The 53,931-nt window shown below is 50.6% G+C and overlaps 1 protein-coding gene across 1 annotated transcript; it reads left to right on the forward strand.

The window, feature by feature from the left end:
- The first annotated feature begins 13,260 nt into the window (after positions 1-13,260).
- LOC119966955 lies at positions 13,261-26,789 on the forward strand. The gene is made up of 4 exons (XM_038798909.1): positions 13,261-13,460; positions 15,996-16,125; positions 22,623-22,797; positions 24,628-26,789. The coding sequence occupies exons 1-4, from the start codon at positions 13,329-13,331 to the stop codon at positions 24,791-24,793; spliced, it is 603 nt and encodes a 200-aa protein (XP_038654837.1). The 5' UTR covers positions 13,261-13,328; the 3' UTR covers positions 24,794-26,789.
- The last annotated feature ends 27,142 nt before the right edge of the window (positions 26,790-53,931 follow it).

The raw sequence follows: 53,931 nt of genomic DNA on the forward strand, positions 1-53,931 counted from the left end.
CGAGTGGCTGGCGGAGTAGGTTTGCGCACTACGGGAGGCGGCCGTCATGGAGAGTGCCAGGGCCTTTACGGCCGCGAGGTCGGGAGCGACCCCTTCCAGCAGTCGTTGCCGGATGGGGTCCGATGCAATGCCTGTGACAAAGGCATCGCGCATGATTAGATTAGAGTGCTCCGTGGCTGTGAGGGCCCGGCAGTCGCAGTCTCGTACCAGAGGTATAAGGGCCCTCCAGAAGTCCTCAATCGACTCACCCGGCTGCTGGCTGCGAGTAGCCAGTTGATGCCTCGCAAACAGGGTGTTCGTCGATGGTGCATAATTCTCCTTGAGCAGTTCGATAGCAGCGGTGTAGTCGGTCGCATCTCGAATGAGCGGAAAGACGCTGGAGCTCAGTCTGGAGTACAGGAGTTGCTTTTTCTGACCCTCCGTCGGGGGAGGGTGTGCTGAGGAGATGTAGGCCTCGAAGACTGCCAGCCAGTGATCAAAGTCTTTTCTGGCGTGAGGCGAGTGTGGATCCAGCTGCAGACGGTCAGGCTTGACTCTGATGTCCATGGTGACTGGGAAATCGTACAGGAATAAATTGTGGCGCTAACAATTATACATAAAGCCGAGAGACAGGTACAATAGAGGCTTTATTCCTGTACGATGTTGTCCCTCCATCCGCAACTGTAGACTGAGGGACTGAGCAGCTCTCGTACATATTTATACATAAGCTCCCTGTGGGCGGAGCTAGCCGGCAGGGGCTGACCGGAGGAACCTGTATTACAGGTACAGGCATACATCCCCCTACTGCAGTACACATGACTCACCTAACTACAGTGGTTATCTCACCACAAATGCCGAAGGTCCTGTCCTTCGCTTTCTCTAGGATATGCTGGAGTAAGGGGGCTGATGGAAGGGGTTTTCCGTCTGCGGAGACAAAACCTCGTGTCCTCCACAGGGGCAGAAAATCGGTTAAACTGTTACAGACATATAAGCTGTCTGAATATATGTCTGCTGGGCTGGGGAAAGAATCGGGGTGGTCCACTATGTACGCTATGGCTGCTAGCTCTGCTGCCTGCGCGCCTAAGTGACCTGGTAACTTAAGAGCTATCTCTTCGAGAGCGCGCCCCTGCGCGTCCTCTACATAGATGCCGCATCCTGTGATACGCTCACCATTTAAAACTGTGGAGGAACCGTCTACATAAATCCTCAAGGGTCCACACGTGTCTGTGGGCTGGGGGCTTTGTTTCGGGTTCCCTATCTTCCTGGGGGGTGTTTTTGCTAAAAAGGGTCCTGTGTTATGCAGGGGAGCTACAATTTCACAGTCATGGGGCTGTCCGGGGTATTGGAGGTTGTCGGCTAAGTATGTGTGTGTGCGTGTCCGTTTTACAGTAATGTCCCGTCCTTGTAAAAGTAGGGTCCACCGAGCTGCCCTAATCTGGCTAACTGAACCGTCCTTCAGTCGACCGTCTAGTAGTAGCTGTGTGGGTGTGTGTTCGGTTAGAATGGTGATGGGGTTTAGTCCGGTTATGTAGGAAAAATACTGCACTGCCCAGAAGACAGCAAGGAGGTGCCTCTCACAGGCTGAAAATCCTTGTTCTACTGGGTCTAGCAGTCGGGAGGCATAAGCCACTGGTCTTAGCTGCTCGTGCCGTTCCTGAAGCAACACGGCCGAGAGGGTCAGATCGGTGCTCGCTACCTCTATTGCGAAAGGGGAAAGTGGGTCGGGGACTAGCAGCGCGGGTGCTGCACTAAGGGCTCGTTTCAACTCTTCCACAGCGCCTGTATGCTGCGGAAGCCATTCCCAGGGGGCTCCTTTCTTAAGGAGGTCTGAAAGTGGGGCGGCTTTTGTCGCGAATCCGTCTATGTGGTTCCGACAATAGCCAACCAGTCCTAAAAACGACCGGAGGGCTGAGACATTCTGGGGAAGGGGCAATTTGACAATCGAATCAATTCTTTTGAATTCGATCTCGCGTTTGCCGTGCGTGATGATTGATCCCAAATACATCACTTTACTTTCCAATATTTGGGCCTTTTTCGGGTTAACTTTACAGCCAATTTCAGTTAAGAGTTCCAGGAGTTCGGCCAGAAGCGAAATGTGTTCTGCCTTTGTGTCTGTCTGCAGTAGTAGGTCGTCTACATACTGTACCAGACATTCGGGTCGGGAAAATTTTTCTAATCCACTTGCCAGCTGTCGGTGGAAAATGGAGGGGGAATTGTGGAATCCTTGTGGGAGGCATGTCCACGTGTACTGCTGTGTTTTAAAAGTGAATGCGAATTTGTATTGGCACGCTTTTGCCAATGGTATTGACCAGAATCCATTACTGATGTCCAATACCGTGAAGTACTTGGCGTTGAGACCCTGCTTGAGCATGGTCTCGGGACTAGTAGCTACCGTTGGGGCTACTGCGGGGGTTACTTTGTTGAGTTCCCGATAATCGATGGTCAGACGCCATGATCCATCGGGCTTCCTCACTGGCCAAATAGGGGCATTGTTGGTGGAGGCTACCGTTCTCAGTACACCTTGGTCCAACAAGCTGCCTATAACTTTTTCTATTTCCACCTCTGCTTCAAGGGGAAATCTATACTGTTTCTGTGGTCGGGGGTCCTGTCCGGTAACATGAACTTGTCCAGTCATTCTGCCACAGTCATGACGGTGACTTGCAAATGCTGTCCTGTGTTTGTTCAGTAGGGCCTTAATTTGTCTGTCGGTGTGGAGCGTAGTCAGGTCGAATGAGTACTCTCCCACTGCGCTAATCCGATTAGCGTAGTCTCCTACTGTGAGGGTGGCTGGTGCTCTGTCTGATCTCGCCATTCGCCAGACACACTGGTTCACTGGGTCGAACGACAAGCTATGAGCGTTCATAAAATCTATCCCCAGGATGTGCTCTGCTGTCCGGGGAAGATTTACTAAAACTACGGGGTGCCTTGTGCTAATGTTCCCTAGCTGGATCGCTACGGGTGCTGTGATATGTCCCTGCTGCGAGTGTCCGGTGAACCCGCTAAGTGTGATGGTGGAGGTGGTCGGCCACGTGTCTGCGTGTGCCGTGGTTGTGGAGTTAATGGTGGTGCGGGATCCTCCTGTGTCCCACAGTAACTCTATGGGCTTCCCTTTGACTTTTGCCGTGACTACGGGCCTCCCTGATGAGTCCCATAGTGTGTCACAGACCCAAGTGGGGGAGCCCGAACACCGTCAGTTCGTCTCGTCCACATTGGTGGGTCCTGACTGTACTGTTACATTGTGGATGGGTTTTGCTTTGTTGCGGTTCAGAGTGCCTGTCTGCTGGCCTCTCTGAGATCGCTGGGGTGCATTACACTCTTTTGCCCAATGCCCTAACTGTCCACAGTTATAGCATTCCTGTCCTTTCTGTTGAGGGCTGCTCTTGCCTTCATTTACCCATGCGGGCTTCTGGTGCTCTCTGACTGCTTGGATATCTGCAGCAGCCTGAGCCTCTTCTGGGGATCTAACTTTTCCTTTTGCCTGAAGCGATTGCTCCCAAGCGCGGGACAATCTTTTCAGGACCCATTTCTCGTTATGGGCCTCTTCTGAGGGGTCGTAACTGTTGCAAGCGCTCTGTCCTGCTTCTGTTGCGTGTGAGATAATTGTGCGCGTCCACTTAACCATGTTTTCGCGGGTTAAATGCGCTCTATCTAACTGTCCGAAAACTGCGCTGAAATGAATCCACAGCCTTCCTGCGAATGCTGTGGGGTGTTCGGATCTCTTCTGCCTGCACTTATTCAATCCTTCTACGGGGTCACCTCTATTGTACCCGATGGCATCTAAAATGGCAGTGTGCATCTCCTCTAGGCTGCCTCCTGCCACGTTTTGTGGGTCGGGGAGGGCTGCCACTACACTCTGGTCTAAGCTCAGCACGGTGAGCTTAACCTGCTCTCTCTCATCCAGGCCGTACATGGTAGCCTGCTGTTTTACTTTAGCAAAGAACTGGTGGGGGTCTGCGGTGGGGAGGAACGGAGTGATCTTTTCACAAGCGTCCCTTAGCTGGGTTACTGTTAAAGGGGTGGTGTAAGTTATGTCTGGGGCGCCTTCTGATTCGGCTTTCCTCTGTGTGGTTACGGGATTCATGGGTGCGGTTATGATCTGAGCTGTGGGGGGTTGGGGTGCCTGTCGTTTCTGCTGAGCTGCGGGCGCACATGTTCCCTGAACATAACGCTGCGCTGTCTCGCTTAATTCCTGCCAATCTGGGGCATTTTCCCCATCTAACTGAGCTCCAAAGGTGCTTTGGAAGCCATTCTGCACCGAAAGCAGAGATTGCAATTCCGCAATCTGTTTCCTGCATTTCGCGTGGTCAACTGTGCTTTGTCTTTGTTCGGTTGTTGCAGCATGGAGTGCTCTCAAAGCTGCTTTGAGATCGGAACATTGCCTCTGCAATGCCTCCACCTGCTTCTCCGATTCCTGTCTTATCAGAACGGCACGTTGCACGTCCTGATAGGCTTTCTCATACTGGGTCTGGGAACTGTTCAGATGAGCTAGACAAGACTGGTGAGCCCTCTTGGCATCATCCACCTCTCTACCCTTCTCTGCCAACTTCCCTTTAAGATCCAGGTTTTCTTTCTCGATGTCCCTGACATCGACCTTACTCATTCGGTTCCTTTCCTCTAAATCTGTCCGGAGCGTCCTGATGACCTCCTCTGCGCCTCGCAACTGTGCCAAGCAGGACACAATCGCCATCGGCTTGCGTGCTTTACCTAAACTCTTTTTGTGTATTTGAGAGAGGTTCTCCCACCAAGTATGACCTATACTCCCGGGACCTGTCTCCTCATTTGCACAAAACTCTTTCCAAAGGGGCCATCCCTTTCCCTGTAAATATTTGCGGAGTTCCAGCTCCCACGTGGGACACTGGCCTACTCTGCTACTGCTGCTGGTCGCTGCGACCACAAACTTTGCTGGATCCATCAGACGTTCCATTGCCTGCATGGCCATTTCCTCTGACTCTCTTTTTATAATTTGGAACAGGGGGTTGCTGGGGTGGTGTTTCGTAAAAAGGGTACGGCTTACGCTATTTTCCGATTACAAAACTACCGAAAGTTTGTCGCAACAAAAAGCTTTCAGTTTTACCTTACAGCCCTGTTAGTACGCATGCACTAAAACACACTTCCGAATTTCGCTTATTATTTTGAACACCTTGAATACTTGTGATCTCTTTCTTTCTCTGCAATTTGGAGTTCTAATTCAAATTTCAGGGTCCTGGACACTGTGGTGTTTCCACTTACAACAGGGTCCCGGCGGATGTCGCCACTAAATGTTGCACGAAACACAGGTCCTCAAGGGTTCAAACGAATAAAAGCTATACACCGATTAGTCAAGTTCAAACGATCAATATTTATTATACAGTTAATAATAAATACTCATGCACACACTAAGAGACTAAGCTACAACTAAACATAAGCAAACAGAATACTTATCTAACAGGAACAGGCAAGGTCAGAGAACGAGGCCTTCGTCCTGGTTTTGTCTGCAGCCTTCAGCAAGCGTTCTGGCACTTGGGAGTCTAGTGGGCTTGGATCGCGTAGCGAGCGTTGAACTTACGGTTTCGGCGGCTGGTGCTCAACGGCTGGAGTCAGGATACCAGGTGTCAGTCGGAGCCGGAGCACGGGTTTAACAGACCGGACAACACGAGGTCCCTATCTTTTATAGGGGTTCCGTTGTCCTTCCCTCTTCTCGGGCGGGCTCTACCTATTGGATCAATTTCTTATCGATACTGGATTAATTCCCCAATGCGAGGGGGTCTCCGTGATGGAGGGGGCGTTTCTTATGTCCTTTTGTTTGGAGGTTTCTGGTGCCTCGATGTCTGGGTCTTGATTGGAATGTGTCCATTCAGAACCAAATGTATCTATTGTGTGGGTGTTCAAGTCTGATGGCCTCATTAGCATGCAAAGCGTTTTGCCATTTGCACCTAGCTAAGGTCTTTTCACCTGAGCCCAAACTGGTTTCTGCTGCTGCAGAATGCAAACTGCTCTTTGCAGACTGCTGTTCTGGCTGAACTGTCTGTTTCCCAGCAGCCTTCCATTTTAGTTTGGCTCAGTGTCCATTTTGCGTGGCCAGCATGGCTACACGGGTTAGCACTGCTGTCTCACAGTGCCAGGGACCCGGGTTAACACTGCTGCCTCACGGTGCCAGGGACCCGGGTTAACACTGCTGCCTCACAGTGCCAGGGACCCGGGTTAACACTGCTGTCTCACAGCGCCAGGGACCCGGGTTAACACTGCTGTCTGACAGCACCAGGGTCCCGAGTTAACACTGCTGTCTCACAGTGCCAGGGACCCGGGTTAACACTGCTGTCTCACAGTGCCAGGGACCCAGGTTAACACTGCTGCCTCACAGTGCCAGGGAGCCGGGTTAACGCTGCTGCCTCACAGTGCCAGGGAGCCGGGTTAACACTGCTGTCTCACAGTGCCAGGGACCCGGGTTAACACTGCTGTCTCACAGTGCCAGGGACCCGGGTTAACACTGCTGCCTCACAGTGCCAGGGACCCGGGTTAACACTGCTGCCTCACAGTGCCAGGGAGCCGGGTTAACACTGCTGTCTGACAGTGCCAGGGACCCGGGTTAACACTGCTGCCTCACTGTGCCAGGGACCCGGGTTAACACTGCTGCCTCACGGTGCCAGGGACCCGGGTTAACACTGCTGTCTCACAGTGCCAGGGACCCAGGTTAACACTGCTGTCTCACAGTGTCAGGGACCCGGGTTAACACTGCTGCCTCACAGTGCCAGGGACCCGGGTTAACACTGCTGCCTCACAGTGCCAGGGTCGCGGGTTAACACTGCTGTCTCACAGTGCCAGGGACCCGTGTTAACACTGCTGCCTCACGGTGCCAGGGACCCGGGTTAACACTGCTGTCTCACAGTGCCAGGGACCCAGGTTAACACTGCTGTCTCACAGTGTCAGGGACCCGGGTTAACACTGCTGCCTCACAGTGCCAGGGACCCGGGTTAACACTGCTGTCTCACAGTGCCAGGGACCCGGGTTAGCACTGCTGTCTCACAGTGCCAGGGACCCGTGTTAACACTGCTGTCTCAAGGTACCAGGGACCCGGGTTAACACTGCTGTCTCATTGTGCCAGGGACCCGGGTTAGCACTGCTGTCTCACAGTGCTAAGGACCCGGGTTAGAACATAGAACACTACAGCGCAGTACGGGCCCTTCGGCCCTCGATGTTGCGCCGACCTGTGAAACCATCTGAAGCCTATCTCACCTACGCTATTCCATTTTCATCCATATGTCTATCCAGTGACCCCTTAAATGCCCTTAAAGTTGGGGAGTCTACTACTGTTGCAGGCAGGGCGTTCCACACCCCTACTACTCTCTGAGTAAAGAAACTGCCTCTGACATCTGTCCTATATCTACTACCCCTCAATTTAAAGCTATGTCCCCTCGTGTTGGTCATCACCATCCGAGGAAAAAGACTCTCACTGTCCACCCTATCTAACCATCTGACTATCTTATATGTCTCTATTAAGTCACCTCTCAGCCTTCTCCTCTCTAACGAAAACAACCTCAATTCCCTGAGCCTTTCCACGTAAGACCTTCCCTCCATACCAGGCAACACTGTCTCATAGCGCCAGGGACCCGGGTTAACACTGCTGCCTCACAGTGCCAGGGACCCAGGTTAACACTGCTGTCTCACAGTGCCATTGACCCGGGTTACACTGCTGTCTCACAGTGCCAGGGCCCCGGGTTAACACTGCTGTCTCACAGTGCCAGGGCCCCGGGTTAACACTGCTGTCTCACAGTGCCAGGGAGCCGGGTTAACACTGCTGCCAGCATCACAGTGCCAGGGACCTGGGTTAACACAGCTGCCTCATAGTGTCAGGGACCCGGGTTAACACTGCTGCCTCACAGTGCCAGGTACCCGGTTAACACTGCTGTCTCACAGTGCCAGGGACCCGGGTTAACACTGCTGCCTCACAGTGCCAGGGTACGCGGGTTAACACTGCTGTCCTCACAGTGCCAGGGACCCGTGGTTAACACTGCTGCCTCACGGTGCCAGGGACCCGGGTTAACACTGCTGTCTCACAGTGCCAGGGACCCAGGTTAACACTGCTGTCTCACAGTGCCAGGGACCCGGGTTAACACTGCTGCCTCACAGTGCCAGGGACCCGGGTTAGCACTGCTGCCTCACAGTGCCAGGGTCGCGGGTTAACACTGCTGTCTCACAGTGCCAGGGACCCGTGTTAACACTGCTGTCTCAAGGTACCAGGGACCCGGTTAACACTGCTGTCTCATTGTGCCAGGGACCCGGGTTAGCACTGCTGTCTCACAGTGCTAAGGACCCGGGTTAGAACATAGAACACTACAGCGCAGTACGGGCCCTTCGGCCCTCGATGTTGCGCCGACCTGTGAAACCATCTGAAGCCTATCTCACCTACGCTATTCCATTTTCATCCATATGTCTATCCAGTGACCCCTTAAATGCCCTTAAAGTTGGGGAGTCTACTACTGTTGCAGGCAGGGCGTTCCACACCCCTACTACTCTCTGAGTAAAGAAACTGCCTCTGACATCTGTCCTATATCTACTACCCCTCAATTTAAAGCTATGTCCCCTCGTGTTGGTCATCACCATCCGAGGAAAAAGACTCTCACTGTCCACCCTATCTAACCATCTGACTATCTTATATGTCTCTATTAAGTCACCTCTCAGCCTTCTCCTCTCTAACGAAAACAACCTCAATTCCCTGAGCCTTTCCACGTAAGACCTTCCCTCCATACCAGGCAACACTGTCTCATAGCGCCAGGGACCCGGGTTAACACTGCTGCCTCACAGTGCCAGGGACCCAGGTTAACACTGCTGTCTCACAGTGCCATTGACCCGGGTTAACACTGCTGTCTCACAGTGCCAGGGACCCGGGTTAACACTGCTGTCTCACAGTGCCAGGGACCCGGGTTAACACTGCTGTCTCACAGTGCCAGGGAGCCGGGTTCACACTGCTGCCTCACAGTGCCAGGGACCTGGGTTAACACAGCTGCCTCATAGTGTCAGGGACCCGGGTTAACACTGCTGCCTCACAGTGCCAGGTACCCGGTTAACACTGCTGCCTCACAGTGCCAGGGACCCGGGTTAACACTGCTGCCTCACAGTGCCAGGGACCTGGGTTAACACTGCTGCCTCACAGTGCCAGGGACCTGGGTTAACACTGCTGCCTCACAGTGCCAGGGAGCCGGGATTAACACTGCTGCCTCATTGTGCCAGGGACCCGGGTTAGCACTGCTGTCTCACAGTGCCAGGGATCCGGGTTAACACTGCTGTCTCACAGTGCCAGGGACCAGGGTTAACACTGCTGCCTCACAGTGCCAGGGACCCGGGTTAGCACTGCTGTCTCACAGCGCCAGGGACCCGGGTTAACACTGCTGCCTCACAGTGCCAGGGACCCGTGTTAACACTGCTGTCTCAAGGTACCAGGGACCCGGTTAACACTGCTGTCTCATTGTGCCAGGGACCCGGGTTAGCACTGCTGTCTCACAGTGCTAAGGACCCGGGTTAGAACATAGAACACTACAGCGCAGTACGGGCCCTTCGGCCCTCGATGTTGCGCCGACCTGTGAAACCATCTGAAGCCTATCTCACCTACGCTATTCCATTTTCATCCATATGTCTATCCAGTGACCCCTTAAATGCCCTTAAAGTTGGGGAGTCTACTACTGTTGCAGGCAGGGCGTTCCACACCCCTACTACTCTCTGAGTAAAGAAACTGCCTCTGACATCTGTCCTATATCTACTACCCCTCAATTTAAAGCTATGTCCCCTCGTGTTGGTCATCACCATCCGAGGAAAAAGACTCTCACTGTCCACCCTATCTAACCATCTGACTATCTTATATGTCTCTATTAAGTCACCTCTCAGCCTTCTCCTCTCTAACGAAAACAACCTCAATTCCCTGAGCCTTTCCTCGTAAGACCTTCCCTCCATACCAGGCAACACTGTCTCATAGCGCCAGGGACCCGGGTTAACACTGCTGCCTCACAGTGCCAGGGACCCAGGTTAACACTGCTGTCTCACAGTGCCATTGACCCGGGTTGACACTGCTGTCTCACAGTGCCAGGGACCCGGGTTAACACTGCTGTCTCACAGTGCCAGGGAGCCGGGTTCACACTGCTGCCTCACAGTGCCAGGGACCTGGGTTAACACAGCTGCCTCATAGTGTCAGGGACCCGGGTTAACACTGCTGCCTCACAGTGCCAGGTACCCGGTTAACACTGCTGCCTCACAGTGCCAGGGACCCGGGTTAACACTGCTGCCTCACAGTGCCAGGGACCTGGGTTAACACTGCTGCCTCACAGTGCCAGGGACCCGGGTTAACACTGCTGCCTCACAGTGCCAAGGACCCGGGTTAACACTGCTGCCTCACAGTGCCAGGGACCCGGGTTAACACTGCTGTCTCACAGTGCCAGGGACCCGGGTGAGCACTGCTGTCTCACAGTGCCAGGGACCAGGGTTAACACTGCTGCCTCACAGTGCCAGGGACGCGGGTTAACTCTGCTGTCTCACAGTGCCAGGGACACGGGTTAACACTGCTGTCTCACAGTGCCAGGGACCCGGGTTAACACTGCTGTCTCACAGTGCCAGGGATCCAGGTTAACACTGCTGTCTCACAGTGCCAGGGACCCGGGTTAACACTGCTGTCTCACAGTGCCAGGGACCCGGGTTAACACTGCTGTCTCACAGTGCCAGGGACCCGGGTTAACACTGCTGCCTCACGGTGCCAGGGACCCGGGTTAACACTGCTGCCTCACAGTGCCAGGGACCCGGGTTAACACTGCTGTCTCACAGTGCCAGGGACCCGGGTTAACACTGCTGTCTCACAGCGCCAGGGACCCGGGTTAACACTGCTGTCTGACAGCACCAGGGTCCCGAGTTAACACTGCTGTCTCACAGTGCCAGGGACCTGGGTTAACACTGCTGTCTCACAGTGCCAGGGACCCAGGTTAACACTGCTGCCTCACAGTGCCAGGGAGCCGGGTTAACGCTGCTGCCTCACAGTGCCAGGGAGCCGGGTTAACACTGCTGTCTCACAGTGCCAGGGACCCGGGTTAACACTGCTGCCTCACAGTGCCAGGGAGCCGGGTTAACACTGCTGTCTCACAGTGCCAGGGACCAGGGTTAACACTGCTGTCTCACAGTGCCAGGGACCCGGGTTAGCACTGCTGCCTCACTGTGCCAGGGACCGGGGTTAACACTGCTGTCTCACAGTGCCAGGGACCCGGGTTAACACTGCTGTCTCACAGTGCCAGGGATCCAGGTTAACACTGCTGTCTCACAGTGCCAGGGACCCGGGTTAACACTGCTGTCTCACAGTGCCAGGGAGCCGGGTTAACTCTGCTGTCTCACAGTGCCAGGGACCCGGGTTAACACTGCTGCCTCACGGTGCCAGGGACCCGGGTTAACGCTGCTGTCTCACAGTGCCAGGGACCCGGGTTAACATTGCTGCCTCACGGTGCCAGGGACCCGGGTTAACACTGCTGCCTCACGGTGCCAGGGACCCGGGTTAACACTGCTGCCTCACGGTGCCAGGGACCCGGGTTAACACTGCTGTCTCACAGTGCCAGGGACCCGGGTTAACACTGCTGTCTCACAGTGCCAGGGACCCGGGTTAACACTGCTGCCTCACGTAGCCAGGGACCCGGGTTAACACTGCTGCCTCACAGTGCCAGGGACCCGGGTTAACACTGCTGCCTCACGGTGCCAGGGACCCGGGTTAACACTGCTGCCTCACGGTGCCAGGGACCCGGGTTAACACTGCTGCCTCACAGTGCCAGGGACCCGGGTTAACACTGCTGCCTCACAGTGCCAGGGACCCGGGTTAACACTGCTGCCTCACAGTGCCAGGGACCCGGGTTAACACTGCTGTGTCACAGCGCCAGGGACCCGGGTTAACACTGCTGTCTCACAGTGCCAGGGACCCGGGTTAACATTGCTGCCTCACAGTGCTAGGGACCCGGGTTAACACTGCTGCCTCACAGTGCCAGGGACCCGGGTTAACACTGCTGCCTCACAGTGCCAGGGACCCGGATTAACACTGCTGTCTCACAGTGCCAGGGATCCGGGTTCATTTCCAGCCTCGGATCACTGTCTGTTTGGAGTCTGCACGTTCTCCCCGTGTCTGCGTGGGTTTCCTCCGGGTGCTCCGGTTTCCTCCCACATTGCAAAGATGTGCAGGTTGGGTGGATTGGTCATGTTAATTGCCCTTATTGCCCAAAGGTTAGCTGGGGTTATGGGATATGGTGGGGTGTGGGCCTAGGTTGATGCATCGTCACTGGGCAAGTCATCCAGAGAGCCAGGAGAATGGTCTGGGATCCTGGGATCCAATCCCACTCTGGCACATGGTCACATTTTAATTCAATAAAGAACATCTGAAAGTCTAATGATTGATAAAATCCCATCAGGGAAGGGAATCTGCCGCCCTTACCCGGTCTGACCTACACGTGACTCCAGACCCACAGCAATGCGGTTCCCTCTGAGCCAGCCGCTCAGTACCAGGGTAATTAGGGATGGGCAACAAATGGCGGCCCCTCCCAGCAACACCCACATCCCAAGGATGAATTAAATAAAGATTGGAGCTGGAGTAGATCGATCAGCCCCTCCAACCTGCTCCATCGTTCGATTAGATCATGTCTGATCTCACTGTGGCCTTAACCCCACTTTGCTGCCTGTCCCCATAACCTTTCCCACCAAAACCCTGTCTAACTCAGGCAGGGGGGTCAATGCTGAGTGTGTGAACGGGAATCAATAGTGAAATATCTGCCCCCGGGCAGTTCACATTTCCCAGCAACCAGCATCACACAGATAATAATAATCATCTTTATTATTGTCACAAGTAGGCTGACATTAACACTGCAATGCAGTTACTGTGAAAAGCCCCTAGTCGCCACATTCCGGCACCTGTTCGGGTCACAGAGGGAGAATTCAGAATGTCCAATTCACCTAACAGCACGTCTTTCGGGACTTGTGGGAGGAAACCGGAGCACCCGGAGGAATCCCACGCAGACACGGGGAGAACGTGCAGGCTCCACACAGACAGTGACCCAAGCCAGGAATCGAACATGGGACCATGGAGCACTGAAGCAACAGTGCTAACCACTGTGCTACCGTGCTGCCAGTAATTTCTAAATGATTTCTATATTCCAGGCTGGGATCAAAATACCAAAATACATTTCCATAGTTAATCAGCTGGAGAGTTTCTTCAACACCGTGATGTTCCCGTAGCTAAACTTTATTCAAAACCATCCCTTTGAAACTGTATAAAAATCCCTGAGCTCTCTGCTCAAACTGCAGATCGAGCTGAAGGTGCTGAGGGTCATTCAGTGAATTCACCAGAGACCTGTCCCGACACCAAGATGCTGAGAATCTTCTTAACCGTGTCTGTCCTCTTCTGGAACCATCTCGCTGCACAGAATCTAGTAGGCAAGGTGATCGAACTCTGTGATGAAAATGACTGCCAGAAACCCTCAATATTTGTTGAGGACAAGGTAAGTATAATTAGAACAATAATAATCTTTATTAATGTCACAAGTAGGCTTACATTAACACTGCAATGAAGTTACTGTGAAAATCCCCTAGTCGCCACATTCCGGCGCCTGTTCGGGTCACAGAGAGAGAATTCAGAATGTCCAATTCACCTAACAGCACGTCTTTCGGGACTTGTGGGAGGAAACCGGAGCACCCGGAGGAAACCCACGCAGACACGGGGAGAACGTGCAGACTCCGCACAGACAGTGACCCAAGCCGGGAATCAAACCTGGGACCCTGGCACTGTGAAGCCACAGTTCTAACCCCTGTGCTACCCTGTATCAGCGTGACAGAGAGCATATTCAGCAAATCCATTTTAGGGTTTTGGTTCTCCCGTCACAGTAATGTCTTGAACCAGAAATGCATTTGGAGTGGTCGATATGGACTTTAGCCAGGCTGTTGATAGGGTCCCTCGTGGCAGACTGATCAAGTCAGGGCCCATGGGACCCAAGGCAAAGAGACACATTGACCACAGGGCAGCGGGAGCATAAATAAATGGGAATGGATGGGAATGACCCCTTTGCTCAGCACTCCCGGGATTCTCTGTCCCTGAGAGTCACGTTGGAATGTTTGCCCCATTGGTCAGGCCCACCACACCTGGGCCCAGATAGTAGGGACCAAGTGAGCCCATCCGCAGCCCAGCCCACCCCCCATCGGCCCTCACCCCCCCCCTCCCCATCCGCAGCCCAGCCCACCCCCCATCGGCCCTCACACCCCCTCCCCATCACACAGCCCAGCCCACCCCCATCAGCCCTCACCCCCCCTCCCCATCAGCCCTCACCCCCCTCTCCATCAGCCCTCACCCCCCCTCCCCACCACACAGCCCAGCCCACCCCCATCAGCCCTCACCCCCCCTCTCCATCAGCCCTCACCCCCCCTCCCCACCACACAGCCCAGCCCACCCCCATCAGCCCTCACCCCCCCTCCCCATCAGCCCTCACCCCCCTCTCCATCAGCCCTCACCCCCCCTCCCCACCACACAGCCCAGCCCACCCCCATCAGCCCTCACCCCCCCCATCACACAGCCCAGCCCACCCCCCATCAGCCCTCATCCCCCCTCCCCATCAGCCCTCACCCCCCCTCCCCACCACACAGCCCCTCCCACCCCCATCAGCCCTCACCCCCCCTCCCCATTAGCCCTCACCCCCCCTCCCCATTAGCCCTCACACTCCCTCCCCTCCGGCAGCAGGGGGGAGGCTCCCTATCACAGGTGTCTCTGTGGGGGGGGGTCTCCCTATCACAGGGGTCTCTGGGGGGGGGGGGGTGTCTCCCTATCACAGGGGTCTCTGTGGGGGGGTCTCCCTATCACAGGGGTCTCTGTGGGGGGGTCTCCCTATCACAGGGGTCTCTGTGGGGGGGGGGGTCTCCCTATCACAGGGGTCTCTGTGGGGGGGGGGGTGTCTCCCTATCACAGGGGTCTCTGTGGGGGGGGGTCTCCCTCTCACAGGGGTCTCTTTGGGGGGGGTCTCCCTATCACAGGGGTCACTGTGGGGGGGTCTCTCTATCACAGAGATCTCTGTGGGGGAGGGTCCCTATCACAGGGGTCTCTGTGGGGGGGTCTCCCTATCACAGGGGTCTCTGTGGGGGGGTCTCCCTATCACGGGGTCTCTGTGGGGGGGGTCCCTATCACAGGGGTCTCTGTGGGGGGGGTCTCCCTATCACAGGGGTCTCTGTGGGGGTCTCCCTATCACAGGGGTCTCTGTGGGGGGGTCTCCCTATCACAGGGGTCTCTGTGGGGACGTCTCCCTATCACAGGGGTCTCTGTGGGGGTGTCTCCCTATCACAGGGGTCTCTGTGGGGGGGGGGTCTCCCTATCACGGGGTCTCTGTGTGTGGAGGGGGGGTCTCCCTATCACAGGGGTCTCTGTGGGGAGAGGGGCGGTCTCCCTATCACAGGGGTCTCTGTGGGGGGGTCACCCTATCACAGGGGTCTCTGTGGGGGGGTCTCCCTATCACAGGGGTCTCTGTGTGGAGGGGGGGTCTCCCTATCACAGGGGTCTCTGTGTGGAGGGGGGGTCTCCCTATCAGGAACAGGCTTGAGGAGCTGTTGGGCCTATTCCAGCTCCTATGCTTTCAGCCTGGATTAGTGCCTGGATACGAGGCTCAGTTTCTAACCCATTGAAACCTTTCTGTTTAAATAATGTGGTAAAACAGCCAAAGGGAAACACAATGACTGGACATGATTCAGTGTCGATGGCCGTCAATAACATTCTCTATATTTGTTTTCATTGAAAGCCCAAGGGGAAGGAGTCCGGCCCAATGTGCAGGGTAACTCGAAAGTTGAAAGAGTGCATGAGGGGGTCAGGAAAATCCATCTGGAAATGGGGATGCCAAGTCTCCCATCATCAACTCCAAACTCTTTTCCCAGGTCAGTCCATGCAGGACATGAATACTGTTCCCACACCTGGGAACCGAGGACAGGCCCCTCAACACTGATGGGTTTTGGTGCCAGTTCAGTTGTGTCACATGGTGATGGATTTTATTTTCTTGTTGCAGAATTATGATGAGGTGCAATTTAAAGAACGTAAGAGGGTTGAAACTGAAGTTGATGCAGAGGATATTGAAAGTGCGCTGGCAATCGGTCTGGAGAAACTATTCAGTTATGCACGTTGTGGGAATGTTGCAGGTATGTCAGATGTTCCTTCAAAGTAACAACAGATTATAAAGCAACCGTTCCCTCTTTAACCTGTCAGGTTTGAAACTTTCTGTACAGACTGACACACTGACCAAAGAATTGTCAATCCCAGAGTGATCCTCGGTCACATGGGACTAGTGGGTTGAGGCGCTAATGGGGCTCCTGCTTTGATACCTGCCGGCTTTATATTCCCAGAATCCAGGACAGTTTCCCACGTGTACTGGGAGCGGGATTCCAGCTGTAGTTGCTGAATTTCCCCAGTGTAATAAAGGCTCTTTGTCAGGCATGAACCCGCTATTGGAGTCGACATGAACCCTTGTAGAAGCTGAGAAACAGCATCTCTCTCAGCTCAGTGGATGCTGCAGGAAAGCTGGCTCCTGTCTGAGACTCAGTGACAGGAAATTCTACCTTGTTAAAGAGAAATCGTCTGTAACTAACTGTGTCCAGTTATTTCATGGTTAATGGTGGTTGAGGGGGAATATTTAATGGTTAATGGTGATTGAGGCTGAATGGTTAATGGTTAATGGTGGTTGAGGGTGAATGGTTAATGGTTAATGGTGGTTGAGGGTGAATGTTTAATGGTTAATGGTGGTTCAGGGTGAATGTTTAATGGTTAATGGTGGTTCAGGGTGAATGTTTAATGGTTAATGGTGGGTGAGGGTGAATGTTTAATGGTTAATGGTGGGTGAGGGTGAATGGTTAATGGTTAATGGTGGTTGAGGCTGAATGTTTAATGGTTAATGGTGGTTGAGGGTGAATGTTTAATGGTTAATGGTGGTTGAGGGTGAATGGTTAATGGTTAATGGTGGTTGAGGCTGAATGTTTAATGGTTAATGGTGATTGAGGGGGAATGTTTAATGGTTAATGGTGGTTCAGGGTGAATGTTTAATGGTTAATGGTGGTTGAGGGTGAATGTTTAATGGTTAATGGTGATTGAGGGTGAATGTTTAATGGTTAATGGTGGTTGAGGGTGAATGTTTAATGGTTAATGGTGATTGAGGGGGAATATTTAATGGTCAATGGTGGTTCAGGGTGAATGTTTAATGGTTAATGGTGGTTGAGGCTGAATGTTTAATGGTTAATGGTTGTTGAGGGTGAATGTTTAATGGTTAATGGTGGTTGAGGGTGAATGTTTAATGGTTAATGGTGGTTGAGGGTGAATGTTTAATGGTGAATGGTGGTTGAGGGTGAATGTTTAATGGTTAATGGTGATTGAGGGGGAATGTTTAATGGTTAATGGTGGTTGAGGGTGAATGTTTAATCAGGTCGCCCCTCAGCCTCCGTCTCTCTGGGGAGAACAATCCCAGTTTATTCAATCTCTCCTCATATCTAATACCCTCCATACCAGGCAACATCCTGCTAAACCTTTTCTGTCTCTCTCCAAAGCCTCCACATCCTTCTGGTAGTGCGGTGACCAGAGTTGGACACAGTATTCCAAATGTGGCCTAACCATTGTTCTATGTAACTGTGACATAATGTTTGAGCTTTTATACTCGATACCCCGTCCGATGAAGGCAAACATGCCGAATGCTTTCTTTCCCACCATTTCCACCTGTGCTGCCACGTTTAAGGATCTGTGGACCTGCACGCCCAGATCTCTCTGTGTCTCTCTGCTCCTGATGGTTCTGCCATTTATTTTATAGCTCCCGCCTGAATTGGATCGACCAAAATGCATCACCTCGCATTTGTCCGGGTTAAATTCCATCTGCCATTTCTCTGCCCGATTTTGCAGCCTATCGAAATCTCTAAAAAGATTTCTGCGTGTCAAACTCGAAGCTAAACATCCCTTTCAGGCAACAGTCCTCATAGATTTCCTCTATACAAACACCAATAAAGACAGCACAAAGATCTCCTGCAGCTGCTGGGTCTGTGAGGGTGGCTGCAAGCTGTATTCTTCACAGCTCAGCTTTCTGCACACGCTCTCCTCAAGGTCACAAGGTAGCACCATAGACACAGAACCAGAGAAATGATACAGCCCAGAAGGGGGGCCATTCCAACCGTCTTGTTCATGCTAACCCAAATATATCCAGGTGTCCTTTCTAATCCCATTGTACTTCACACGGCCCATAGCTCTGCAGTTTACAACACTTAAGGTGGAAATCCAGCTGCTTTTTCAAACAGTATAAGGTCTCTGCCTCCACCAGCAACTCAGGCAGTGATTCCCAGACCACCCAACACTCTCTGCAGAACAGGATTTTCCTCATTGCCCCCCCCAAACCTCCGGCCACACATCAATCACCCATGGGGGTTTGAACTCACAGCCAATGGGAAGAGGTTGCTCCTGTCTAACTCTATCTCTACGCCTCACCGTTTTGTACACCTCAGTCCTGTCACTGTTCAAGGAAAAGAACCCAAACCTCTCCAATCCCTCCTGGTAGCTACAATTCTCCAGCCCTGTCAATATTCTAGTACCCCTCCTCTTCCCTCTCTGCAGAGCAATCCATCCTTTCTGTAATGTGGTCACCACAACACAGTATCCCAGTTATGGACTCACCCCCGTCTTATACCGTCCCAACATTACATTCCTACTTTGGTTCGAAAGTTCAGGTCAATTCACCAGAGCCCCAGGTGACCATCGGCTGCTTTCCCCTTTGAGGGGGAGAACTGGCTGGTGGGGATTTAACCTGAGGGTCACCACACCTCAGGCGAGGGGCGAGGATGAGAAGGCGGAGCCTTGATGAATAACCCCCGTCGGTACGGGAATTGAACCCACGCTGCTGACCTCGTTCTGCATCACAAACCAGCTGCCCAACCAAGTGAGCCAAACAGACCGGCGGTGTTCTATCCCTCTGCCAATGAAGACAAGCATTGCATTGACCTTCTTTCTAACCGTACCTACCTGTACTTCTGTCCTGTCTGCCCTTCCAGCAGTGACACAGACCAGTGTCTATCTGGGCAGCTCTGTGCTGTCTGCCCTTCCAGCAGGGACACACACCAGTGTCTATCTGGGCAGCTCTGTGCTGTCTCCCCCTTCCAGCAGGGACACACACCAGTGTCTATCTGGGCAGCTCTGTGCTGTCTGCCCTTCCAGCAGGGACACACACCAGTGTCTATCTGGGCAGCTCTGTGCTGTCTGCCCTTCCAGCAGGGACACACACCAGTGTCTATCTGCACAGCTCTGTGCTGTCTGCCCTTCCAGCAGGGACACACACCAGTGTCTATCTGGGCAGCTCTGTGCTGTCTGCCCTTCCAGCAGTGACACAGACCAGTGTCTATCTGGGCAGCTCTGTGCTGTCTGCCCTTCCAGCAGGGACACAGACCAGTGTCTATCTGGGCAGCTCTGTGCTGTCTGCCCTTCCAGCAGTGACACACACCAGTGTCTATCTGGACAGCTCTGTGCTGTCTCCTCCTTCCAGCAGGGACACACACCAGTGTCTATCTGGGCAGCTCTGTGCTGTCTGCACTTCCAGCAGGGACACACACCAGTGTCTATCTGGGCAGCTCTGTCCTGTCTGCCCTTCCAGCAGTGACACACACCAGTGCCTATCTGGGCAGCTCTGTGCTGTCTGCCCTTCCAGCAGTGACACACACCAGTGTCTATCTGGGCAGCTCTGTGCTGTCTGCCCTTCCAGCAGGGACACACACCAGTGTCTATCTGGGCAGCTCTGTGCTGTCTGCCCTTCCAGCAGGGACACAGACCAGTGTCTATCTGGGCAGCTCTGTGCTGTCTCCTCCTTCCAGCAGTGACACAGACCAGTGTCTATCTGGGCAGCTCTGTGCTGTCTGTGTTTCCAGCAGGGACACACACCAGTGTCTATCTGGGCAGCTCTGTGCTGTCTCCTCCTTCCAGCAGTGACACAGACCAGTGTCTATCTGGGCAGCTCTGTGCTGTCTGCCCTTCCAGCAGGGACACACACCAGTGTCTATCTGGGCAGCTCTGTGCTGTCTGCCCTTCCAGCAGTGACACACACCAGTGTCTATCTGGACAGCTCTGTGCTGTCTGCCCTTCCAGCAGGGACACACACCAGTGTCTATCTGGGCAGCTCTGTGCTGTCTGCCCTTCCAGCAGGGACACACACCAGTGTCTATCTGGGCAGCTCTGTGCTGTCTGCCCTTCCAGCAGGGACACACACCAGTGTCTATCTGGGCAGCTCTGTGCTGTCTGCCCTTCCAGCAGTGACACACACCAGTGTCTATCTGGACAGCTCTGTGCTGTCTGCCCTTCCAGCAGTGACACAGACCAGTGCCTATCTGGGCAGCTCTGTGCTGTCTGCCCTTCCAGCAGGGACACACACCAGTGTCTATCTGGGCAGCTCTGTGCTGTCTGCCCTTCCAGCAGGGACACACACCAGTGTCTATCTGGGCAGCTCTGTGCTGTCTCCCCTTCCAGCAGTGACACAGACCAGTGTCTATCTGGGCAGCTCTGTGCTGTCTGCCCTTCCAGCAGGGACACACACCAGTGTCTATCTGGACAGCTCTGTGCTGTCTGCCCTTCCAGCAGGGACACACACCAGTGTCTATCTGGGCAGCTCTGTGCTGTCTGCCCTTCCAGCAGGGACACAGACCAGTGTCTATCTGGGCATCTCTGTGTCACTCAGCAGCCACAATAAAGGTACAAAGTTTGAGGAGGGGAGGAGTGTGAGGAGCGTTGGAGTCGGGGGTTGGGGGTTACTGATGGCTTGATGAAGACGAGAGGGGCAATGTGGAAGAGGGGGATAGGGCTGGGGGGCAGGGAGGGGGGTGTGGGTGTTGTGGGGGGGGTGTAGGTTGCGGTGGGGGGGGTCAGGGAGGGGGTGTGGGGGGGGCAGGGAGGGGGTGTGGGGAGGGTAGGTTGCGGTGGGGGGGGTCAGGGAGGGGGTGTGGGGGGGGTCAGGGAGGGGGTGTGGGCGGGGGGCAGGGAGGGGGTGTGGGGGGGGCAGGGAGGGGGTGTGGGGGGGTAGGTTGCGGTGAGGGGGGCAGGGAGGGGGTGTGGGGAGGGTAGGTTGCGGTGTGGTGTGGGGGGAGGGGGTGTGGGGGGGTAGGTTGCGGTGTGAGTGGGGGGTAGGTTGTGGGGGGGTAGGTTGCGGTGTGGTGTGGGGGGGTAGGTTGTGGGGGGGTAGGTTGCGGTGAGGGGGGCAGGGAGGGGGTGTGGGGTGGGGGGCAGGGAGGGGGTGTGGCGGGGGGGGGCAGGGAGGGGTGTGGGGGTGAGGCAGGGAGGGGGTGTGGGGGGGCAGGGAGGGGGTGTGGGGGGGGTAGGTTGCGGTGGGGGGGCAGGGAGGGGCTGTGGGGGGGGCAGGGAGGGGGTGTGGGGGAGCAGGGAGGGGTGTGGGGGGTAGGTCGCGGTGGGGAGGGGCAGGGAGGGTGTGTGGGTGGGGGGCAGGAAGGGGGGTGTGGGGGGGCAGGGAGGGGGTGTGGGGGGGGCAGGGAGGGGGTGTGGGGGGGGAAGGGAGGGGGTGTGGGGGGGCAGGGAGGGGGGTGTGGGGGGGTAGGTTGCGGTGTGGGGGGGGCAGGGAGGGGGTGTGGGGGGGGTAGGTTGCGGTGCGGGGGGGGCAGGGAGGGGGTGTGGGGGGGCAGGGAGGGTGTGTGGGGGGGCAGGGAGGGGGGCCGGGGGGGCAGGGAGGGGATGTGGGGGGGCAGGGAGGGGGTGCGGGGGGGCAGGGAGGGGGTGTGGGGGGGTAGGTTGCGGTGCGGGGGGGGCAGGGAGGGGGTGTGGGGGGGGGGCAGGAAGGGGGGTGTGGGGGGGGCAGGGAGGGGGTAGATGAGGAACAGACTTTCCCTTGAGGCTGGGGGGCTTTCCCAGCTGGGTGTTAACGTGCTGCACAGTCTGGTGAAGGGAGGGGGCTGCACAGAGTGAGATGAGTGAGCTGGACTGACATTTCAATATGGTGACCGGTTTGCTGATATCCATCACTGTAAATACACAAGGGGTTAATGTAAATACATTACAACTAAATAAACACTAGAGGGAGCACCAGAGACATCATCACACACAGACATTCAACCAATAGGTCAGCAAGGTAGGACACTGACCAATGGGCAGTCAAGACACCCAGAGGTGACACTACCACAAGGGGGCTACCCATATAAAAGGACAGGGCACACAGGCTCTCTCTCTTTCTATAGGCGACACTCAGAGAGACAGGGGCAGATCAGGAAGCATCACACCCACCGCATGGCTTAGAGCAGACTGGTTAGTTAGACTGAGATACTATAGCAAGATCAGCAGGAGAGTCAAACTCAAGTAGGAGAATTGTTAACTGTTCAATAAATGTGTTAAACCTATCTCCAAGTCTGAACCTTCCTTTGTCAGAGCGTACATCAAGGAAGCAGCTTGTGCTACGTGAAGAAGCAGAACACAACATTCGGCTCTCACACTCCGAGTGGGACCATGTTGGCCACATGCTGCTCTCCATCCTGGCAACTTGGTCATTTGCATATTCCCTTAAAGTGATATCACAACATTTTCCACATCTCACCAAAGTGACCCTGCCCCCTGACCTGTAACCTCTGACTACCTAATAGCTGATCACCCAGCTAAATGCTGTAACAGTGTGTGTGTCTGTCCACAGGTACTATTGTTCCCCTCTCTGCACCTTGGGGAGTTATTGGATATTTGAAAAATGGGGAAATACAGCAGAAATTCCGAGTATTTCTTGTGATAGTTCCTCAAGTCACCAACCCACCAGCACCAACAGATCCAACAGTTGAAATAGTAACAGCACCTCCTGTGTGGTACTATGGCAGGTGAGTTTAGAGCCTTTGTCCTTGATCTTTATGTTGTCTTTGTTGACAGGAATAGTGCCGGGAGACTGGAGGATAGCAAATGTTGTCCCCTTGTTCAAGAAGGGGAGTAGAGACAACCCTGGTAATTATAGACCTGTGAGCCTTACTTCGGTTGTGGGTAAAATGTTGGAAAAGGTTATAAGAGATAGAACATAGAACATAGAACAGTACAGCACAGAACAGGCCCTTCGGCCCTCGATGTTGTGCCGAGCAATGATCACCCTACTCAAACCCACGTATCCACCCTATACCCGTAACCCAACAACCCCCCCCTAACCTTACTTTTTTAGGACACTACGGGCAATTTAGCATGGCCAATCCACCTAACCCGCACATCTTTGGACTGTGGGAGGAAACCGGAGCACCCGGAGGAAACCCACGCACACACGGGGAGGACGTGCAGACTGGGTTTATAATCATCTTGAAAAGAACAAGTTGATTAGAGATAGTCAACACGGTTTTGTGAAGGGTAGGTCGTGCCTCACAAACCTTATTGAGTTTGTTGAGAAGGTGACCAAACAGGTGGATGAGGGTAAAGCGGTTGATGTGGTGTATATGGATTTCAGTAAGGCGTTTGATAAGGTGACTTAATAGAGACATATAAGATAGTCAGAGGGTTCGATAGGGTGGACAGTGAGAGTCTCTTTCCTCGGATGGTGATGACCAACACAAGGGGACATAGCTTTAAATTGAGGGGTGGTAGATATAGGACAGATATCAGAGGCAGTTTCTTTACTCAGAGAGTAGTAGGGGTGTGGAACGCCCTGCCTGCAACAGTAGTAGACTCGCCAACTTTAAGGGCATTTAAGTGGTCACTGGATAGACATATGGATGAAAATGGAATAGCGTAGGTCAGATAGGCTTCAGATGGTTTCACAGGTCGGCGCAACATCGAGGGCCGAAGGGCCCGTACTGCGCTGTAATGTTCTATGTTCTATGTTCTATGTTCTATATATTGTGATTGATGTTCCTTTCTGTCAGCTCTTGTATCATCATCACTCAGCCTGGGGTGGGATTCTCCCATTTTGAGACTAAGTGTTCTGGTGTGGGCAGGAATGTGGGCAGGAATGTGGGCAGGAACGTCGGCAGGAATGTGGGCAGGAACGTGGGCAGGAACGTCGGCAGGAACGTGGGCAGGAGCGTGGGCAGGAACGTGGGCAGGAACGTGGACAGGAATGTGGGCAGGAACATGGGCAGGGGCGTGGGCAGGGACATGGGCAGGAGTGTGGGCAGGAACTGGGGCAGGAGTGTGGGCAGGAACATGGGCAGGAACGTGGGCAGGGACATGGGCAGGAATGTGTCCGCTTGCTGGAAAACACTCTGAATCTTCCCACCCATCATTAATTATTCCCCTGGGTGTTTTCTGCTGTTTTCAGCAGTGGGTCAGGCCTGGATGGTGTGGAGTCCGCCCTCCTGTCCGGGTGTCATTGTGAGGCTGGAGGATGGACACTCTGGCACACATGCATAGTGCGGCCGCTTTTCTGTTTACATGTTGGCAGCCATTTTGAAGGCCGCTTGCCGCCGGCGTTATTAACAGACGGCTGGGTGACTGGGAGAGCCGTGACAGACGGCTGGGTGACTGGGAGAGCCGTGACAGACGGCTGCGCGACCCTCCCGACACCCACCGTGGGTCGTGCCCCCGGGTTTGACAATGCCTGGACTAACTGACTGATGGAGGAAACTCAATGGGCTGAACGGTCAACTCGGTTCCTGTTGCCATGGCAACTGACTTTGCAAACAGGTTTTGTCAGGAGTATAAAAATTTAATTCCTGTTCTTAATTCTGTTGCAGGGCTTTTGACACGAAAGTTGATAAAAAGCAAATGGAGGAACGTCTGTTTCAAATAATGAAGGACTTGGAACAGGACAACCAATCCTTCGACAGCACATACTTTATCATGGATATTTTTAACACAGACGGGTTAACAGGAATGGGTTTTGAAAAGACAGGAGAATGAAGGTTTTCTGGAAGGTTCTGTTACCTTTCTAAACATCAAACAGTGAGATATGCTTAACTCTATTCTAAAACTGTTTAACTTTCCATTGGGTTTAATACTGAGCATAGTTTTAATCTCCTTACCTGAAGAAGGTTATATTTACCTTTGAGGGACGCAATGTCTGTCTATCAGACAGGTTACGTATATGTGTCAATATTGGCATTGTGGACAATCCCAACAATGTCCATCTCCAAATCCCTTTGACCCTGTTGAGAAATATTGCCCTCTACTGGCAGTTAGTAATTCTGACTCCCACACACACACACTGCAGCATTTATTCTAGATTCAAAATTATTCAGAGACATTAATATCAACAGTGAACATTCCTTCCTCATTTCCATACACTGTCCCATTGATTATTTAGCTCAATGATTCTAATCAATGTTCTTTTCTCGATGTCCAGTTCAGTTTCTCCCCACATTGTCCGGTGATCTTGGTTCTCACTTGGGGCTGGACCCTTTTGTCTGCCTCAAAATTAAATAAAAACAGAGACTCTTCAAGTCCGCTCCACCATTCAGGAAGATCATGGCTGATCTTCGACCTTAACTCCACCTTCCCACACTGTCCCTCGAGTGTGTAATCTGTCTAATAAACAGGGAATGTACTCCCACTAAACTCGGATCATCCACCCTTAACTAAGGAGCCCAAACATCATCACATCATATTCTACCTGCCATGTTCTTCACCACTCACTGAACCAACCAAATGTGGAGCAAACACGTGATGGTCCACCCACACGTTAACCGTACATGTGACTCCAGCCCTGATATATTTGACTGTCTCTGAGTCCCGCCTGCTCTATTTCCCGTTAATAATGTTTTTAATTTGGTTTCCCTTCAACGTCTCAAATTCATTGCTGAACACGTCTCCACACTGCACAGATACAGGGCAAAACTCAATAGTACCGGGTGCTGGGCCCTCTATTGGGGAACGGGGATTAATCACTGCACTAATTTGCTTTTTCTGTCATCTTGCTTTCAATGAATTGTGAAACTGAGACTGAGATGGCCCTAGTGTCAGGTACAGTTCCAGAATGTTCTATCTTCACACAGCGATGGAATATATTCATATTTATCCATCATACTGACCAGAATGTTTCAAGTTGATGTGAAAAGAGTTGGGATTTGTTACAGAGCACAGAGTATTGAAGCTGTTCAATGTGAAATCATGGAGTGATCAGATGTGGGACTGTTCCTGGGCTCTCTCACTCGGAGTTAGTTCCAGATGGAATGATTTAATTACAAGGGAATGTTTAAACTGTAAAGTGTGTTCACCATTTGTAAAATAATGAGATTTTCATCACATCATCTGGAAGATTTTGCTTCAATGTTTGAATAGTTCTGTGTCCTGTGCTGTATAATGGGAATGGACCATATAACAGACTGTGTGGTATAGATACTGGACACTGTAGGAAGAACACGTCACTCACTGGACAAACCTGCTAATGGACACAACATCCTGTGTGGGCAGTAAAATATTCCCTTTTCCTGCCAGTCCTGAGAATCAAACACTGGACATTGTGGTGGGGATGATTAAAAAGGTTGTTTCTCAATCGGGTTTGATCTGACTCAGATCAGTCCAAGTTCAGGAAACAGATGGGCCCAGCTCAGGGAAGTGGCAGTTTGCTGACCCAGGTCTGAAGCAGCTTAAACTTGGTCCTTAAACTGGAGCAAGAATCCCAATCTAAAATTAGAATCCAGAGACTGAAGATGGAATAAAGTTTCCATTCAGATCTCCTCAAACCCACACTGGGAGCTGACTTTGGGAATATCGACAGACTGAATCTGTGATTGAGAAAATGATGGATTCAGATCTGACTCCCGTTAACAGGTGGGCCATTCACAGGTTTCTCTGCTGCAGTAAATAATCCATCGTCTTCTAGTCTTTGTTTGTCTTTTGTTTTTCAAACTGCTGGGAATGATTCTCACTGTGAAATAAAGAGGGTGATGCATTTACACATTTGGTCTCGTGTTAGATTCTTCCTCACAAATCAATCTGGGTCAATGATCACATCACTACTTTCATATCAGATAAACTCTCCACATTTCAGTGAAATGATTCTGTTCAGATGTTGAGGTGTAAAATTAAAGAATGAGGAAGAATGAAGATACGGAGAGTAATTTATTGGGAGATGTGACACTTGGAGAGCGAGCTCCATATTGGTCAGGTGACAGCTCACACCGCGTGCAGTCCAACACTTCAACCTGTCAAACTCCACTCTGAGCAGTGTTTCTAACTCTGTCAATGGGATATCACTGGAGAGATAGAGGCCAACACTCAACAATTCATGGACCCCAATCTGGGTGGGTCGGGGAGGGATGTAATTTGGGATCTGGTTCATAGAATCCCTGCATTGGAACATACAGATGTACAGGAGGAGGCCATTCGGCCCTTCCAGCCTGCTCTGCCATTCGGCCCTTCGAGCCTGCTCTGCCATTCGGCCCTTCCAGCCTGCTCTGCCATTCGGCCCTTCCAGCCTGCTCCGCCATTCCAGCCTGCTCTGCCATTCGGCCCTTCCAGCCTGCTCTGCCATTCGGCCCTTCCAGCCTGCTCTGCCATTCAGCCCTTCCAGCCTGCTCTGCCATTCGGCCCTTCCAGCCTGCTCTGCCATTCGGCCCTTCCAGCCTGCTCTGCCATTCGGCCCTTCCAGCCTGCTCCGCCATTCATTATGATCATGGCTGATTATCAAGTTCAATACCCTGATCCCGCCTTCCCCCCATATCCCATGATCCCTTTGCCCCAAAAGCAGAATCTAATTCCTCCTTGAAATTACACAAAGTTTTGGCCTCAACTACTTTCTGTGGGAGTGAATTCCACAGATTCCCCGCTCTCTGGGTGAAGACATTTCTCCTCACCTCAGTCCTAAAAGGTTGACCCCTTATCCTCAAACTATGGCCCCTAGTTCTGGACTCCCCCACCATCGGGAACATTCTTTCTGAATCTGTCTAATCCTGTTAGAATTCTGTAAGTTTCTATGAGATCCCCTCTCATTCTCTAAACTCCAATGAATATAATCCGAACCGACTCAGTCTCTCCTCATCTGACAGTCCGGCCACCCCAGGAATCAGCCTGGTAAACCTTCGCTGCCCTCCCTCCATAGCAAGAACATCCTTCCTCAGATAAGGACCCCAAAACTGGGCACAATACTCCGGGTGTGGCCTCACCAATGCCCAATACAATTGCAGTAAAACATCTCTATTCCTATCCCCAAATCCTCTCGCTATAAAGGCCAACATACCATTTGCTGCCTTTACTGCCGGCTGTACCTGCGCGCTTACTTTCAGCGACTGATGCACGAGGATGCCAAGGTCTCGCTGAGTATCCGCCTCTCTCAATTTACACCCATTCCAATAATAATCTGCCTGCCTATTTTTGCTGCAGAACTGGATAACCTCACATTTCTCCACATTATACTGTATCTGCCATGCATGTGGCCACTCACTCAGCCTGTCCAAATCCTGCTGAAGCATCTCTGCATCCTCCTCACAGCTCACCCTCCCCCCCCACCCCCAACCCCGTAACTAATTATCAGCTGTAAATATTGAGATAAAACATTTCTTTCTCTTGTCCAAATCATTAATATATAATGTGAACAGTTGGGGCCCCAGCACAGATCCCTGTGCTACCCCACTAGTCACTGCCAGCCAATCAGAAATAGACCCATTTATTCCAACTTTCTGCTTCCTTTCTGCTGACCAGCTTTCTATCCATCTCAAGGCATTACCCATAATCCCATGAGCATTAACTCTACACAGTAATCTGCTTTGTGAAACGTTACAGAAAGCCTTCTGAAAATCTAAATAAACCACATCCATCAGTTCTCCCTGGTCAACCCTTCTCATTACATCTTCAAAGAATTCTGGTAGATTTATCGAGCAGGATTTCCTGTTCATAAATCCATGCGGCTTTGTCTGATTACACCACTGCTTTCCAAATGCTCTGCTATGAAACCCCTGATAATGGATTCTGGCAACTTCCCTACTATAATCATAATAATAATAATCTTTATTGTCACAGTAGGCTGACATTAACACTGCAATGAAGTTACTGTGAAAAGCTCCTCGTCGCCACACACCGGCGCTATTCAAAACGGGAGGTAGGGAGAAAACAGGGAACTATAGACCAGTGAGTTTCAGATTTCTGGACCATTGGGATCTCTTCTGGGGCAGGTGGGACCTGTACAAGGACGGGTTGCATCTAAACTGGAGAGGCACCAATATCCTGGCTGGGAGGTTTGCTAGAGTCACTCGGGAGGGTTTAAACTAATATTCACCTGAGGAAGGAGCTCCGAAAGCTAGTGATTTGAAACAAACCTGTTGGACTTTAACCTGGTGTTGTCAGACTTCTTACTGTGCTCACCCCAGTCCAACGCCGGTATCTCCACATCATTTAAACTAGTATGGCAGGGAGCAGGAACCAGAGGGTGAGCTTAGAAGGTGTCAGAACTGAAGGGGAAATAGAGAACAAAAATAATAGAACAACATCACCCTCAGGCAGAGCAAAAAAGGTGACAAGTGTGAGAAGGGAGGTGGCCAATGCAGGATTGAGGGTGTTGTACCTAAATACGCGCAGTATACGGAACAAGGTAAATGGGCTTGTTGGGCACATTGACATTGGCCGGTACGATGTTGTGGGCATCACAGAGACGTGGCTGCAAGGGGATCAGGGCTGGGAGCTAAATATCCAAGGATATGTGTCCTATCGAAAGGACAGGCAGATGGGCAAAGGGGACGGGGTTGCATTGTTAGTAAGGAATGAAGTTAAATCGATAGCAAGGAGCGATATAGGGTCAGAAGGCAGAGAATCTCTGTGGGTAGAGTTAGGAATCGCAAAGGTAAAAAGACCCTGATGGGAGTTATGTACAGGCCCCCGAGCAGTAATCAGGATGTGGGGCAGAAAATAAATCAGGAGATAGGAAAGGCATGTAAAAAAGGCAATATTACAATAATCATGGGGGACTTCAATATGCAGGTGGACTGGGAAAATCAGGTTGGTTGTGGATCCCAGGAAAAGGAATTTGTGGAATGTCTAAGAGATGGTTTATTGGAGCAGCTTGTGACAGAGCCGACTCGGGAACAGGCAATTCTGGATTTGGTGATGTGTAATGAGGCAGACTTGATTAGGGAGTTTAAGGTGAAGGAACCCTTAGGGAGCAGTGACCACAATATGATAGAATTTACCCTGCAGTTTGAGTGGGAGAAGCTGCAATCAGATGTAACAGTATTACAATTAAATAAGGGTAACTACAAAGACATGAGGGAGGAGCTGGCCAGAGTTGATTGGAGAAGGAGCCGAGCAGGGAAGACAGTGGAACAGCAATGGCAGGAGTTTTGAGGGTTATTCGGGAGGCACAACAGAAATTCATCCCAAGGAGGAGGAAACATGCTAAGGGGAGGACGAGGCATCCATGGCTGACGAGGGAAATCAAGGACAGCATTAAAGCTGAAGAAAAAGCATACAAAGTGGCGAGGATTAGTGGGAAGCCAGAGGATTGGGAATCATTTAAAAGTGAGCTGAGGACAACTAAAAAAGCAATAAGGGGGGAGAAGATGAAATATGAGTGCAAGCTAGCTAGTAATATAAAGGAAGATGGGAAGAGTTTATTTCAATATATAAAAGGTAAGAGAGAGGCACAAATAGACATTGGACCACTGGAAAATGTGGCTGGAGAAGTAATAATAGGAAACAAAGAAATGGCAGAGGAACTGAATAGTTACTTTGCATCAGTCTTCACGGTGGAAGACACCAGTGGGATGCCAGAGCTCCAGGAGAACCAGGGGGCAGAGGTGAGTGCAGTGACCATCACTAAGGAGATGGTTCTGGGGAAACTGAAAGGTCTGAAGGTGGATAAGTCACCTGGACTACACCCCAAGGTTCTAAAAGAGATAGCTGAGGAGATTGTGGAGGCATTGGTGATGATATTTTAGGAATCACTGGAGGCAGGAAGGGTCCCAGAGGATTGGAAAGTGGCTAATGTAACTCCGCTGTTTAAGAAGGGAGGGAGGCAGAAGACAGGAAGTTATAGGCCGGTTAGCCTGACTTCGGTCATTGGTAAGATTTTAGAGTCTGTTATTAAAGATGAGATGGCGGAGTATTTGGAAGTGCATGGTAAAATAGGACTGAGTCAGCACGGCTTTGTCAAAGGGAGGTCGTGTCTGACAAATCTGTTAGAGTTCTTTGAGGAGGTAACAAGGAAGTTAGACAAAGGAGAATCAGTGGACGTGATTTATTTAGATCTCCAGAAGGCCTTTGACAAGGTGCCGCATAGGAGACTGTTAAATAAGTTAAGAGCCCATGGTGTTCAGGGTAAGATCCTGGCATGGATAGAGGATTGGCTGACTGGCAGCAGGCAGAGAGTGGGGATAAAGAGGCCTTTTTCAGGATGGCAGCCGGTGACTAGTGGTGTGCCTCAGGGGTCGGTGCTGGGACCACAACTTTTCACAATGTACAGTAACGATCTGGGAGAAGGTACTGAAGGCACTGTTGCTAAGTTTGCAGATGATACAAAGATCTGTAGAGGGACAGGTAGTATTGAGGAAGCAGGGGGCTGCAGAAGGACTTGGACAGGCTAGGAGAATGGGCAATGAAGTGGCAGATGGAATAAAATGTGGCAAAGTGTGAGGTTATGGACTTTGGAAGGAGGAATGGAGGCATGGACTATTTTCTAAATGGGGAAATCCTTAGGAAATCAGAAGCACAAAGGGTCTTCGGAGTCCTTGTTCACGATTCTCTTAAGGTTAATGTGCAGGTTCAGTTGGAAGTTAAGAAGCCAAATACAATGTTAGCATTCATGTCGAGAGGGCTAGAATACAAGACCAGGGAGGTACATTTGAGGCTGTATAAGGCTCTGGTCAGACCCCATTTGGAGTATTGTGAGCAGTTTTGGGCCCCGTATCTAAGGGAGGATGTGCTGGCCTTGGAAAGGGTCCAGAGGAGGTTCACAAGAATGATCCCTGGAATGAAGAACTTGTCGTATGAGGAAAGGTTGAGGACTCTGGGTCTGCACTCGTTGGAGTTTAGAAGGATGAGGGGGTATCTTATTGAAACTTACTAGATACTGCGAGGCCTGGATAGAGTGGACAGGGAGAGGATGTTTCCACTTGTAGGAAAAACTAGAACCAGAGGCCACAGACTCAGACTAAAGGGACGATCCTTTAAAACAGAGATGAGGAGGAATTTCTTCAGCCAGAGGGTGGGGAATCTGGAAGTTAGGTTGGAAGCTAAAGAGCAGGACAAGCAGAGTAGTGATCTCAGGATTGCTACCGCTGCCACTTGCAAGTGAGGCAAGGAATAGAGTCTTCTGGCACTATTCCTGTGGACAAAGATGACATAAAGATCAAAGCCAAAGGCTCAGCAATCTCCTCCCTAGCTTCCCAGAGAATCCTGGGATAAATCCCATCCAGCCCAGGCGACTTAACTATTTTCACTCTTTCCTCCTCCTTATGAACCTCAAGCCCTTCTAGTCTAGTAGCCTGTATCTCAGTATTCTCCTCGACAACATTGTCTTTTTCCTGTGTGAATACTGACGAAAAATATTCATTTAGCACCACTCCTATCTCCTCGGACTCCACGCACAACTTCCCACTACTGTCCTTGACTGGCCCTACTCTTACCCTGGTCATTCTTTTATTCCTGACATACCTATAGAAAGCTTTAGGGTTATCCTTGATCCGACCTGCCAAAGAATTCTCATGTCCCCTCCTGGCTCTTCTTAGCTCTCTCTTTAGAGCCTTCCTAGCTAACTTGTAACTCTCGAGTGCCCTAACTGAACCTTCACGTCTCATCTTTACATAAGCCTCCTTCTTTCTCTTGACAAGTGTTTCAACTGCTTTAGTAAACCATGGTTCCCTCGCTCGAACACTTCCTCCCTGCCTAACAGGTACATACTTATCAAGGACATGCAGTAGCTGTTCCTTGAACATGCTCCACATTTCAATTGTGCCCATCCCCTGCAGTTTCCCTCCCCATCCGATGCATCCTAAGTCTTACCTCATCGCATCATAATTGCCTTTCCCCCCACTATAACTCTTGCCCTGCGGTTTATACCTATCCCTTTCCATCGCTAAAGTAAACGTAATCGAATTGTGGTCACTATCACCAAAGTGCTCACCTACCTCCAAATCTAACACCTATCCTGGTTCATTACCCAGTTCCAAATCCGATATGGCCTCGCCTCTCGTTGGCCTATCTACATACTGCATCAGGAAACCCTCCTGCACACATTGGACAAAAACGGACACATCTAAAGTACTCAAACTATAGCATTTCCAGTCAATATTTCGAAAGTTAAAGTCCCCCATAACAACTACCCTGTTACTTTCGCTCCTATCCAGAATCATCTTTGCAATCCTTTCCTCTGCATCTCTGGAACTTTTTGGAGGCCTATAGAAAACCCCTAACAGGATGACCTCTCCTTTCCTGTCTCTAACCTCAGCCCATACTACCTCAGTAGACGAGTCCTCATCAAACGTCCTTTCTGCCACCGTAATACTGTCCTTGACTAACAATGCCACCCCTCCCCCTCTCTTACCACCTTCCCTAAACCCCAGCACCTGCAACAACCATTCCTCGCCCTGCTCTATCCATGTCTCCGAAATGGCCACAACATCGAAGTCCCAGGTACCAACCCATGCCGCAAGCTCACCCACCTTATCCGGATGCTCCTGGCATTGAAGTAGACGCACTTTAAACCACCTTCCTTCCTGCCGGTACACTCCTGCAACTTTGAAACCTTACTCATGACCTCACTACTCTCAACCTCCAGTATACAGGAGCTACAATTCAGGTTCCCAATCCCCTGCTGAACTAGTTTAAACCCTCCCGAAGAGGAACTTCCCTAATATTGACCGGAACCTCCTTAGTGCAAATGGTTTGGATGGAGCAGATTTTGTCAGGTGTTTACACGAAGGATTCCTGACTCAATATGTAGATAGGCCGACTAGGGGGGAGGCCATATTGGACTTGGTGCTCGGCAACGAACCAGGACAGGTGTCAGATGTCTCGGTGGGAGAGCATTTCGGTGACAGTGACCACAACTCCTTGACCTTTACCATAGTCATGGAGAGGGATAGGAACAGGCAGTATGGGAAGGTATTTAATTGGGGGAGGGGAAATTATACTATTAGACAGGAGCTGAGGAGCATAAAGTGGGAACAATTGTTCTTGGGGAAATGCACAACAGTATTGTGGGGATTGTTTAAGGAGCACTTGCTGCAAGTGCTGAATAGTTTAGTCCCACTGAGACGAGGAAGGAATGGTAAGGTGAAGGAGCCTTGGATGACAAGAGAAGTGGAGCTTCTAGTCAAGAGGAAGAAGGAAGCTTACATCAGATTGAGGAAGCAAGGATCTGACTCAGCTCTAGAGGGTTACAAGGTAGCCAGGAAGGAACTCAAAAATGGACTGAGGAGAGTTAGAAAGGGGCATGAAAAAGCCCTGGCGGGAAGGATTAGGGAAAACCCCAAGGTGTTCTACACTTATGTGAGAAATAAGAGGATGATCAGAGTGAGAGTAGGGCCGATCAGGGATAGTGGAGGGAACTTGTGCCCAGAGTCTGAAGAGATGGGGGAGGCCCTAAATAAATACTTTGCTTCAGTATTCACTAGAGAGAGGGATCTTGTTGCCCATGAGAACAGTGTGAACCAGGTTAATAGACTCAAACAGTTTGATATTAAGAAGGAGGATGTGCTGGAAATTTTGAAAAGCATCAGGATAGATAAGTCCCCTGGGCCTGACGGGATATACCCAAGGTTACTATGGGAAGCGAGGGAGGAGATTGCTGCGCTGTTGGCGATGATCTTTGCGTCCTCACTCTCCACTGGAGTAGTACCGGATGATTGGAGGGAGGCGAATGTTGTTCCCCTGGTCAAGAAAGGGAATAGGGAAATCCCTGGGAATTACAGACCCATCAGTCTGACGTCTGTGGTGAGCAAAATATTGGAAAGGATTCTGAGAGATAGGATTTATGATTATTTAGAAAAACCTAGTTTGATTAAAGATAGTCAGCATGGCTTTGTGAGGGGCAGGTCATGCCTCACAAGCCTCATTGAATTCTTTGAGGATGTGACGAGACACATTGATGAAGGTCGGGCAGTGGATGTGGTGTATATGGATTTCAGTAAGGCATTTGATAAGGTTCCCCATGGTAGGCTCATTCAGAAAGTTAGGGGGCATGGGATACAGGGAAATCTGGCTGTCTGGATACAGAATTAGCTGGCCGAAAGAAGGCAGTAAGTGGTAGTGGATGGAAAGTATTCCGCCTGGAGGTCGGTGACCAGTGATGTCCCGCAGGGATCTGTTCTGGGACCTCTGCTCTTTGTGGTTTTTATAAATGACTTGGATGAGGAAGTGGAAGGGTGGGTTAGTAAGTTTGCCAATGACACGAAGGCTGGTGGAGTTATAGATAATGTTGAGGGCTGTTGCAGGTTACAACAGGACATTGACAGGATGCAGAGCTGGGCTGAGAAGTGGCAGATGGAGTTCAACCTTGATAAATGTGAATTGATTCAGTTTGGAAGGTCGAATTTGAATGCTGAATACAGGGTTAAAGGCAGGATTCTTGGAAGTGTGGAGGAACAGAGGGATCTTGGGGTCCACGTGCATAGATCCCTCAAAGTTGCCACCCAGGTTGATAGGGTTGTTTAGAAGGCGTATGGTGTGTTGGCTTTCATTAACAGGGGGATTGAGTTTAAGAGCCGCGAGGTTTTGCTGCAGCTTTATAAAACCCTAGTTAGACCACATTTGGAATATTGTGTCCAGTTCTGGTTGCCTGATTATAGGGAGGATGTGGATGCTTTGGAGAGGGTACAGAGGAGATTTACCAGGATGCTGCCTGGACTGGAGGGCATGTCTTATGAAGAAAGTTTGAGGGATCGAGGGCTTTTCTCACTGGAGCGAAGAAGGCAGAGAGGTGACTTGATAGAGGTGTACAAGGTAGTTTCTCTATTACTCCTACTACCACTTCACCACTCTTCACTGGACTTTCCAATCTTACCTGACATAATGGACGCTAGTCCTCTCACCCTGAATTCCACATATCGCCACCTTTTCTGGCAACATTCTTCCCAAACTACATAATTCCTCATCTCTTCCCATTGTAATTTTCTTTGTTCTTCATAGGAGACATGTTTAGATAAAGGATCTGGATCGGTGCAGGCTGGGAGGGCCGAAGGGCCTGTTCCTGTGCTGAAATTTTCTTTGTTCTTTGTTCTTTATTAAAGATTGACTAGCCCCTGTATCTCTTAAAATTGTGACTTCTTTACCTGCTCCTCCAGATACACATGAGTAAACTTTACCCACACAAGTAAATTCTTTAAAGACATCTGGCACCTTCTTAACAATTACTTCTTGAACAGGCTGTACAATCGTTTGTACCTCCTTCGTTTCCCTTGGGCTTTCCTTTGCCACTCTAACAAATCCCGTCTTATCCTGTTTTCCCACATCAGCCTATCCAGTGCTTTTCTTCAACCACCAACACTGTGACTTTACATGGCCGAGTTTATTACAGTCAAAACATTTGAAACTTTTCATCTCTTTTCCACCCTCCTGGATTTCTTTTATAATCTGAGGTACACTCTCTTTATTGTCTCCCATCAGATCACCTTTACCTTTACCACTTGAGTATTTCTCATGTCCCCAGTTTCTATCCCTCACCGGCTGAAACTGATGTTGAAAACCAAGCTTTGATTTATGAACTAATTCATAATCATCTGCCATTTCTGCTGCTAACCTCGCAGTTTTAACCCTCTGCTCTTCCACATGAGTTCTCACTACATCAGGAATTTTTAAACTCCTCCAAAAGTATAATTTCTCTGAGAGCTTCATACATTTGGTCTATTTACAAAGCCCTTATCCACCTGTCAAAATTACTCTGTTTGAGCCTTTCAAACTCCATGTATGTTTGACCAAATTCTTTCCTTAAATTTCTAAACCTTTGTCTGTAAGCTTCAGGCACTAGTTCATATGCACTTAAGATGGATTTCTTCACCTCCTCATACGTTCCAGATACCTCCTCCGGTAGTGATGCAAACACTTCACTAGCTCTACCTACCAGCTTTGTTTGAATCAGTAATACCCACATGTCCTGTGGCTATTTCATTTCTTTAGATACTTTCTCAAATGAAATGAAAAAGGCTTCTACCTCTTTCTCATCAAACCGTGGCAATATTTGGACATATTTAAATAGATTCCCACCAAGCCTTCGACTATGACAATCTTTCTCACTATCCTCATCACTATCATCGAACTGTACGTTTCCCTTTACGTCTGCCAATTTTAATTGACTGTCATGTTTCATGGCTATTTCCTGAAGTTCAAACTCCCTCTCTTTATCCTTTCCCCTGATCTGTATCTCCCTTTCTCTTTCTTTTTGTTCTGCTCGGGCTATTCTTTCTTTCCTCCTTTCTTCTCTCTCCTTTTCTTTTTCCTCTCTCTCTCTTTCTTTTTCCTCTCTCTCTCTTTCGTATTCAAGCCGCTTTAATTCTTTCTCAAGTTCCATTTGTTTAATTTGCAACTGAATTTTTGCCATTTCCAATGAGCCAGACTCTATCTCAGGCAACTTTAAATGCTTAACCACCGTCATAATTACCTCATCGTTTCGCATTTTGCCAGGTAATGTTAACTGCAATGTTTTTGCCAAACCTAACAGTCTGCTTTTTGTCTCTGTCTGTAAGGTACTGCGTGTGACCGTCTCCACCCCCAAAAACGTCTGAGCCTCTGAAAGAACCATTGTCCACAACACACTCCCCACTTTAACAACAATCCTTCACTGTCTTTAAGTTCACAAAAGCCAATCCAATAGATAGACTTTTATCGCCCTCGAACCCAATTGTCCCAATTGTTATGGGTTTTTAAACACAAAACAATGTTTATTCCATGAATTCAACTTAACTTTTTAAATAAACATTGGATCACCTCTAACACCCCTTTACTTCAAAGATAATCCCGAAAATAATACAACACTAAATAATCCCTCAAAATGTACCTTCAAACCTCCAAAAGACTTCACCTTTAACAACAGACATGAGGTTACAGTCAATAAACTTATAGTCGTAGGGCGGAATTCTCCGCTCCCGGGAAAAATCGGGAGGGCCGTCGTGAACTCGGCCGAGTTTCACGTCAGCCTCGGAGGCCGCTCCTCGCCCCCTATTTTCCCCTCCCGGCGGGGCTAGGAGCGGCGCTCCGTAACTCTCGGCCAAGGGGGCGTCGCGCAGAGAATGACGCGGCCGGCGCACCTAATGACATCAGCCCGCATGCTGCAGGTTGGCCAGCTCCAACCCGCGCATGCGCGGCCGACGTCATGACGCTGACAGCACGAACCCGCGCATGTGCGGTGGCCAACTTTCCCCTCAGCCGCCCCGCAAGACGTGGCGGCTTGATCTTGCGGGGCGGCGGAGGGGAAATAGTGCTTCTGATTTGGATGCCGGCCTGACGATCAGTGGGCACCGATCGCGGGTCTGTCCCCTCCCGAGCACAGTTGTGGTGCTCTTTCCTTTCTAGGCCACCTACAAGCCCCAAACGGGCTTCTCACTCCCGTTTCATGACGGCAGCGACCAGGTGTGTTTGCCGCCGTCGTGAAACGGCCACGAACGGCAGGCCGCTCGGCCCATCCGGGTCGAAGAATTCGGCCCATCCGCGAGCGGCGATTCTTCCGATCGGGAGGGGGGGAATCGCGGGGGGCGCGAGGGGGGCGTGAATTTTGTCGGGGGGCCCTCCCGCGATTCTCCCACACCGCGTGGGGAGCGGAGAATCGCGCCCATTGGACTTTCAGACATCAACAGACCAGTTCTGTGTTTTCTTCTTCAGCTTTTTGCAAAACACACAAACACTCCCAGCTTTCTCCTCAAAACTGAAACCAAAAGCAGAAGTCAGCTCAGCTCAGCTCCCCCCACCCTCTGACATCACTTCAGTAATATGAGCTGCTCCATTTCTTAAAGGTACATTGCTGAAACATCCATTTCTTAAAGGTACTCTCACATGACAACTATGTAACCAATATAAAGGCAGGTGTCCTGCTCTGCGATGTTCCTCCCCTGGGAGACAGACATAGAATTCCAGGATTAAGTCCCGAGATCGGACGTCGGGACTCTGGTAATTGAATTTTCATGTTAACTTCCCCCAAATGATTGGAGTGTTCCCTCATTCAGAAACAGATGGTGTTTGATGCTTCTTTTTGTTGTTATGATGTGACAGGTAGTCAGTGCGAGGCTACCCAAATCCCAAAGGGAAACTTGAACAAGTTATCACAACAGTTTGTTATTTGTATTTACTGAGAAGGTGTCTAAAGTTAGGGGAAAGAATTTCAAACCACTTGTCACTATTTTGACAACTAAATTTGAACATTTATTTGAAAGAAAAGAAAAAAACATGAAAGGCACAAAATAATATTGACACAGTTAACAGCATTTCTCCAAATATATCGCCAGATAATTTCTGCTTAATTCACGCTGAGCTAATGTGTTACTGCAGTCACTGAAAATTTACACAGGCCTTTCTCTCACTCTCATTCGATACAAAGATTGTCACCAAAACCTTGCAGAAACAAACACTTTTCTCTGAGAATGGCAGAAACCACTTCCTTACTGCTTCAACCCTATCTCAGAACCACACCGACTGGCACAGTTGTACATCTCACTCTGCAAATATTTATGTTTCCCTTTCATCCTTAACTTTTATCGTTTTACCTTCCAATAGTCGTCCCTTTTCTCAGAAGATGCAGCACATTCACGGTATTTTTATGGCCACTACTTTTGGGTTAACTAACACTGAATAATGAAAATGAAAATGAAATGAAAATCGCTTATTGTTACGAGTAGACTTCAATGAAGTTACTGTGAAAAGCCCCTAGTCGCCACATTCCGGCGCCTGTTCGGTGAGGCTGTTACGGGAATCGAACCGTGCTGCTGGCCTGCTTGGTCTGCTGTCAAAGCCAGCGATTTAGCCCAGTGTGCTAAACTGCCCCTTTGCTTTGCTTTAGATAGTTGCTTTAGATAGTTTATGACATCCTTTAATTGTCCATGTTCCTTTGAAATAAACAGTTAACTTCAAGTCACTTTCCCTATCTTCCTAATGCACATTCCCATTCATGCTGCTCCCTGGTTCAGTAATGGAGCCGGAAGATTCAGGACAGGTTTCTTTTGAGGCACTTACCAGGAAGCAACTACTGTGAGCGATTGTGATCCAGGTGTCGTTTCATTAGCTTCCCCCCAGACATGAACTTGGTAAGAGACTGGTCCCATTTACGCACGACAATGCCAGATTGCCAGTGAGCACCATCATTGAAGTTATGAACCCGGATCGTCAGGTCTGAATCAACAAAGATGTCCACCTTGAACTGGGCAATGCCCTTCCAAATCTTGGATATGACACACCTTTGCACCGATATCCGGTAGAATCAAAGTCAGTCGTGTGCGATGAGTGCGACCCATTAACAGATGGGTCTGTTCCATAATGTTCCATAAACTAGCCCTGGGGGCTGGTTTAGCTCACTGGGCTAAATCACTGGCTTTTAAAGCAGACCTAGGCAGGCCAGCAGCACGGTTTGATTCCCGTACCAGCCTCCCCGGACAGGTGCCGGAATGTGGCGACTAGGGGCTTTTCACAGTAACTTCATTGAAGCCTACTCGTGACAATAAGCCATTTTCATTTTTCATTTCATTTCATCCCAGCAGGGAGTCCCCAGTTACTGTCTGTGGCGTGATTGTGTACAAAACTCAAAATCTAGCCAGTCTTGTGTCCATCTTGCGTCCCCTCAGCACCTTACATGTTTCAATGAGATCATTGACAGGCATTCTAAACTCCAATGGGTATTGGCCAAACCTGTTCAAGTTTGCTCCAGAAGAAAAGCCTTTCATCCCAGAAATCAGTCCAGCAAACCTCCTCTGATCTGCCTCTAATGCAATAATAACAAGACCAAAACTGTGCACAGCATTCCAGATGTGTCTCAGCAAAGCCTCGTACAGCTACAATCCACCTTACCTGCACATCTTTGGGTTATGGGGCTGAAACCCAGCCAGACTCGGGAAGAAAGTGCAAACTCCATTCAACAGTGACCCGGGGCCGGAATCAAACCCAGGTCCTCAGCTCCGTGAGGCAGTAGTGCTAACCGTAGTGCGGCACGGAAGCACAGTGATTAACACTGTTGCTTCACAGCTCCAGGGTCCCAGGTTCGATTCCCGGCTTGGGTCACTGTCTGTGTGGAGTCAGCACGTTCTCCCCGTGTCTGCGTGGGTTTCCTCCGGGTGCTCCGGTTTCCTCCCACAAGCCCCGAAAGACGTGCTGTTAGGTGAATTGGACATTCTCAATTCTCCCTCAGTGACCCGAACAGGCGCCGGAATGTGGCGACTAGGGGCTTTCCACAGTAACTTCATACTTGTGACAATAAAAGATTATTATTATTATTATTAATGGTGATTGAAGGGGACCAGGAGTAATTTCCAACACATTGGGTATTCAGAACAAATACTGAGATTGACTGTAAACTCGCCCAATGGGGGCTGAGCCACTCCATAAACAGCAGTGGGAAAGTGGATCGTCTGAAAGTGGGATCATAGAACATAGAACATAGAACACTACAGCTCAGTACGGGCCCTTCGGCCCTCGATGTTGCGCCGACCTGTGAAACCATCTGAAGCCTATCTGACCTACACTATTCCATTTTCATCCATATGTCTATCCAGTGACCACTTAAATGCCCTTAAAGTTGGCGAGTCTACTGCTGTTGCAGGCAGGGCGTTCCACACCCCTACTACTCTCTGAGTAAAGAAACTGCCTCTGATATCTGTCCTATATCTATCACCCCTCAATTTAAAGCTATGTCCCCTCGTGTTGGTCATCACCATCCGAGGAAAAAGACTCTCACTGTCCACCCTATCTAACCCTCTGACTATCTTATATGTCTCTATTAAGTCACCTCTCAGCCTTCTCCTCTCTAACGAAAACAACCTCAATTCCCTGAGCCTTTCCTCGTAAGACCTGTGGTGATCGTAGATTGACTAGATACAAAACAACTGAGCAAACACCAGAGGGAGAGCTATAAATACACCGGGACAGGATGTACAATTTTCTTTAACGATGTACAGAAAATATGTAAAGAGAAAAAGGGGGATGTGGTGATCACAAGTTAACTAGATGCAATACAACTGAGCAAACACTAGAGGGGGCACGGGAGAGCCATATAAATAGACGGGGACAGGAAGTGAGGACACACTTCACAGCAGGCAGAACTGGTAGCGGGAAACACAGCAGCAAGTAGCACTGAAGGTAGCCATAGGTAGAGCTCTGAAGAGAGAACGAATTCACAATAAAGTATCTTCTCCACATTTGAGACTACGAGCTTTATTAAGACACGAGTAACAACACATGGTACCAAGAGTGGCTTCAGACGCTTACTACAGGACAACTTAGTGGCAGACACAGAATGAACAAAATGGCATGGAAATCTCCTACTGGATATTCGACTTGGGAAGACATCGCTGATGGGAGGAAGTGCCTTGGATTCACACTTCAGCTGGACACGACTGGAAATGTAAAAAGTGTCTGGGAAAGGTTTAAACAATGGTTCGGTTACGGTATCATAGCAAATGATGCAGAAGCAGCCTCAGACGAAATTAAAATAGCAATTCTCATCGAAGGACATGAAGCTACGAAAGTTTATAATGGATTTAAATACTCAAAAGGTGAAGACAGAAACAGTTTACAAACGGTACTAAACAAATTTGAAGAGTACTGTAAGGAATTTACACAGCAAGGCATGCTCAGAGTCCAAACTGCACAGAGACTGAGTGATGCAAAACTTAAAAAATCACGAAAAGAGCAAGAAATCGCGAATGAAAAGTACAGATCAAAAAGAAGAAATAACATGAATTTCTCACAAAGCCAAAACGCTGAAACCCTGTCCAGATCGGGAAGAGAAGGTAACTTACAACTTTTAGAAATCCAGTCCAGATGGGACAGAAAAATAGCTGAAATCCGCAAAAAAATGGCGTCGGAGCACATTTTGCAGTCTCCGGTAAGCAAAGAACTACAAATTGCGTCTGCGCATGCGCCGGAACCGGAAGCCGCGCATGCGCAGTTTAAAAAATATCGCGGTGCCGATCGTTATGCGCATGCGCAAGCCGCGCATGCGCAATGGAAACAAAACCACACAGTGAAGGAGGATGGCCGATTTGCGCATGCGCAATGCATTCCTGCGCGTGACGTCATGACGTCTGAGCATCCCGACCACGCCCACTTAAAAGGGAAATGCCCGAAAATTGAAAACAAGACACTTAAAGTGGTAAACACAAATTTTCTTGCCTCAGAACACAGAAAAACGCCTGAACTTAAACCAACAGTTAAAAACAACTTGCACAACACCCTGAAAAAAGCAGTCTGCACCACCCAAAGTGAAGAGAACAAAAAGAATTCCGAAACAACAAAAGATGATTTGTTTTTCGAAGATTACCTCTCAGACATGGCTGAGACAGTCGGATATGCTTATCACAGCATCAGCGACACGGTCGCAAAGCACAACACGAACCAACTCGTGGTAGATGAATCCAACCAAGATGATTTGGTTTTCAAAGAATACTACTCAGACATGGCTGAGTCAGTCGGATATGCTTATCACAGCATCAGCGACACGGTCGCAAAGTTCAACACGAATCAACTCGTGGTAGAAGAATCCAACCAGGATGATTTGGTTTTCGAAGAATACTACTCAGACACAGCTGAGTCAGTCGGATATGCTTATCACAGCATCAGCGACACGGTCGCAAAGTTCAACACGAATCAACTCGTGGTAGAAGAAGCCAACGAAGATGAAATGGGTATCAAAGAATACTACTCAGACATGGAGGAGTTATTTGGACATGCTGATCACAGCATCAGCGACACCGTTGCAAAGCTCAACACGACTCTACTCATGGTAGAGGAATCCAACACCATGATGCCATGGCAGCTCGTCGATACATTGGATAACAGCAATACCCTAGACGAAGGCGACGCCACACAGAGAGCACAGGAAGACTCCACAGAGCGAGCGATGACAGGCTCCACAGTGCGAGTGATGAAAGACTCCAAAAGGGATGCAAGCAAACACTCCCTGGCGAACACCATGCATGAACAAGACCATGAAGGTCAACCCGCTGTATCTGAGCAACCGCAAGCAGACTATGAAAGTCTACCAAGCTCACAGGAACAAGAAGAAGACAACGTACATCTAACCACTGACACCATGCATGCACAAGACCATGAAGGTCAACCTGCCGTATCTGAGCAACCACAAGCAGACTATGAAAGTCTAACAAGCTCACATGAACAAGAAGAAGACAATGCACCTCTACCCACTGCATGCGAAGACAGTGACAAGGTGATCACACTCGGCGTACAGGATCACAGCGAGACTGACAGTTCTCAGCTTGTCTGTACCGAAGCACAGAGCGAAAACAGTAACAAGGTGATCGCACTCGACGTACAGGATCACAGCGAGACTGACAGTTCTCAGCTTGTCTGTACCGAAGCACAGAGCGAAAACAGTGACAAGGTGATCGCACTCGACGTACAGGATCACAGCGAGACTGACAGTTCTCAGCTTGTCTGTACAGAAGCACAGAGTCGGGCCACCCAACAGTCCAGAGAGACGATGCCGAAAGAAAACATGCAGATTTTGACTCCAGAAGAGGAGCACCTGGAGTCCAGTGAGACAACATCAACAGAAATCATGAAGATTTCAACTCCAGAAGCGGAGCACCAAGAGTCTAGAGAGACCACGTCAACTGAAATCATGCAGATTTGGACTCCAGAAGCGGAGCACCAAGAGTCTAGAGAGACCACGTCAACTGAAATCATGCAGATTTGGACTCCAGAAGAGGAGCGCCAGAAGTCCACAGACATCACGTCAATTGTAATCATGGAGGTTTTGACTCCAGAAGAGGAGCGCCAAGAATCCAGAGACACCGCGTCAAATGAAATCGAGAAGAATTTGACTCCGGAAGAGGAGCACCAAGAAAGCAAAGATGAGGAATCCAATTCTCCACAAATGATTGAGGTCACCTGCACCGATGCAACATCAGATCATTCGCACCACTCTCGAGACGAAATGCTCAATGACTCAAATTATCCACTCGGGACACGAATAGAGTATAACAAGAAAAACAAAAGTCAAAAGAAGCACAGCAGAAACGGGACAAACAACAGCAAGAACAAAAGCAACATGAAGCGCGACAAGACCAACAACAATAGCAAGAAGCACAGCAGAAACGAGAACGACAACAGAAAGAACAAAAGCAACATGAAGCGCGACAAGACAAACAACAAAGTCAGGCAGAAAGATAGCGACAACGACAGAGACAGAAACAACAAGAACGGCAACGAAAACAACAAAGTCAGGAACAAAGATAGCGACAACACTAAAGACAGAAACGACAAAAACAGCAACAAGAACGGCAACGAAAACAACAAAGTCAGGAACAACGACAGTGCCAACACCAAAGACAGAAACGACAAAAACAGCAACAAGTACGGCAACGAAAACAACAAAAACAGGAACGACAGAAACAACAGCAATGAAACAACGACTTGTACACAATGGTACTACTCGGCACATGAAGGACAATGCCACAGCACACTGCAAAACGATGACAAGACGACAAACATGTCATGGGATGACAACGAATCGCACAAACTCACGTCTGCTCCAGAACGAGCAAGCACACCAGCATCCAAGGCGGATGAGACAATAAATCAATACCACAAGCACAGAAAAAAGTCCATGCCAGTCAACATCAGTGAGGTGACCATGCAAACACCTCGGGATGATGCATTGGGTACTTAAAAAGAACAAGGAACACCAACAACATTCACAGCGGACTTGCAATATCAATATCACCACGTCATCAACAACAAAAAGAAAAAAAGCTCTGAACAAATTCATCAAGTTTGGACTCAAATGTTTTTATTAAGATTGGACATATAAATACATTGGCTTTGTACAATATGCAATAGCACCATCACCTGCATAGATACGCATATCATAAGTAACTGTTTTCTATAATTTTCTTTAACGATGTACAGCAAATATGTAAAGAGAAAAAGGGGGACGTGGTGATCGTAGATTGACTAGATACAAAACAACTGAGCAAACACCAGAGGGAGAGCTATAAATACACCGGGACAGGATGTACAATTTTCTTTAACGATGTACAGAAAATATGTAAAGAGAAAAAGGGGGATGTGGTGATCACAAGTTAACTAGATGCAATACAACTGAGCAAACACTAGAGGGGGCACGGGAGAGCCATATAAATAGACGGGGACAGGAAGTGAGGACACACTTCACAGCAGGCAGAACTGGTAGCGGGAAACACAGCAGCAAGTAGCACTGAAGGTAGCCATAGGGAGAGCTCTGAAGAGAGAACAAATTCACAATAAAGCATCTTCTCCACATTTGAGACTACGAGCTTTATTAAGACACGAGTAACAACACAAAACCTTCCCCTCCATACCAGGCAACATCCTAGTAAATCTCCTCTGGACCCTTTCCAAAGCTTCCACATCCTTCCTATAATGTGGTGACCAGAACTGCACGCAGTACTCCAGGTGTGGCCGCACCAGAGTTATGTACAGCTGCAGCATGACCTTGTGGCTCCGAAACTCAATCCCCCTGCTTATAAAGGCTAGCACACCATATGCCTTCTTAACAGCCCTATTAACCTGGGTGGCAACTTTCAGGGATTTATGTACCTGGATGCCGAGATCTCTCTGTTCATCTACACTACCAAGAATCTTGCCATTAGCCCAGTACTCTGCATTCCTGTTGCTCCTTCCAAAGTGAACCACCTCACACTTTTCCGCATTAAACTCCATCTGCCACCTCTCAGCCCAGCTCTGCAGCTTATCTATGTCCCTCTGTATCCTATAACATCCTTCAGCACTATCCACAACTCCACCGACCTTCGTGTCATCTGCAAATTTACTAACCCATCCTTCTACACTCTCTTCCAGGTCATTTATAAAAATGACAAACAGCAGTGGCCCCAAAACAGATCCTTGCGGTACACCACTAGTAACTGAACTCCAGGATGAACATTTGCCATCAACCACCACCCTCTGTCTTCTTTCAGCTAGCCAATTACTGATCCAAACTGCTAAATCACCTTCAATTCCATACTTCCTTATTTTCTGCAATAGCATACCGTGGGGAACCTTATCAAACGCCTTACTGAAATCCACATACACCACATCAACAGCTTTACCCTGATCCACCTGTTTGGTCACCTTCTCAAAAAACTCAATAAGGTTTGTGAGACATGACCTACCCTTCACAAAACCGTGTTGAGTATCGCTAATCAACTTGTTCTTTTCAAGATGATTATAAACCCTATCTCTTATAACCTTTTCCAACATTTTACCCACAACCGAAATAAGGCTCACAGGTCTATAATTACCAGGATTGTCTCTACTCCCCTTCTTGAACAAGGGGACAACATTTGCTATCCTCCAGTCTTCCGGCACTATTCCTGTCGACAAAGACGACATAAAGATCAAGGACAAAGGCTCTGCAATCTCCTCCCTGGCTTCCCAGAGAATCCTAGGATAAATCCCATCTGGCCCAGGGGACTTATCTATTTTGACATTTTCTAAAATTGCTAACACCTCCTCCTTTTTAACCTCAATTCCATCTAGCCTGGTCGACTGAACCTGAGTGTTCTCCTCGACAACATTGTCTTTCTCCAGTGTAAACACTGACGAAAAATATCCATTTAATGCTTCCCCTATCTCCTCTGATTCCACACACAACTTTCCACTACTATCCTTGATTGGCCCTAATCTTACTCTAGTCATTCTTTTGTTCCTGATATACCTATAGAAAGCCTTAGGGTTTTCCTTGATCCTATCCGCCAACGACTTTTCGTGTCCTCTCCTCGCTCTTCTTAACTCTCCCTTTAGGTCCTTCCTGGCTAACTTGTAACTCTCAAGTGCCCTAACTGAGCCTTCATGTCTCATCCTAACATAAGCCTTCTTCTTCCTCTTGACAAGTGCTTCAACTTCCTTAGTAAACCAAATCAGTCAAGGATCATTCTGTCCTGTGGGCAGCATTGAGACCCTGCCCAATGGGGAGTGAGGAGGTGGTCTATTATGAGACCTCCTTCCAGTAGATTGCTCTCACTGCCTTCACTGACGGCATGTCTGAACTCAGGATCGTCATTTTGTTCCAATATCGAGGCCCAAGCCTGGGATCAGAGGACTGAGTTTTTTTAAATAAATTTAGAGTGCCCGATTCAATTCTTCCAATTTAAGGGGTAATTTGGCTCGGGTCAATCCACCTACCCTGGGTTGTGTGGGTGAGACGGACAGTGACCGGGATTGAACCTGGGACCTCGGTGCCGTGAGGTAGCAGTGCTAACCACTGTGTGACTGTGATGCTGCGGACTGAGTTGAGAAGGAAGGTCAGTGACACTGAGGATTTTTAAACAGCAAAGCAGCGACGTACGACAGGAAGTGGAATAGAATAGGTCAATCCAGAGCAATGCTCTAAATTCAGTCAGAATTATGCAGGTGTGTAGATATTGGGAGACGGTAACTTCAGGATTAACATCGATTAAGGTTAATTGGTGGAGGCAGGCGGCAGGAATATCCTTGCAGGTTACCCTGATCGAATGGTGGAACTTTACTGAGACGGAGACAAAGCAGGAATGGGGGTGGATTGAGGCCGGGATATTTCAACTTCCTCTGTTCCCTGAAACCACTCGCTTCACTCTGACAGGAAGGGGCATCAGAGGCAGAAAGTGAAGGAATTATCAGGAGCATCAAGTGATGGGATGATGGGAGATATTATTGCAGAGGGAATGATGGGTAAGAATTGGAAATAACAACATGAGCTCATTATGTACAGAGTAAAGCTCCTTCCAAGCGGGATCGTTGAGAATTCCCTGGTCAGGCAGAACTCGGGTCAAATATTGTCCGGAATTCTCTGATTGTTGGGATTCACTTTCCCCCCTGACAGCGGACTCCCGCCAGCGGTCTGTACGGCGGTGTGGGGATGGTTTCAATGGGAAATCTCATTGACAGGATAGATAGAATCTCGCCATCAGCGAACGGCGCGCAATGGAGAAACACCTACTGGGGACTGCCCATAATGCACACATCCTTCCAGCACATTCCGTCAACCAATCCCGGGAGAGGATTTACATAACAACATACGAACCAGGAAGAGGAGTAGGCCATCTGGCTCCTCGAGCCTGCTCCGCCATTCAATGAGATCATGGCTGATCTTTTGTGGACTCAGCTCCACTTTCTGGCCCGAACACCATAACCCTTAATCCCTTTATTCTTCAAAAAACTATCTATCTTTACCTTAAATACATGTAATGAAGGAGCCTCAACTGCTTCACTGGGCAAGGAATTCCATAGATTCACAACCCTTTGGGTGAAGAAGTTCCTCCTAAACTCAGTCCTAAATCTACTTCCCCTTATTTTGAGGCTATGTCCCCTAGTTCTGCTGTCACCCGCCAGTGGAAACAACCTGCCCGCATCTATCCTATCTATTCCCTTCATAATTTTAAATGTTTCTATAAGATCCCCCCTCATCCTTCTAAATTCCAACGAGTACAGTCCCAGTCTTCTCAACCTCTCCTCATAATCCAACCCCTTCAGCTCTGGGATTAACCTAGTGAATCTCCTCTGCATACCCTCCAGCGCCAGTACGTCCTTTCTCAAGTATGGAGACCAAAACTGAACACAATACTCCAGGTGTGGCCGCACTAACACCTTATACAATTGCAACATAACCTCCCTAGTCTTAAACTCCATCCCTCTAGCAATGAAGGACAAAATTCCATTTGCCTTCTTAATCACCTGTTGCACTTGTAAACCAACCTTCTGTGACTCATGCACTAGCCCACCCAAGTCTCTCTGAACAGCGGCATGCTTTAATATTTTATCGTTTAAATAATAATCCCGTTTGCTGTTATTCCTACCAAAATGGATAACCTCACATTTGTCAACATTGTATTCCATCTGCCAGACCCTAGCCCATTCACTTAACCTATCCAAATCCCTCTGCAGACTTCCAGTATCCTCTGCACTTTTCGCTTTACCACTCATCTTAGTGTCATCTGCAAACTTGGACACATTGCCCTTGGTCCCCAACTCCAAATCATCAATGTAAATTGTGAACAATTGTGGGCCCAACACGGATCCCTGAGGGACACCACTAGCTACTGATTGCCAACTAGAGAAACACCCATTTATCCCAACTCTTTGCTTTCTATTAATTAACCAATCCTCTATCCATGCTACTACTTTACCCTTAATGCCATGCATCTTTATCTTATGCAGCAACCTTTTGTGTGGCACCTTGTCAAAGGCTTTCTGGAAATCCAGATATACCACATCCATCGGCTCCCCGTTATCTACTGCACTGGTCATGTCCTCAAAAAATTCCACTAAATTAGTTAGGCATGACCTGCCCTTTATGAACCCATGCTGCGTCTGCCCAATGGGACAATTTCTATCCAGATGCCTCCCTATTTCTTCCTTGATGATACATTGCAGCATCTTCACTTCCCTACCGTAGTTAAGCTCACTGGCCTATAATTACCCGCTTTCTGCCTGTGGTGAATGTAATATATGTGTATATATGATAATTCACACTGTCTTTGTCAGCGCTGTAGCGCTATCCTACCACTAGGGGGAGTAGCACTGGGAGCACTCAGGAACTTGTACTGGGCTCCACCCTTGGCTCCGCCCATGACTCCTCCCCCTAGTGCCGCTGTATAAATACCCTTGTCCAGAGTCAGCCTGAGTTCACTAAGAGTTCATCAACGGGTAACAGGCTGGCTCTGAAGTAAGTCGATTAAAGCCTAGATTCATATCGGAAACACGTGTCTGGTGAATTGATGGTTCCATCAATTTAATCGACTTAAGAACAGTAAAGATCGATTATGGAATCGGCCCTCAAGCCTGGACGCCTGGAACTCAACCCGCAGGATGCAGAGGCTAAAGAAATCTTCTCCCACTGGCTGCGGTGCTTTAAGGCCTACCTGGCCGAAGCGAGCACAGCCGAAACGACAGAGGAACAGAAGCTGAGTCTACTGCACACGAGGGTGAGCCACAGAATCTCTACGCAACTAAACTCGGCCGGTTCATATACTGCGGCGCTAGCGATACTCGATAAGATGTATGTAAGGCCTATTAACGAAGTTTACGCTCGCCATGTGTTCACGACTCGCCGCCAGCGGCCTACGGAATCACTCGTCGAATGTCTAAGGGAACTCAATAATTTGTCCAATGACTGTAATTACCAAGCGGTTACCGCGGCTGAACACAGGGAATTGGCGGTACGCGGTGTTTTTGTAGCGGGCCTCAGGTCTAACTATGTGCGCCAAAGACTGCTGGAAAAGGGGGCCCAGGACTTAGAAACGACTGTGGAAGCTGCTACCACGATGGAGGTTTCCTTCCGCAGCCTTAACTCGTTCCCCGCGGACCCCGCGACCCAATCATGGGCCCCCGACCAGCGACTCCCTCAGGCCTGTGCTACGCGGCCGCCCAGCCACCATGCTGCTCCAGCCACCATGCTGCCCCAGCCAGCCACGATGCTGCTCCAGCCAGCCACCATGCTGCCCCAGCCAGCCACTATGCTGCTCCAGCCAGCCACTATGCTGCCCCAGCCAGCCACTATGCTGCTCCAGCCAGCCACCATGCTGCTCCAGCCAGCCACCATGCTGCCCCAGCCACCATGCAGCCCCAGCCACTATGCTGCCCCAGCCACTATGTTGCTCCAGCCACTATGCTGCCCCAGTGACTCTGCTGCTCCAGCCACCATGCTGCTCCAGCCAGCCACCATGCTGCCCCAGCCACTACGCTGCCCCAGCCACTATGCTGCTCCAGCCAGCCACTATGCTGCCCCAGCCAGCCACTATGCTGCCTCAGCCACCATGCTGCCCCAGCCACTATGCTGCCCCAGCCACCATGCTGCCCCAGCCAGCCAGCATGCTGCCCCAGCCACTATGCTGCTCCACCCTGCCACTATGCTGCCCCAGCCACTATGCTGCCCCAGCCACAATGCTGCTCCAGCCACTATGCTGCTTCAGCCACTATGCTGCTCCAGCCACTATGCTGCCCCAGCCACTATGCTGCCCCAGCCACCATGCTGCCCCAGCCAGCCACCATGCTGCTCCAGCCACTATGCTGCCCCAGCCACTATGCTGCCCCAGCCACTATGCTGCCCCAGCCAGCCACTATGCTGCCCCAGCCACTATGCTGCCCCAGCCAGCCACTGTGCTGCCCCAGCCACTATGCTGCCCCAGCCACCATGCTGCCCCAGCAAGCCACTATGCTGCTCCAGCCAGCCACCATGCTGCCCCAGCCAGCCACTATGCTGCTCCAGCCAGCCACTATGCTGCCCCAGCCAGCCACTATGCTGCCCCAGCCAGCCACTATGCTGCCCCAGCCAGCCACTATGCTGCTCCAGCCAGCCACTATGCTGCCCCGGCCAGCCACTCTGCTGCCCCAGCCAGCCACTATGCTGCCCCAGCCAGCCACCATGCTGCCCCAGCCACTATGCTGCCCCAGCCACTATGCTGCTCCAGCCACTATGCTGCCCCAGCCACTATGCTGCCCCAGCCACCATGCCGCCCCAGCCACTATGCTGCCCCAGCCACTATGCTGCCCCAGCCACTATGCTGCCCCAGCCACTATGCTGCCCCAGCCACTATGCTGCCCCAGCCACCATGCTGCCCCAGCCACTATGCTGCTCCAGCCACTATGCTGCCCCAGCCACTATGCTGCCCCAGCAGCCACTATGCTGCCCCAGCCAGCCACTATGCTGCCCCAGCCACTATGCTGCTCCAGCCACTATGCTGCCCCAGCCACTATGCTGCCCCAGCCAGCCACTATGCTGCCCCAGCCAGCCACTATGCTGCCCCAGCCACCATGCTGCCCCAGCCACTATGCTGCTGCAGCCACTATGCTGCCCCAGCCACTATGCTGCCCAAGCCACTATGCTGCCCCAGCCACCATGCTGCCCCAGCCACTATGCTGCTCCAGCCACCATGCTGCCCCAGCCCCTATGCTGCCCCAGCCCCTATGCTGCCCCAGCCACTATGCTGCCCCAGCCAGCCCCTATGCTGCCCCAGCCCCTATGCTGCCCCAGCCACTATGCTGCCCCAGCCAGCCAACATGCTGCCCCAGCCACTGTGCTACCTCAGCCAGCCACTATGCTGCCCCAGCCACTATGCTGCCCCAGCCAGCCACTATGCTGCCCCAGCCAGCCACCATGCTGCTCCAGCCACTATGCTGCCCCAGCCACTATGCTGCTCCAGCCACTATGCTGCTCCAGCCACTATGCTGCTCCAGCCACTATGCTGCCCCAGCCAGCCACTATGCTGCCCCAGCCACTATGCTGCCCCAGCCACCATGCTGCCCCAGCCACTATGCTGCCCCAGCCAGCCACTATGCTGCCCCAGCCACTATGCTGCTCCAGCCACTATGCTGCCCCAGCCACTATGCTGCTCCAGCCACCATGCTGCCCAGCCACTATGCTGCTCCAGCCACTATGCTGCCCCAGCCACTATGCTGCTCCAGCCACTATGCTGCTCCAGCCAGCCACTATGCTGCTCCAGCCAGCCACTATGCTGCTCCAGCCAGCCACTATGCTGCCCCAGCCACTATGCTGCCCCAGCCACTATGCTGCCCCAGCCACCATGCTGCCCCAGCCACTATGCTGCTCCAGCCACTATGCTGCCCCAGCCACTATGCTGCTCCAGCCAGCCACTATGCTGCCCCAGCCACTATGCTGCCCCAGCCACTATGCTGCCCCAGCCAGCCACTATGCTGCCCCAGCCACTATGCTGCCCCAGCCACCATGCTGCCCCAGCCACCATGCTGCCCCAGCCACTATGCTGCTCCAGCCACTATGCTGCCCCAGCCACTATGCTGCCCCAGCCACTATGCTGCTCCAGCCACTATGCTGCCCCAGCCACTATGCTGCCCCAGCCACTATGCTGCTCCAGCCACTATGCTGCTCCAGCCACTATGCTGCCCCAGCCACTATGCTGCCCCAGCCACTATGCTGCTCCAGCCAGCCACTATGCTGCCCCAGCCAGCCACTATGCTGCCCCAGC

This window comes from Scyliorhinus canicula, chromosome 6 (assembly GCF_902713615.1).
Source record: "Scyliorhinus canicula chromosome 6, sScyCan1.1, whole genome shotgun sequence".
NCBI lineage: Eukaryota > Metazoa > Chordata > Chondrichthyes > Carcharhiniformes > Scyliorhinidae > Scyliorhinus > Scyliorhinus canicula.

Bases quoted from the DNA above. Each gene is read 5' to 3' on its own strand.
- LOC119966955 (XM_038798909.1), top strand. From the start codon at position 13,329: ATGCTGAGAATCTTCTTAACCGTGTCTGTCCTCTTCTGGAACCATCTC. The intron at 16,126-22,622 runs GTATGTCAGATG...GTCTGTCCACAG, and splicing joins ACGTTGTGGGAATGTTGCAG to GTACTATTGTTCCCCTCTCT. The intron at 22,798-24,627 runs GTGAGTTTAGAG...ATTCTGTTGCAG, and splicing joins CCTGTGTGGTACTATGGCAG to GGCTTTTGACACGAAAGTTG.